Genomic DNA, 72,089 nt, shown 5'->3' with positions numbered 1-72,089 from the left:
TATGAAGGGAATGTTTTATATCAGTAGTCAGTTAAGGAAAAAAAAAGATGCTGATTGCTGAGTAGTGAGGAAATTGCCTATAAGCCAGCAGCCTATTTATTTATGACTTTATGTTCATTTTTTTTCTATGCTGAAATGTAAAATTATGAAGTTATGATGTTGAGATTAGCCAACCTTTCTGCTTCAGCTTTTGGTTTGTCCTGCATCAAGATGCTAATCCACTAAATTAACATGATGGAAGTGTTTGAGACATGCCATATTAGACTATGTATCAAATTTAATACTTGCTGCTACTTTCCTTTTTCTTTTCATTCTTTTATTTCTTTTTTTTTCCTCTTTAGTTTTCTTCGACCTCATGGCATGTTCCAAAGCACCTAGTGTCAGAATCAGGTAACATGCCATTTTGTATCCTCTCTAGCACATTGACATGTGGCAACAACAACTCAGATTTTTTGTTATAACACATTATTATGCTTGACATTTTTTAAACTCAGTTATATTGAATACATGATGGGATAAGTTAGAGTAGTTCAAGCAGCCATAGATCTAGCATCCTTGATGCACAATTAAGTTTTTAGATATAATTAGATAATATTGATCATCCTATGACATAAATTCAGTGACATACACACTACAAGTCAAGCAATGTCCCCCACCACCACCCCAAAAACCACCACCACCACATTAATATGCCATATAATTTTGCTTATTTAAAGCAGCTATGGAAAACATTTTTCTTAAAAGTTTGCGGATATGGTGCCATCATATGACATAGTTGCGTGAACCTTAGTGTTGTCTTCTACTACCAGTAAAATGCTGATATCTACTTAGCCGTAAGTGAAACCTTAGTGTTGCCTGAACGTAGTAACTACCCCATGTCTCTTAGGTCTATCTAGCTGCTAGGTCATCTATCAGTATATGATTTGATTAAAATTATATTTTCCCTATGTGTCCCTGTTCCTTGTCCCCCACCCCCACCCCAATGCCAGGTAAAATGCTTGGATCATGTCCAAATCTGTTTCTTGCATTCTCTTCATGCAATGCTGATGGGCATGATTTATGAGGTTAGGAGCTTATGTCATACCAGTTGAGCGAAAAAAGTGTTGGTGTCAAATTATAGGTTCTTACCTCTTTAAATACCATTTTATGTTGAACTTTCTTTATATAGTTGAGTGAGACAATCTCATAGTGGGTTGAAATTATTATTTCTTAAGGTAATTGATGGAACAAGATTATAAGTGGATTAAAAGGGTATGCCGGTGTGAGCCCTGATTTTCTCCGGCATGCTAGGAAGCACCATGCTGGTTTTAAAAGCATCTAATAGAGGACCTAAAATAAAGATTGCATTTCCCATAAGAAATTGAACTTTAAGGTAATTCTAACTGATATCTGCCATAATTGATGGTAGTTCAAAAGGTTTTGAGAAAGAAATATTGAAGTTTGAAAAGTGGAGAATTTTATTGCTAGGGTTGCAGGATTGACAATTATCTAACTCTTTGTATGCAGGTTTAGAAAAGGGTAAAAGGAGAGTTTAGATAAGATATCCAAGATAAATAGAGGTCTCGTAACTATAGAAAAGAAGGGAAAATTGAAAGGTGCTATTTGTTTATTTTGCCATTGTTCTGCTTTTGAGAAGAATGAAACAAAAATGAGGAAATAAAATGAGGAAAAGAGCTGGAAAAAATGAGTGCCCAACAGATGCCAAATAAGAAGAGAGAAAAAGGAATAGAGAGAAATTGCCAACCTTAGATTTTCATAGAAGTAGAACAGAAGGAAAGGAAGAAGGCACTAAATGAGGATTGGAAAAAAGCTTGATCTAAGGATTGTTTACCATCCATCATCCTCTTACAATGCATAGAGACATTGTCCAACTAAAACTGAACTGAGAAAGTTCTTGGAAAGATCTTAGCCTATCGTCTAGATGAGTTCACCACTTACATCATCACAAGGTCTTCCATTTATTGAATGACTCGAGTTGTAAAGATGCTCATGTTTAGATGGTCTAGGATATCCCTTTTTGTTTTTAAAAAAATTATTTTCAGATGCTTCTAATAGGACAGAAACAATCTTGCTTTGTGCCATACGATCATCATTTGATTCTGATTAATCCATTAGTTAATAATTCATCATTTAATGACTCAATTTTGTCTAATAGATGAGAACCATACAAGTTTTGCGGCAAATTTTTTTTTCCTTTTGTAATGAAAAAAGAGGTAGAATATGTCTCTTTTTACAAAAAATGGTATATGGAAGAGTCTTACTTGGATTGGTAACTGCTAACTGAACATAATTTTAAAATATCCATGTTTATGACTTATGCCGAACTATTAGACAGAAAAATTGAACAATTCTGAAAAGAAGGGTCCATAAAATGTGATGGATAATTTATCCTGTTTTGTTGGCTTTACGAGTTTGTTTTCATCCAGGATGTAAGATTTCAGATATAAACATCACTGGTGTTCGTTGAACCGCCTCAAATCGAACAGTTCTGGGCATGCGGAATTGTACCAATGGCCTACATTGCAGTTCTGGTGTCCAGTTTAGAACACTAGTGAAATTGGAGGGAAGGAGAAGGAAAGAGAGGAAGATAGAGAGGGGGGAAGGAAAGAGAGGAAAAGGCTGGCAGTGGCCCATTGAGGTTAGCAGAGGGCCACCGAGGCCTCTGGAAGGGGAGCCCAAATAGAGAAAAATGGAGAGAAGGGCGTAGGGAGAGAACGGATGGAGGGAGAGATGGCGGGGAAGCCGGTGGTGGCTGCTGGAGGGTTGCGGAGGCCCTCGGACAGCTAATTCTCCCCTGTGGCTTTTGGTGGATCGGAATAGGATGACTCACCCCTATTTTGATCGGGTTTTAGTCTTTTTTTCAATCTACGGTGATGTTGGTACTGGCTTTTCCGCTATCTCCCCATCCATCCATTTCTCTCCCTCTCCTCCAATTTTTGTCTGTTTGGATTCCATGGAGCTTTAGAGTCCTTGATGGACCACCAGCGGCCTCGACAGACCATCGGTGGCCACCACTGGCATCTCCGCCGGCCTCCCTCTCCTTCCCTCCCTCTCCCCTACTTGTTCTCTCTGTCTGTCTCTCTCTTTTCCTCTCCATTCTCCTTGTCTCCCACTTTCTTTGCCGTGTCGAGGTTCAAGCTCGGTACAGAGGCATACTGAAATGTACCACCAGCTGAGCAACATGGGGTCCAGTTCTGGTTCTGCAAACCTTGGACATCATAGATTGATGGCTCTATTTCACCTAATGGATAACTGAGAATGTATTTGGATTGCAAGGTTATACTTCTCTATTATATAAGAGTATGATCCATCAATAATGTATAATTTGTGCATAAACAGGTCTCTGGTAAATTGGAACGGGATTTGATATCGTTTCGTACATCAATTATATTGCTTATTGTTTCAAACTCAAATCCAAATTAAATTTTCAGATATTCACATGTCTTTCTAGAACTATTTGTATCTTAAGTCTGCATATTTCTTTTCCCGAGCACAGTTCGAGCAGCCATTTCATTACATATCTAAACAATATTTCCGAGATGAAAATTTTAAACTAATGTTATCACCTTTTTGGTTCCTTCTAATAACACTGAAATGGAGTGATAGTCATCAATCAATTTGGATGATGGTTTATTTCTTGTGTGGCATTTGAAGTAACAGCTAAGCAAATTAGAATATGCTTATGGTGAATGCATATTTGGTTTTATCTGTGTTCCATGGTGGTTGAGAATTTACACTAAAATGCATATTTACGAGCCTGATGTCAAACCTGCTTGTGTTTCATGCTCACTAATACATATGCAGCATCTCATCTGGATGTACATCTTGTAATTCGCCTATTCTCTTTTCATTCTACATGTACTTTATTGAATTGGAGCTTTTGTTATCAGACTGACTACATATGGTTTAGCTGAATTGCAAGTTGAAGGAGATGGCAATTGCCAGGTTTGTAACAACAAACAATATACTCTGAGAAAGAAAAGTAGCTTGGCTCTGCACTGTGACACTATTGCTATTCAGACAATAAATTACACTTTAATGGGAAAATTATACGCAGTTCTGTTCAACTAGTAACTGTATTCATTCACAGTTCTTTGCGTTTTACTCCTTGATAAACAGTTTCGAGCTTTAGCTGATCAGCTTTTTCGCAATCCTGACTATCACAAACATGTCAGACAGGCAGTTGTAAAGCAGGTATGTTTCTCGTCTCACTGATTTTCTCCTTGTTCTAGGTCTTGTTTTTATAAGTATAACACTTTGGTTATAAATATAATTTTTTTAAAAAGAAAAAATTGCAGGGACCGATGCTGTTGAATAGATAGTTTTATATGTTCTCTATCTTTATCTTCTTCCAACTCCATGCTACCTGATTCCACTCCCAGCATGTGAAAATGGATGTTCAAGATGGATGCAATTTCTTAGCATTAAAAAACAGCTTGAGAAAGCCCTACATTGCTTAATGTTGAGTAGCTAAATGTCTCATACTGCATGTTTGCAGTGACACAGCCACACAAACATGCTGCACGTCCGTGCGCGCGTGGATGCAATTTCTTAGCATTAAAAAACAGCTTGAGAAAGCCCTACATTGCTTAATGTTGAGTAGCTAAATGTCTCATACTGCATGTTTGCAGTGACACAGCCACACAAACATGTTGCATGTGCACGCGCACACACACAGAGAGGTCCTTGGGTGACAGTCAGGGAATAGTGATTAAAGTTACCAGCTAACTCTGTCGACTTTTGGTGTAGGAACAAAAAAATTGACATGTAGGCTGATGGTTAAATTGGTTTTGTTAATTATTCTAAACCATTACCTTGTTGATTTTGAATGTAGACCTAACATCAGATAGACCTACAAATCATTTGTATTTTTCTTTAAACTTGTACCTGAAACAATATTACTACTTTCATTTCCAAAGCTCAAATTAGCTATGATAATGAATTTCTTTCCTGCATAGCTGAACCATATATTTGGTATGGGCCTTGTGTTGTTGCCTGCCAGTGTTTTGAGGTTTAGTCATGAGGGCATTTTTTGTGATGTAATATGTTGCTGGCACTTGTGGGACCATATAGCAGCCAATTCTCTTGGTAGTGGTGCTTTTTCAGTTTATGTGAAGTAATGGGTCTTGCATTAGTTATTTATCTGTAACTAAAATTGGAAATGTCTAGTTTGAAGTTATGACTGGTTCTTGAGATTTTTGTTGGTGAGGCCATACAGATGTTCGATGTAGAGACATAATCAAGCCCTTGACAGAACCCTATTAGTATAACACTAATTTTTGAGCAAGAAGGAAAGCATAACCTTGCTGCTTGTCTTGTTATTTTTTTCTTTATGTAAATGCCAGAAAATATTTTACTGAAATTCCATTGTATAAATAAAATAATAAATGTATGTGGAGTATTTGGTGTTGCTTGGGAATATTTGCTTAGTCATCACACAAAGCTGAAGTTACTTTCTCATGTTGGATAAACTTGACATGTATAACACTCTTTTGGCTAGTAGAATCCTTCCAGTGGATTGTTTCGGACATGGAAAAGGAGATTGGGAAGGTCTGTGCATGTATAGAGAAGTATTACTGTTGTACAGCATGAGTCTGATCAATCTAATTATCACAAGCAGATTTGAGGAGATAATTTGGTGAAATTTTATGTTCAGACAATAATATGGAGGAATATAAAACTTATTTCAAAAGTGCTCATCTCAAAGTCATGCAAGTTTGGCTGGATTCCTTAGTTTTACATTCCCCAAAATGTAACTGTTATTTTTAGTACTCTAGGACAAAATGCTGAACATGTTAACTGATGCTCCTGGAAACCAGTCATGTAACGACTTAGGCCAAAAAATCTACTGATTAACAGAAGGCATTTCAAAAGGTGAGATAAAAAGTTGCTGGTTTTATTAAAGTCCAGTCATATTATTGCTCTTCTGCACTCATTGTTGAAAGATTTTTTATGCTTTTCAAGCTAACCACTTGTTTCCAACAATTTCTAGCTTTTTTCAAAAATTTTAAGGGAAAATTTACTTTGGGCCCATGGACTAGTGCCACTTAATGTGTTGGCTCTGCTGACTGGGCATTTTATCCTTGGACCATGGTTTTAATGACTTTTTAGTTTTAGTCCCCTGCTTGACAAATTTTATACAGGCATAATCAATAGGTACAATTGTGTGCAATAATGAGGGGTAACTGTGTGTCAAGGACTGAAGTAAAACAAAACTTGCCCAAGGACTAACTGTAAATATGGTAGTCAAACAAGGGCTGGTGAAACAACTTGCCCAGTTTATTTTAAGAGTCTGTTTGGTTACCTGCAACTGGGTGTAAGTGAACCCTATTTGCAAGAAGTGGTCCTTTTCCAGTTTTTGGGTACATGCAAGTGGAGTCGGATCCGTGTATTTGTGGTTGCAGTGGGTTCTCACTTGCAGCAACTAGTCCTATGGCTGAATCAGTTGCAGGGCAAATTGCAGCAAGTGAAAAGGGGCTTTTAATGGGCTTTTACTTTCCACCACCACATCAGTTGGGATTTGGGGCACATTACCATCACCTCCTGTGGAAACCCTTCTTCCCTCTTCTCTCTTGCACTGGTCCAATGCTCTAGCTTCCATCGGCCATCATCCCCATCCTTAGAGCTTTGCCAACCACCTTCTGCTACTTGAGATTTGCTTCCTTATTCTCTCATCCTCTCACTTATCCGTCATCTCTTCCTTGCTTTTCTTCTTGTCTTCTGCCTTGATTGCAGATCCTTCTCCTACTTCCCACCCTCTATAAGTCCAATCGACATCCTGTTGAGGCACTCATCCACTCTAGGTCTGCCCTAAACCCTAGCCTCAATTTGTGCATAAACCCTTACCATACCATCATTGCTTTCACCAATCTCTATGATTTGGAGCTCTCCATAGCTGTCGACCTCAAGGCTTTGCTTGATCTACTCAAAATCTAACCCTAACCTTGACCCTAACTCCACGTAATTTCGATTACTTCATAGTTGAGAAACATTTGGTTTTTAGGTTGTAGGATATACATATTATTCTGGCTTAGATTAGAAATGATTAGAACTAGTTAGAAATAAATAAACATATAAAAGATTGCACTGAAATGGTTGGAAATGCAAAAATATTCTTTTGAATGTAAAATTGTTTGAGTAGACCGTATTAATTTTATTTTGAGCATAATAGTTGTTTGATTGGATTTTTATAGCTCATGGTAGTTTTAAATTACATGGCAGGCTTGTGGGTAAGCTCACCTCTCCATTTAGGGATGATTGGATACTCCCAATTATATGAACAAACAAATGGTTGAACTGCAGTTGCAGCTTCCAGTTATATGTAAACAAACAGTAGAAAGCAAGTTGCTGCAACTGCAGTCCCTGCAAACTAAACACTGGTTTGTGACTAAGATCTAGCAAGATCTAGTAGTTCTACCCCCATGTAACCCCAATTAAAAGTAAGTGGGAGTTGCAGGTACTGAACAAACCCTAAATAATGATAGACTCATATATGTAATATGAATGTTTCCATTGAAATGAAAAGGGATCCTTATCTCTCTGCGGTGGGTTTTTAATATCGAGTCACCAGTCTTCACTAAAGTTTCATGACATACCCCTCTAACATCACTTTACGAAAAATAGAAATCTCCATTTATGTTAACATCAAGCTTTTAAGATGAACTTCAGACTCTCCATCCAGATTTGCCATTAAACTCCACCATCCTTCATAACTGATTTGCACTAAACTCCACCATACTTTATAACTGTAGATTCAAATGTCTCATACTCCTTCCATCCAGATTCACAATCAACCCAGAATTCTACTATCAGACATTATCTTATGGCTTCACCTCCCTCCTATGCTCCCGCTTAAGTCCACATAGGGCTGCAAGTGACTTGATTTGGAATCAGGATTCAGCCCAACCCAGACCCAATCTAGATTTCAGTCGGGTCAAAATGTTTAATCCAATCCTAATCCATATTCACTGGGATTGAGTCTCATTGTCTTTAAATTTATTTTATTGATCTCTTGGGTTTCTCAGGCTGAATTGGGTTATGAATAACCCAAAGCACAAACCATGTGAAATATGTATAAACATGTTACTTGATTATATTCTGAACATATTATAAAGTGACCAATGGTTGGTGATTTGCTACCACATCCAAATTATCCTTAAAAGTACCAATTGATGATTAGCTACACAAAAAAGAAACTTATTTCTAAAGCAAATTTCTTAAGCGCATGTTGAGTTTCGATGAATACGGTATTAGTTCTGTGTCAGCTCAGATTCATAACAGGTCACTTACTGATCCATATCTGATACATGATTGAAAGTCAAAATTTGTCATATTTTTTGATCCAAAGCATTGTTCAAACGACTTTGTTTGGGGTTGATTGACTTGATTCTAGTTTGGATGCATGTCAATACAATCCACTTGCTAAAATAGTTTTCTTTGGAATGGACTCACCAACTTTCACCATGCTTTCATGAATTCCTCATAAACCTCTGTATACAATTATATACCACACTGAAAGTACAGATCTCCTGTTAACCATCAAGCTTTTAGGATGAATTCCAGATTCCTCATCCAATTTCCATCAAATTCTACCAATTTCTTGTAACTAAAAATCATGACCATCCTACTTCTATCCGGATTTACCGTCAAGCTGGAATTCTATTTTCAGATCTCATCAAGTGGCATCACAAAATTTTACACTACCGTGCACGTCTCTCTCTCCTCAATCTAAATATCTACTCTAGGAAATTGACTTCTGGCTTGTGTCTCTTTATTAAAGAACAAATTTAAGGCTCATTATACATGAAGTTCTGTAAATAACTTAGTCAACAAGTCGTTTAGGGTAAATGTTACATTAGTGGTCTCACACCTTAATATTTCTCAACCGAGCAATCCATGAATGGAGCTTCCAGTTGAGTGATAGTCAGGAGCCTAACATTCCATGCCTCACAGCTAGGTTCTACAAACATCTGCATGCCACAAACATCACATGACACTTTGTCTTTGATAACTTTCTATTTTTCAAGATACACAAATTGCGACTATTTCTTGGAGATTATATTGAGTTCATGATAATGTATAATGGTATCTTTTTCCCTTTTCCAGCTTAAACATTATAGGAAAAATTATGAAGGCTATGTCCCAATGAACTATAGAACATACTTGAGGAATATGAAAAGGTTTCACTTCTCAACTCTTCGTTTTTTATAAAATATAATTTAAGTGAGACACCATATATGTAATATTTCATGGCACAGTAGCTGGCTCATTCCTCTTCTTGTTTTAATTGTCAATGGCTTCAGATCTGGGGAATGGGGAGATCACCTGACTTTACAGGCAGCTGCAGACCGGGTAACATTGCATTTCAGTTTCAAGTTGGTTTTCTGTGTTTAGGACCTGCCAGAAAAAGGTTTATGCTTTGTTTTATTATTTATGCATGCTATCTTCTTAATAATTTTCAATTTACCATGTGTGCTAACCGAATCTCGGTGGGCTTTTGCATTTGATGTAGTGATAATAGATATGCACATTGAAGATCTACAACCATTGAGATAACGGAATGAATTGGAGAATATAAATAATAGTAGTAGATGAAGTAAGGCATTCTTTATCCCTAAAACATTGAATATATAAATGATGGATATAATAGTTATCTATTATAACTCCATGTCGATGACTTAAATGACTCAAACATCTTAATGTTCATCTTTTATTCCTTCTTCAATCCAAAAATAACATTGTACCTGGTTAAATATTTTGAGTACTCATTTGCCATTCATGTCCAATTAAATGCATCAGTTCTGCTAAGAAAAATGCTGGCTAACAGCTTGAAGATGTTTTTCACCATAATTTGACTTAAATATTTATTTTTTTATGATTACAATATGCTTGGCATCTTTTCGGTCATGCAAATATTCAATGAGTGGCGAACTGATCCGATCAGGAAGAAAAAAGGTTTCCTTCAACCTGTTCAACTCGAATCTTTAAAAAAAAAAAGATAATAAAAGAATTGTGAAAGTAGGGCTTAGAAAAATTTTCTTCAACCAGTTCAACTTGAATCTTTCAAAAGAAAAAAAAATATGATGAAAGAATTGTGAAAGTAGAGCTTAAGTCCCTTTTTTTTTCATTGATTCTTTATATCATAAATTAAGGTTCATAGCCCCTATCTATAATAGCGAGGTTCCACCCTTATACAGTTCGGATCGGAATACTCTTCTTATCTTCTAGAAGGATGTCTACCATTGAACAAGTTGGGTTGAACTCCTCTTCCTAGCTTAAATAGGACTAGATCTCTAAAAAAAAATGATGAATATAAAAAATCACGAAAAAAATATTTTATAGAAGATAGATTTCGACTTCTACATCAACTTTGCCCACTGTTGCTTGGCCTAATTCTTCACACATTGAAAGATAACTTTCAATCAAAATCTTTCTCGAAAAAGAAAGTTTTGGTTTGATCAACTCATTTCGAAGTCCAAACAATGAAATTTTGGTTTGATTCAGTGTCTTTTGGGGCTAGCCTAAAGTTGTAGATCTCAAAAAGACGCTTGATTTTAAAAAAAAAAAATCTCTATCGAGCATTGTATGACTAAGTTATCGCCTCTTAAAGTTTGATGCATAATTAAACTTTTTGATGTGGCGCATCTTGTTCCTAGATTCTGTCTAGTTCCACTCGTAGTGACCAACATGATCCACATCAAGTCCTCATGGTGGTGAAAGTGATCCACATTGAGTCCGATGATCCTTCTGGATACTCATAATGGTCAAAGTGATCTACATCGATGCTGATGATCCATCTAAATCATAAATTACAAAAAATATAAAAAAGAATCTTTATATGCTCTATAAGTATATTAGATACACTCTTGACCATGCCAATGGTGACTTAATGCCACTTATGCTGAAACTTGTGTTGTTTAATCCATCCGACCTCTATCAAGTTTTAATCTAACATAATCCAAATTCTATCCTTGTTGGTACTTCCAAGAACATTTCTTTGCATGCCTGTACATTCTTGGCCATATTTCCGTCATGTTTTCCCCAATGTTCACCTTCTATGTTCTTAAGTTGTAACAGATTTTTATTCTATTTTAATGGAGAGATGAATTTTATTTTCTTATTTATGTTTGGGCGAGTTGTGCAAATAATTTGCAAAGTGGCAAAAATTCACTATTTCAGTGTATCTATTGATGTCTTGTAAGTGCACATGCGACTCTCTTGTTACATAATCACAATGCTTGATGATCACTTTTCCTACACTGCAAATTTTAGTTATGTATTGCTTTGTTAACCTAAACTGTATTAGTGATTAACGAATGAACACTTCATAAGTTACAATTTATTTTCATACATGTATTATTTTCCATCCTTATGTAGTCTCTAGAATTTTAATAGGCAAGATCATTTAACTATTTATTTTGTGGGAAGCCGCTAACATCTATTCTTCCTTACAGTTTTGTGCCAAAATTTGTCTGGTTACATCATTTAGAGATACTTGCCTCATTGAAATCGTTCCCAAAGACCAAAATCCTACAAGAGGTAAAGGAATAATCTATCTAACATCATACTGATTCATTTGTTTATTTGGCATGTGAAATTGCACGTTCTATGCTATTTTTAGTTTTAATCAAGAACTTTATGTTTTTGTTAATGTTTGTAAATGTAATTCCAACAAAGCTAAATATTGTAATGATTTCATCCATCTATTTTGCATTTACCTTAAAGCCTATACGCACATTTTTCATACAAATATCTGGTATCTTGTGGTGCTCTTCAATTTAGAAATTATGTTTATCACCATCTCTGTCAGGATTCTCTTCTTTTTATTTTTTGGTTGCAACTGTCAACCTTTGGATGAGTAACAGTGTAGTTTCCATTTTTAAGCATTTTTCTAAACCACTTAAGCTAGATTGTCTATATTTTTATAACCAGATTGAAGTTTAATTTAGTCAGTTTTATACTTAATGATTGGCCTTGCTACTTTGATGCATTAATATTCTTCTATTTACTGTCTAATTGTACTTCCTTTCTCACTTACTTTAAGAGTACTGCAAAGAAGAAAAGCTTCAGCTTACTAGGGGTGCAAGAAATTCTACAATTCTTATATCTCGGTTTTGGTCAAACTAGTTTGGTTCTATGGAAGTAATTTTCAATCTTAATTTATGTTTTGTAAATCATTAGGAGAAAATATTTTTGTCAGTGTATTAAGAAAGATCAAAGTTGCATATTAGCTTATCTGTATTACCTCCTGTTATGTCTTAGTACTTTGTAAATATAATATTTATGGTATTAGATTTTTCAGTGACATTACAAATTTGTTATATGCACATGTTAGGAATGTAAGTTTGAGCACTGGAAATATTGCAACACTGCAATCACTAAAAGGGAGTGGGGTTGTGGGGTTTGTGGAGTTGATATAATTCGAGTAGATATAACTGCAATAGATGATAGCCAGCCATAGCATGTTTATATATATATATAGATATGTATGTATGTATACACACACACACACACACATGCACGCACACACACATACATACCATACTATACAACTGTGAAATACAATGCACAACATCTTCAAGATGCCTTTTTTCAAACTCATGACTGCTCAGATCAGACGGGGTACATTTATTTCTAGCATAAAGCATGTCAGTACATTTACAATGCTACGGTACTATACAACTGTGAAATACAATGTACAACATCTTCAACTTGCCTTTTTTCAAACTCATGACTGTTCAGATCAGATGGGGTACATTTATTTCTAGCATAAAGCAAAACTGGATGGTCATACGAGTCCTGATCTGTCATATGGTTGTTAACAGAACCTCCAAGCTATTCAATTAGACTTGCAAGCATTCATATCAATGAGCACAGATAATGCAGATGCCCATAGAAGCTTCTATAAGAATAAAGGAGGAAGAATTAAAGGAGAGATTTTTGGAGGAGAAATTGCATGAAATTGCTAAGATAAATTAATTATCTTAATAATCAAATAACAAAAGCTATGCTACAACCTTATGCAAGCTGTCTAAATACACTCTCGGTAATATGAACCCTAGACAGCTTTTCAACTAGACTCTTCCATCTAACTGAAGGACCGCTAATATGACTAAATTCTACGAATCAAAAGAAATTTGTCACTTAATTACCACTTAATCTTTTGGAGTTTGGTCACTTCTGATCCAGAAAATCTTATAATTTGGCTTGGGAACCATGAACTATCATTTGTAAATCTCAAAGAGACCATTCCAGTGAGTCCTAGATCGCTGAAACCCAATATATGTGCAAAAAGTTATTCCTTCCAGAAGCTGCTGGTTTCATGTGGACACTGTAGGCTTCTTCTTTTCAATCTAATAGATCTCCAGATCTGTCCTACATCACATATGCAAGGCTTTACATGTTTATTCCATAAATTTTCTTTGGTGAATGGACTGTATATTTTTTGGTGGACTGACCTATAATGCACATTTGTCTATTCCCTCTAAATTATAACTTTTTGTGGTGAAAAGACAGCAAATCTTATTTTATTCTTAGATGATTCTAGCTTTCATGCTATATGATGCTTATTTTTGGTTGCACTAAAAATGTGCATTATTGTGCGACCTCCTTGGTCTTATGGTTCACATCCAATCATTGCATTGTAGAGCTTTGGCTAAGCTTTTGGAGTGAAGTACACTACAATTCCTTATATGGAGCCGATGGTAATTCTTGATGTTGTCTCTGCCACTGGTTACAGCTGTCACATGTTTTGATATATTTACAGATGAAATATTATTTTGCATGTAGATCTTCCAACTCGAGTAACTAAGAGAAAGCACTGGCTTTTCTAGAGGTCTCCTTGCTCAGTTCCATCCCTTTGAATTGCCTCACATAGAAGTCCCGATGGACATATGCTTTCTTTCAAATTGGACCCAGCTCTTTGTTGTATCATTACGGGTTCCTAGTTGTGATTTGTTACCATTAACTCTGCCAAATTTCACCATATAGTTTATACTGTAAAATCTGTATCATACCTTTTGTGATATCAGTTTATACTATCCTAATACATAGTGACTTGGTTCTTTCCACAATGTTTCATGGCGCAGACCTGATGGAACTAATCGCTGTGGGGATTCCTTAAACTGCTGCATCGCAACTATTGTGCTTAAATTTTTTGGCACTCAAACTTTTTTCCTTTTTTTTAAAAAAAAAAAAAAAAGAATGGCAGTCACCTGTTATGAGTGGGAAATGGACTGAAGTTGGTTGCCTCAACTTTGGTTCAGTTTGTTTTCGGTTTAAGCTGATCTAGTTTGTTTCCTTTTTCTCTACCAATGATGATCCCGGTTTCAAATGAGAGATAAGATCTCTGCAGAACTGGGGTTCTGATGCAGATGATTGCCAGAGCCATGAAGTTGGAAGTCAATGTCATCAGGCCACTGATATGTCAATGCTTCCCACGTCATTGGTGTTGAGGGTTTAATCAAGCACCGGTTTCCAGTTGTTTTAGAATTGGGTATTCTTTATTTTTACTTGTTTATTTATATATTATCAATGAGATTTTGATTTAACAATAATTTTCAGAAGGTTCGCATCACATTCTCATCTTGCCTTTATTTGTGAACAATTAAGTTTCTAGAACCCTGAAGGAACCAATTACGAAGTAACAAACAAAAAACTGTCAGAAAGCTTGTTTTTTATAGGTGATAATATAGGAAAAATAAACACTTCACCATGTTGGTAAGAAGAAACAAGCATTTGTTCGTTTTGCACCATTGCATGCGGTAATGGCTATAGCTGACAGAATAAACAGAAACAGGTGGAGGGTTTGCTCTTGCTGCGTTTGTTAGTCATAAGGACGGTCTGGTCAGTTAATATTTATATATATTAATATTTAAATAGTGATGCGGGTTGGGTCAGATCGGATCGAATAGATAAGATGGATCACATCGAATCAGATTGAATAAGAATCTCATCATATAAATATTATAAAATAATTATAATTTTGAAAAGAGAAATTTATATTAAGGTTAATATCGGATTGAGTTTGGGACGTGATATTCTATTATCTTTAACAGTCTAAATTTGTTTTGGATTTTTATCCAAAGTTTGCATCCATCTCAGATTTTAATTGGACCAGGGAAAATTCCCACCCCCCCCCTCCCCCAATTCAAGTCATGTGGGGTCAAATATTTGGTGGGTTGGCTACAATTGCCACCTGTAGTTAGTCATACTAGTAGATCTAATCTGACCCAACCTAATCTTGTGAATAGATTAGGTTATGCATACATTATAAACCCAAAATCAAATGGAGAAAACAAGTTCTCCTAAGGAAATTTTGAATCATTCATAAATGAATGATTGTTGAAATGAGAGATAGGACATGTAATAAAAAATGATGAAATAAATAAATGATTATTATACACAAAAGAAAATTCTAAATGAGAGATAGGACGTGTAACAAAAAATGATGAAATAAATAAATTATTGTCATACACAAAAGAAAATTCTAAGCTAATATAATTTATAGATAAGACATACTAAATAATCTTAATTAAGAAACATGAAGAATAGTTATACTTCAGAATTTAAAGACCCATATTTCTATTGTCATATTAACTAGTAAATAAATATATTCTGAAGGAAAAAGGAACTTTGAAAGAAAACAATACCTGCGTACTAAAATGTGCCAAAAAAAAAAAAAAGTTGAAGTTGCAGATCTTTTAATAGGAATAAAATGGGAATGGCACCGCTAGGGTTAAAGTCCTACCCCTCTTCAAAATGGAGAGGTATGTGTTGGTTTTGAAAAATAAATTTAAAAACGATTTGAACCTTCTATTTTATGGTAAACTGCACTTGCTAATATTATGTATTTAAGACGTTTATATTCTACTGAATTCATGAAAAGCGTGGGTTCATGATGGTGCCAGCTGCTAAAGTTTGTAAAATATCTTCTTGCTGCTGCAAGATTGGCATGGCAAGTGGTCAAATTGGGTTAGATTTGGGCTGGGTCAAAGAACATTTAATCCATAAACAACCAATTTACGATCAGGTTCATAAGAGTAAACCCATTCCTTTTCTTTTAGACTCACATATAACTTGTCAATCCATTTTAGGTTTCGCTTGTTGGTTATAAATATTATAAATTTATAATTCTACTAATTAACTTTTCAAATAAATTATAATGACATCCCTTCAAATTTTCGTGATCTATACATCCCCCCTAAAAGTTTTACTTTTTCCAATTAAACCCCAAGAGTTAAGTTTTTGTTGCAAGAGGTCTAGTCATCCATCTCTGTCAGGATTCGTGAACATACCACAGTTATGTCATATAACTTAAGAGAGCAAATTTCAAATATGCCATTGTTGAGACTATAGTATTGTGATGTATTTTGGCGGAAATAGAAGGAGATTATGTAGCATTCATATGACCCCTCTCCTCTTCTTCTTTTAGTCAATAGGTCTCGGTCTAGTTAAGAGAGAGAGGAGGAGAGAGCCAAAGGTGAAGAGACCGCTAAGAAAATGAAAGCACAAGAGAGGAGCAGAGAGCAAAGGTAGGAGAGAAAATAACTAATATATTTCTTTTCGTTCATTTTCAAAGCCAGGGAATTCAGCATGTGTTCAAAAGCCATTCAATTAATTCTACAAAGCTTCAAAACTATGAGCAAATAACTAGCCAAGGTGATAACTTTTTTCCTAGGAATATTTAATTCATCTGGTAGAAATCTTTCCTGCCTCCTGATGCTTTTTTTTCCTCGACTTCCAAGTTCAAATGTCCTCCGGTCTCTACTTTGATCTTTAAATTTTCCCCAATGAAAACTCTTTACTATTTCTTTTTTCTTCTTAGTTGATTGATGATACATTACATCAAATCTATTACCAAAGGATCTAAAGTTTATTGATGGTAAACTATAATCTATTATCTGATCCCATTAATTTCTTTCTTCATTTAACAATCTTGCAATTAATGAAACTTCCTCTTCTTCCCGCTCCCTATGTATATATATATTTGAAGAGATATGCAATATTTCATTAACAAAAGGAAAAAAAAAAAGATATTTTTCCCGTGTCATTTTATCTTCTTTCTCTTCTGCTCTTTTTTCCTTGACTTCCTCTTTTCTTCGTTCCATTTCCCATCATTCTCTATCCATTCTGATCAAATCACTACCAGTAGTTCATCTTCTTCTTCTTCCCCTCCTTCGCGTCATGTCTCTATTCTGGGCATTAGTATTGTCACGCCCCCGACCCGAGATTTTGAATCGAGAGTCATGGCAACCGCCGTATACTCATAGAAAACTCTTCCCATAAGCATGCAAGGCATCTTATCATGCTATTCTAAAATAACAGCGGAATAATTAGTCAATAATTTAAATCCAAAACATAACGATCTAATTTTTTTTTTTTTAATATCTCAATAAATTCAACAATAATTCAAAGGTTTTGCATCAAATTCAATAAGCCTTTCAACCTAAAATAAAAGTATAAAGATTCTGCTTCTGATCACTCTTCCATTCATATCTTGTATCATCTTAATTCTTCAACATCTGTAAAAATAGTAAAATAGGAGGTAATGAGCTAGACAGCCCAGTAAGCAATGATCACTTCTCAACAGATTTCATCAGGCATTTAAGTAAATAATCATTTATAGAAAATAAGCATATAGAGTTCATCAATTCGAAATCAATTTCAAATATACAATATAATTCATGCCAAATTTATTTCTTTTTTCGAAAATTCAAGTTTCTTTCCAGATTTCAATTTCTTTCGTTTTTAAATTCTTTTCGTCAACCATGAGCTATGACCACATTTTCTCTGTGGCAGAGTCATAATACCGCATATCTGCTTGCGGTGAGCTGCGAATCATCTGGCAGCAAAGTCCTTCGGAACCGCTGGTCTCTCTGACGGTTTGTCGCTGGTCTCTCTGGCGACATGTCGCTGGTCTCGCTGGCGACATAAACCCTCAGGACAATCAATTGCCAACGTATATGCCCCCATTGGCAGGGTCCTTTACATAGTCAGGTTGTCAATTCATAATGTTTCTTATATCATAATTCTTCATAAATCATATTTCATATTCTGATTTCGATAAGAAAATATATAATCATGTAGTATCGAAATCAATCAATATAATGCATCATGAAATCAATATGTTCAATCATGCTTCATCATAACATTTCAAATAAGATATTTTCATAGCAAAATACCATTCATCCAATTCATGCATCGTTTCACAAATCATGTCAGAAAAATATATTATAATTTATCGATAAATCTAAAAAAAGTGAAACATTACTTACCTCGAACGCATTCCAATAAATCCACATAATTCTATAAATTTTCTTTCAAAAATTCTATTCATAGATCATATCGCGATATCCCATGATCAAATATCCACAATCCTATACAGAATCAATTTCAATAATTAGAAAGAATACGAATACCATATTTCAACAGTTTAAATTGGGTCCGATCATCTAATTTCATCTAATCAAAATCTAATTAGGACCTAAATGATCCAAAGTTTGACTGTCAGATCAAATCGGATTCGAAGTGATAGGACCGAGGTTTCTTCATCGATTTTATAACATCAAGTGGAGAGAGAAAATCAGAGGAGAGAGAATTCATGAGGTACAATTCAAATTGATCAGGTGACACAATCCAACATTACGATTGGTCCAATATCTCAATTGGTGAAATCAACATGATCAAATCAAATCATGGCTAGATCGGAATCATGGATGATCAAGTCTAAAGATTCATGGTCTGATTAAGGTGGGTGCCAGTACGCTGTCTGACAATCATAGATCAGGATTCTTCATTAAAATCAGATCAGACTTATTAAAAGAAATTTCTTCATTCACTAACCTTTTTTTTTTAGAGAGAGAATCAATCAAGAGAGAGAATATTTTAGAGAAAGAAAATTCTAGAGAGAGAAAACTCATCTTGAATTCTTCAGACAATATGATTCAACAAATTCTGATCGATTAGATCAAATCATGCTAAAATTATCATGTGGATAATTCAATAAGATCATAAAAAATAAAAACTAAAAATACCTGATCTGATTAAAGTGGATGTCGGTGTATCGTCCGACGATCACAGATCAAAAATCCATTACGATAATCATTTAAATTCATCATCATTCTTCTCAAAATTCTAAAAATCTTAGGAGAGAGAAATAATCTAGAGAGAAGATTCTAGAGAGAGAAAGTAGAGAGAGAAAGTCCAATTTTAGAGAGAGAAAATACTAGTTCAGGTTGAAGAGAGAGAGGGAAGAGAGAGAAATTCTCTTTCTCATATTTTATTATTTATATCATTATTTATTAATTAATTTAATAATTTTTCTTTTCTTTTCTTTTCTTTTCTCTCTCTCTTTTTTTCTTCACGGAAGAGAGAGGAGAAAATCCTATTTATTATTATTATATTATTATCATTTTATTTTTCTTCTTTCTTCTTTTTTTTTTCTTTTCCTTTTTCTTTTCTTTTTCTTCTTTTTCTTTTCTTTTTCTTTTCTTTTCCTTCTTCTTCTTTTCTTTTTCTTTTCTTCTTCCCATGGACTTGTTTTGGGCTGAAACAGGGGACCTTGAGGTCCCCTCGTTGGGTGGCCGGCCGGTGGCGCAGCTGGCGTGGGGCGGCCGTCGGCAGGAGGGGGTGACTCGCCGATAAGAAGAAGGCCAAACCGGTGGTCGGCGGCGACCACCGGCGACGGCAAAACGGCAAAAAAAAGAAAATTCTTCCGCAACAAAATCCGGCGACTCCGGTCGCCGACGAGCGTGCACATCGGCACGGGAAGGACGGGGGAGAAGAGAGGAAGAGGAGGAGGCTTACCTCCGTCGCCGGTGAAGCTTTTCCGGTGAGAAATTGGACGGCACAGTGACGGGTCTCCGTGAGAAATTTTCGGCGATTGCCGCCGTTTTGCCCCAGAATTTCTCGATGAGAGGAGAGAGGAGGGTTCTCCTCCTTAAATAGAGCCGGAGGAAACATATTTTCGACTCCGATTAGGAGCCGGTGAACGGAGGAAGAAGACTCCCTTCGGGAGTTCTTCTCCTCTGTTTTTCTTCCTTTTTTTTTTTGTTTTGGGCTTTGGATTCGTTGCTTGGGCCGGGCTTCACATTCTTCCCCTCTAAAAGAAATTTCGTCCTCGAAATTTTTCTTGCCTGAGTCTTCATAGTTTCTTACTTGAATCTCATCCACAAATATTTCAATATTCTAATTCTTGATATAAATTCATTCTTAAATCACTCCATAAGGAAAAAGTAAATACATCAAATATTGATCTGAACGGAACCATCCATTTTCTTATTTATCAAGATCACCATCTCAAAGATTTTCAATGTTTCAAGATTTTGAAATTATGATCTTATTTTCTGTAAAAATTAATATTCAATATCTCATGACTCAAATTAAAATCAAATCTATCTCTTGTGAATAGAAAAAGGTCAATGTCTCTATTCTTGCATAAGAACTTCATTCATCATCATTCATTTATTTATTTATTTATTTTAAAATATTAACCACTCTTAATTTCAACCCATCATAAGATAGGAAAACATACTTCTATGAATCATATGATGACATCCCAATCAATCAAAATTCAAAAATATTTTCTCTTATTCGTACTTTCAAAGGTTGAAGATTTATCATCTCATTCTCGAACTTTTGATATTTTAATTCTCGATACAACTTCATCATTAAGTCATTTCATAAAGATCAATATCCCATTGTTGATTGAATCAATATCACTATTTTCTAGTCATCGAAATTTTCTTACTCAAACCCTCAAACTCTTAAATATTCTAATTCTTGAAGCAAATTTTATCATTAAGTCATTCCATAATAAAAATCAATAACTCAAAAATTGATCTAAATCAAAACTATATTTTTCAATGTCTCTATTCTAAGTAAGTATATCAATTTTCTTTATCTAAACATTAACAACTCTTAATTAATCGATTCATTATCAAATTATTATTGTATTATTTTTTTTAATATTATTCTTTCTAATATCAATAAATTTCTCGTATCAAACCATATCATCTATCATAATTCTTTAACTCAAAGAGTCATCATTCCTGACTTACTCAAAATAATCTAGATTACCATGCTTCCGCTGCGCACTCTGATCTAACAATCAAAATTTCTTAGGTTCACCAAAAAAAGTTGGATCAAATTATTTCTTTATCCTAAAATTTTAAATTTCAATTGAAATCAAAGATTAACTTTTGATTCTCATTTATATCTTTACTGGTGTACAATAATCTTGATTAACCTTTGAGTCCAATATCATATTTAAACCATCATATAGATTTACTAAAATCAATATGAATCAAATCTTAATTCTCATATCAATTCAATTCGATAAATTTTCAAATCAAAATTCTTATAAGTCAAATCAACGAAAAAATTTTTTTGATGTTCCACCAAATTTGGACATAATCAGAATAAGAATTTTAAATCATTATTTTTTTTTTCTAAAATTTCTATCATCAGGATCTTCAATATCTATCAAATATCCTTTCATAACAATCATACAAGTTTCAAAAATCAAATCTCCATTTAATAGTAGATTCAATTAGGGATCTCGTTAACAAAAGCAAAGGAACTCCATATCAATTCCTAAATCCCAAATTTCTAAATTGTAAATTCACATGGATCCCTTAATCTGAAATAAATATAAATCAGATCTTTTTATCTTAATCTAAAGATATCAATTTTTTATTAACAACCTCAACAATAATATCAGAAAATCTCTTGATCAACTTAGATACGAAATCTTTAAATTGAAATTTCATACACATCATGTAGTCTCCAAAAGACATAATAAGATCCATTATCTGGATCTAAGGATGATGATTAAAGATTCTAGTACGATGAATATTCTACAACCTCAAAACCAATTTCATCAATAAAAAAATAGGCTTCTTTGCAATATCTCCAAATATGCCTTCATCCTAATATGCCACTTTATATATGATCCACATACCAAATTCAATTTCAATAAATATTCCAATCAAGCATCATAAAAGATTTTTTCTTAGTCCATCCTGAAACAATATTTTATCGTCAAATCTTTATCTTGTCAATAATAGTCAACTTCTCAACTAAAAATAATATCATAGTATTATTCTCACATCGAATTTGAACTTACGATTCACTTGAATAACCAATGATCAATTAATAACCACAATGCACAATAAAATTTTATGTCAATCCTTTTGTGATTACTTTCGATCAAGATCTAACTAATCATGTCATGATCTATAGATCATCCATCATATTTTAAATTCTATATGTCATAATCTCTTGCGATCCTTTTATACATAATCTCAATGTTTAATCAAAATTTTTAAATATTTCTCCCACTACAATCATTAAAGATCTACACTATAATGTCCCTGGTGTCTATCCACTTATACCCATTCTATATCTGATTCTATGTTTCATAATTCATCTACTTATGCTCTGATACCACTTTAATTGTCACGCCCCCGACCCGAGATTTTGAATCGAGGGTCATGGCAACCGCCGCATACTCATAGAAAACTCTTCCCATAAGCATGCAAGGCATCTTATCATGCTATTCTAAAATAACAGCAGAATAATTAGTCAATAATTTAAATCCAAAACATAACGATCTAAATTTTTTTTTTAATATCTCAATAAATTCAACAACAATTCAAATGCTTTGCATCAAATTCAATAAGCCTTTCAACCTAAAATAAAAGTATAAAGATTCTGCTTCTGATCACTCTTCTATTCATATCTTGTATCATCTTAATTCTTCAACATCTGTAAAAATAGTAAAATAAGAGGTAATGAGCTAGACAGCCCAGTAAGCAATGATCACTTCTCAACAGATTTTATCAGGCATTTAAGTAAATAATTATTTATAGAAAATAAGCATATAGAGTTCATCAATTCGAAATCAATTTCAAATATGCAATATAATTCATGCCAAATTCATTTCTTTTTTCGAAAATTCAAGTTTCTTTCCAGATTTCAATTTCTTTCCTTCTTAAATTCTTTTCGTCAACCATGAGCTATGACCACATTTTCCCTGTGGCAGGGTCATAATACCGCGTATCTGCTTGCGGTGAGCTGCGAATCATCTGGCAGCAAAGTCCTTCGGAACCGCTGGTCTCTCTGACGGTTTGTCGCTGGTCTCTCTGACGACATGTCGCTGGTCTCGCTGGCGACATAAACCCTCAGGACAATCAATTGCCAACGTATATGCCCCCATTGGCAGGGTCCTTTACATAGTCAGGTTGTCAATTCATAATGTTTCTTATATCATAATTCTTCATAAATCATATTTCATATTCTGATTTCGATAAGAAAATATATAATCATGTAGTATCGAAATCAATCAATATAATGCATCATGAAATCAATATGTTCAATCATGCTTCATCATAACATTTCAAATAAGATATTTTCATAGCAAAATACCATTCATTCAATTCATGCATCGTTTCACAAATCATGTCAGAAAAATATATTATAATTTATCGATAAATCTAGAAAAAGTGAAACATTACTTACCTCGAACGCATTCCAATAAATCCACATAATTCTATAAATTTTATTTCAAAAATTCTATTCGTAGATCATATCGCGATATCCCATGATCAAACATCCACAATCCTATACAGAATCAATTTCAATAATTAGAAAGAATACGAATACCATATTTCAACAGTTTAAATTGGGTCCGATCATCTAATTTCATCTAATCAAAATCTAATTAGGACCTAAATGATCCAAAGTTTGACTGTCAGATCAAATCGGATTCGAAGTGATAGGACCGAGGTTTCTTCATCGATTTCATAACATCAAGTGGAGAGAGAAAATCAGAGGAGAGAGAATTCATGAGGTACAATTCAAATTGATCAGGTGACACAATCCAACATTACGATTGGTCCAATATCTCAATTGGTGAAATCAACATGATCAAATCAAATCATGGCTAGATCGGAATCATTGATGATCAAATCTAAAGATTCATGGTCTGATTAAGGTGGGTGCCAGTATGCTGTCTGACAATCATAGATCAGGATTCTTCATTAAAATCAGATCAGACTTATTAAAAGAAATTTTTTCATTTACTAACCTTTTTTTTAGAGAGAGAATCAATCAAGAGAGAGAATATTTTAGAGAGAGAAAATTCTAGAGAGAGAAAATTCATCTTGAATTCTTCAGACAATATGATTCAACAAATTCTGATCGATTAGATCAAATCATGCTAAAATTATCATGTGAAAATTCAATAAGATCATGAGAAATAAAATCTAAAAATACCTGATCTGATCAAAGTGGATGTCGGTGTATCGTCCGACGATCACAGATCAAAAATTCATTACGAGAATCATTTAAATTCATCATCATTCTTCTCAAAATTTTAAAAATCTTAGGAGAGAGAAATAATCTAGAGAGAAGATTCTAGAGAGAGAAAGTAGAGAGAGAAAGTCCAATTTTAGAGAGAGAAAATACTAGTTCAGGTTGAAGAGAGAGAGGGAAGAGAGAGAAACTCTCTTTCTCATATTTTATTATTTATATCATTATTTATTAATTAATTTAATGATTTTTCTTTTCTTTTCTTTTCTCTCTCTCTCTTTTTTTCCTTCACGGAAGAGAGAGGAGAAAATCCTATTTATTATTATTATATTATTATCATTTTATTTTTCTTCTTTCTTCTTTTTTTTTTCTTTTCCTTTTTCTTTTCTTTTTCTTCGTTTTCTTTTCTTTTTCTTTTCTTTTCCTTCTTCTTCTTTTCTTTTTCTTTTCTTCTTCCCGTGGACTTGTTTTGGGCTGAAACAGGGGACCTTGAGGTCCCCTCGTTGGGTGGCCGGCCGGCGGCACAGCCGGCGTGGGGCGGCCGTCGGTGGGAGGGGGTGACTCGCCGATAAGAAGAGGGCCAAACCGGTGGTCGGCGGCGACCACCGGCGACGGCAAAACGGCAAAAAAAAGAAAATTCTTCCGCAACAAAATCCGGCGACTCCGGTCGCCGACGAGCGTGCACATCGGCACGGGAAGGATGGGGGAGAAGAGAGGAAGAGGAGGAGGCTTACCTCCATTGTCGGCGAAGCTTTTCCGGCGAGAAATTGGACGGCACAGTGACGGGTCTCCATGAGAAATTTTCGGCGATTGCCGCCGTTTTGCTCCGAAATTTCTCGATGAGAGGAGAGAGGAGGGTTCTCCTCCTTAAATAGAGCCGGAGGGAACATGTTTTCGACTCCGATTAGGAGCCGGTGAACGGAGGAAGAAGACTCCCTTCGGGAGTTCTTCTCCTCTGTTTTCCTTCCTTTTTTTTTTTTTTTGTTTTGGATTTTGGATTCGTTGCTTGGGCCGGGCCTCACAAGTATTCGTTCAATCTATTAGTGTGTTCATGTTGACTGCCAGGTCGTTTGAGTCGATAAAGACTTCAGCTTGACTTCTCTCCCTTGTAGCACCTCCCTGACTTATCATCGCATCCTTAGGTACCACTCCTCTCCTCTTTCTATCTTACTATGGATTGCAAATCTCAGTCACCTATTCTAATAAATGATGAGTGGTTGCTCTCTTTCACCCTCCATCATCCTAAAAAAAAATCATTTTTTTCAAGCAAGATCTCTTGCAAATCTCTTGAATATGGTTACAGGAGGTTTGTTGGCATTGAAATGGAGCACCAAAAAATGAGATAGGATGGTTAATATGAACGGTTTCACCCCATAGCAATTCAAGGAGAGGGCAAGTTTAACTTTTGGAAAGTTTTAGGGTGTATATGAAAATTATGAATTGTTGAAAGAATATTTTTATAATTTTTAGATAGTTTTTTCTAATTATAAAATAAAAAGATAACTTAGTAATTTAACAGTCAATGTTAATGATGTTAGACCTCTACTATACAGCTAGGCCACATTATAACAAAAATCTAAATTTTGGGATCTAATTGAAAAAAAATAGAATTTTTGGAGGGTAAGTGCAAATTGCGAAAAGTTGAAGGAGCATCGCTGTAGTTGATCTTTAATTTTTTTAAATTTAAAATTTGAAACCACATAATTAGAAATTTAAATTTAGTAGATTCTCCAAAATATTATTGTATAAATAAATATATAAAAATTATTTTTTAAGTTGTGATATTATTGGCCAAGTCAAAATGGACCTAGATGGTTGACTCCAATGCCACCTTCGCTGACATGGATTTCTAGCTCCCTCTCTATCGCTACTGCAACCACAACCACATCTTCCATAGCTGGCCCAACCTCATCTTCCAGTAGAAGAGCTAGGTCGACCTCAACGCTAACGTCTTCCTCATCCACAAGTGCCAATGGTCCCTCGACTTCATGACCCATGGGCCCATATCAGCTCCTAGGATCTCGAGTAAGAGAAGGGGTTTGGGCCCTCCTCCTTCACTCCCAATCAGTGCAACCACAGATCAACCCTTCTCTCCACCTTCCCATGGCAATTGGACCTTCATCTTCTCTATCACAGGTCCATTTCCCTCTCATCTCAATTTCGTGAGTGATTTCTTGGTGCCCTAAACCCTAATTCAAAATCTTTGCCCAAGACCCTTAGATAAATAGATTAAATAATTGAGTCAGTTGGATAAGCGAGCTACCTATTTCTTAAATAGGTTAAATAGATCGGATCATATTATCTATTTATTAAGCAAGATAGATTTATATTTCAAAATTTAATATGAATAATAAGATGATCAGGTTTAGATTCAGATTTGAACTTTTTTGACTTGACCCATTTATAATCCAATTTGACCTAATTCCCAACCCTATGTAGGCTATATATTAGTCACTAAGCTATATTGCATAAAACATTCTAATATATAAGATTTGAGATGTTATTTTAGGTGTTAAAGGGAACTCATTGCCTATGTTACAGCCAAAGTATTATTTTCTTCTTCCTTGTCCTCCTTTCCAACCAAAGGTCGAAATCATCGTCCTATTATTTTTTGATCCCTATTGAGTGGATGATCTCCTTTCTTCCTTTCTTTTGAATCTCAAAGTAGATGATCATGCTGCCTTAAGGCACCACCATTATCACTATTTTTAGGCAAATCTCTAAGATCCAGCCTAGCATCATGTCGAACAATTGGTGCCACCACCGCCTCACCACTCAACTTATTAAGGAGGCAGAGTTGCAATAAGGGCTACTTATATAGCCTTGCTCGATCCAAGCCCCCAAAACAATCATAGTAGTAAAAGAGGGAGAGAGAAATTCATGGAGGGGTGTCATAGCAATGGTCACCATTTCTTTCCAAGGTTTGGGTCTCACCATTAGAGATGGTGGATGGAGGTTGGAGTGGTCATGGTGGATAGGGATGAGATATGATGGAAGTCAAAAGATGGGGTTCATTTGTCAAGGGTTGAGATGTTATTTTCATTTCTAGCTAGCTTAACCATGGATAATATTAAATTTGGAGGATGGCACATAAATGAAACAAGAGGGGGTCCAATGATATATCATGATTATATCATGGTCTTTATTAAGAGCAATAAGACAAAGTTTTATGAGAATGCTCGATAAATTATTGATTTTAAAATCATTAATTTTTTTAAAAAATATTAAAGTTTATTATGTAGTACAACTCCAACTGTTGTATAATAAAAAGATCAGTTTTTGGCACATTCTTGTGTTATTTGGTAGTTACTATCCTATCCACCAATATCTCAAATTTGAAAATGAAAGCATTATGAACTTTGTGCATCTTAAAGGTTGTTGAAGAGAGTTGATGCTAGAGTGAAACTTTTGTAGTGATTCAAACAATCAAGGATGCTAGCACCAAGGTTTTATGTTCCAGAAGGACAGCGGCATCCTGACCTTTTCATCTCGTTCATATGAGAAAATTGAACCAAAATGGGGTTGGAATTCGAAAGCCACCCACACAAGGAGAGAAAAAGAAAAATGAAAAGAAAGAAAAAAATTGAAAAAGGAAAAAGGGTAAGCAAAGAAGAAGAAGAAAGAAAGAAAGAAAAAAACAGAAAGGATAAAGAAAGAAGAAAAAAGGAAAAAAAAAAGTAAGATGGCAAGGGATCAGCAAAAAAAGAAAAGATAAAGGAAAGAAAAGAATGTAGAAAAAAAAAAAAAAGTAAAGAAAAAAAAAAGAAAGAAGAAGAGAATAAATGCTATCTATCGAAATCACTGTTAAGATTGGACAATGGATATCTCATTAAATGAAGAAACTAGAATATTTCCATCCTACGAGATTTATAATCTTCACCGGCACCCTTAAATAGCCACGAACAATTCAAATAACAATAACATTGTGCTTAAAATATGTTCATGTGCGATCCTCAGGATCTCAAGTGATTTGTTAAGGCTATGTGCATAACGCTCGACATGTTCTAGAAGTAGATGGAATAGAATGCTCCGATATCAAATGGATGACAAAAGAAGAAAGAGGCAAGAGCAGAAGAGAAGGAAGAAAGAAGAGAAAAAGATACGGGAAGAGGGCATTTCAATATTTTTTTAAATCTCAAATCTGGATAATACAAATTTGTGTTTTCAATTACACAGCAATGAATTTATATAGATCGAAAACCATAATAAAAATCCATGTATAATTAGAATACTAGAGTTATCATATAACCCTATTCCTAGAGTCCACGCAAAAGATAGAATTGTCTAACTTTTAAATAAAAATAATTTGTTTTTAATTTCTAAATTTGTGCCTGAGAGAAGTGAACCTAAATTTCTTATAGGATGGTTCTCTGTCAGTGCAATATACCCTCCCTTCAAACTGCTATTTGATACGACAACCACATTGCAATTCTTTTGCCTTTGATAATAAACTGTTGAAATTGGCATGGATTGTCTCCTCATAAAGAAAGGCGTGAAGATTATATCATTCTTATCTGAAAACTATGCATAAATACCTCCTGAGGGAATACAGTGAGATGACACAAAAACAACTTTGGTACCTGCCTTTAGTCCTGATTATTAAATGGTGATCAATGCTCAGTTGAAAAGAAGTCCAGACACCCCAGCCACTCAGACTTTCTTGATGGTGCCTATACTTGATGAGTCAACTGATTGTTTATGGCTCATCATCTCAGGGGGCCCAGCCATTCCATTCCTTCATAAATAATTATCCTTTTAAAAAAAGAATTAAATCCCTATAGATTCTGCTTAGCAAAAGATTCAATACTCATAAAGCTTATGAGAACAAATGACTTTTTTGAGGAGCATCGAGGATCATTCATGATGATCTGGTAAAGCCACTGATTAGCATAACATGATTTGAATCTTCTCCAAAGTTCAGAAAAAAATCCATTTGAAAGACGAGTGAAAGCCGAACCCTTTTCCACCTTAGAAATGCTTCCATCAAAAATAATGATCAAGGATCATACCATATATAATTCCTCAAGCACTATATTTTTAATCAGTAACTTTCATGGCTCAGAACAATGTATCATGGCTCAGAATAGAAAACGAGTGTCCTAGCCTCCAAAAACATGAATCAATCTTACAAATAAAGCAAGAAGCAACAATTTCTTCTCCAAACAAAAAGGACTTTTGAGTTGAACGTCTGTCAATATTTGACTGGGGCTTAACTAAAGATCAGCAGCCATCATGAGGAAAAAAATAAAAAATTCTTTCACATGAATAACATCATGAAATACTGTATGATGCGTATCGTAGCACATTAAAATTAATCCTACTCACTATTATGTAGATAGGGTGAGTTGAGATCGTATCCGCAGGGATCTTAATTGATTATTTTGAAAAAATAAAAAAAAAATTATAAAAAAAATTAAGAAAAAAATATGAAAAATAAAATTATTTTTCATTAATCTAATAAAGAAGCATACATAAAGAAAAGAAATAAAATTACGATACAAGACAACTAAACCAAGTTGATCTTCTTGCTGCGCTCGATGGTGGATGTGTCTCCTTGAATCCTTCGTCTTCCTCCGTGCAGATAGCGACAGGATGGCTGAAAGGCTTGGTACAGGAACTCCAAAAAAAAAAGGTTGATGGAAGCGGATATGTAACAGAGAAAGGATAGCGGCACTAGGATTAGAACCTCTCCTAGATTTGATGGGATGTGGAAAAGGGATCTATGGAGAAATATGTTGTGCTAGGGTTAGTACCTCCCCTAGACTTATGAAGAAGAGAAAGAGAGAGAGAGAGAGAGAAACTTGAAGAGAACTTAGACGTTGGCTTGATTGAAAAAGAGGAAGGCCTTGGGGTTCTATTTATAGAGTGAGGAGGCTAGGGTTTCATGAAAAGAGAGATGGAAGTGTGAATAAGGATCCTTGGATCTTCATATTGATTCTCCTCCGTTGATCAATAAGTCGTGTTCACACTTAATTTCATTTATCTTTTAATCTGGATCTTTGATTGGAGAGGTTGCTTCTTGACCCTTGATCTTTAAGTTGCGTTCATACTGAAATAAGAGCTGATTGCTTGGTTCACTCAAATCTGAACCAATTTGAGTCTAAATTGAATCGTATGAACCCAAACTCCCAATTACCTGCAAAATAGACTAGATAGCATTCAATTTTTAATAAAATAACATTAATGATAACAATATTTAGTGCCTCTAGCATCCTAAATTAAGTATTCATCACACCCTCCAATTTGAACTTTACTCGTCTTCGAGTAAAATAGATACATTAGCATTGTACACCAATTTGTCTTTGAATTGAAAGTTATCCTAGACATTCCTAACTATAGTTGATATCCGGCTAGATCATTAAAGAGGTACTTCATTGGATTATCAATTCGACCCAATTAATGATTGAGTATTAGCCATAAAATTTTTAGAGATCTTCTTTCACCGACTTCCCACTCTACTCTTTAAGTCCTCAAACTTGATGTGAGTAGGGTTTATTGTCTTCTTACAATTTAGTCTCCTTATTCTTTTTTTTTGAAGAAATACTTACATGTATAGTCAGTGCAATGTCCTAACCCCTTAAGTTTTCTAATTGACTCTTATAGTGAGCTTTAGGCCAATGATTCCCAAACCAGTTGGCTTTAGAGCATTAGGTGTAAGGCACCCCTCAGGCTTACTAACTCAAGTCAAAAAGGCTACGAGTTAAAACTGACTGTACAAGAGGTTTCTTCACATTCTCATCTTTTGACGCGAACAACAACGCTTACTCAGGTGAAGGGGCCCGGTTACTTAGTGAGAAATGTTAAAAACCTTTCTTTTTTATTTTATCTCTCTTTCTTTTTTTTTTAAATAATATTTTTTTTTCATATCTCGACCTTTCCACCCATACCCCCATAAAGCAGATTCTTCATTGAGATTGTGGAAAAAGGATTCTAGAATCATTTTAAAATTTAATCTGATCTAAATTTTTTCATTAATTGGGTGTCCTTAATAATTTTTTCCTCGATATCTCTAAAATTATCTAAACCATTAATTATTTATTGATTAGAGTGCCTAGTTAACTTCAAATTGAGACAAAATTTAGATGCACAAAATTAATTATTTCTGACCATACTCGAGGACTTAATTAGTTATTCTCCCCCCAACTTAATTTTCATTGACTCCAATGGAAGAAGAGAATCATAACAAAGCAAAAATAAAGTGTAACAAAGAAGGACACCACCTGAGTTCGATGTGTATAATATTGATTAAGATGTCGTTCATTGCTGGGCTAGTGTGTTCTTGACTCCATTGATCATGGTGTTCCCCCCAACTTGGCTAATTATCCTTTTCAAAAATTTTTATAAAATAAAAAGAAACTGGATAGCTGAAAAATAAAATATTGAGTTGCCTCCCAACAAGCGCTAAGTTTAAGATCTTCAGCCAGACCAAGCCAAAATTCGATTGTAAACTGGATCCTGTAATTCAATTGAGTCAACTTGCTCGCCATCTCTAATTTCATCCACAATATTTCAATCGTTGGCCATTTACTTTGAAGATGTTTCCCTGTTTAAGATCTTTGATTTCAATTGCTCCATGAGGGAACACCTGAGTTACGACATATGGTCCATCCCAACGTGAATGGAGTTTTTCAGGAAATAGCCGCAACCTCGAATTATAAAGCCACACTTTTTGATTAGGTTCGAACATTTTTCATGAAATATATTTATCATGATAAGCCTTAGTTTGAGCCTTATAAATTCGTGAACTCTCATATGCTTCATTGCGTAGCTCTTCTAATTCGTTCAATTACAGTCTCCTATTACTACTCGCATTTTTCATGTCAAAATTAAATTGCTTTATGGCCCAAAATGCATGGTGTTCTAGCTCTACCGACAGATGGTAGGCTTTTTCAAAAACGAGTCGGTAAGGAGACATTCCTATCGAGATCCTGTATGCAGTACGGTAGGCCCATAATGCATCGTCTAATCGTTCAGACCAATCTTTTCGATCAGGCCTAACCGTCTTCTCAAGAATTTGTTTGATCTCCCTGTTGGAGACTTCCACTTGACCACTAATTTGGGGGTGATATGGTGTGGCAACTTTGTGAGTGATTCCATATTTCTTCATTAAACTTTCAAAGTGCCTATTCGTAAAGTGTTTACCTCCATCACTAATAATGGCTCTGGGGCAACCAAATCGACTTAAGATATTCTGTTGGATGAATTTAATTACTACCTTATGATCATTCATTCTGGCTGCCATAGCCTCAACCCATTTAGATACGTAATCTATTGCAACCAAAATATATTCATATCCATAGGATGGAGGAAAGGGGCCCATAAAATCGATTCCCCAAACATCAAAAACTTCCACGACTAAGATGGGAGATAGGGGCATCATGTTTTTTCTAGAAATATTTTTCGTTTGCTGACAGCGCAAGCACTCAAGGCAAAATTTATGTGCATCCTTAAATAATATCGATCAGTAAAATTCACTTTGTAACACTTTTACGGTCGTTTTCTTTCGACTGAAATGTCCCCCACATACATGAGAAAAGATAAGTATACTTTGATACTCACCCTCAGGGACACAGCGTCGAATCACTTGGTCAGGGCAATGTTTGAACAATTCAGATTCTTCCCAATAATAATGTTTGATCTGTGAGAAGAATCGATCCTTCTCCTGTTTTATCCAATGGAGAGGAACTTGCCCTGTTGCCAAGTAGTTAATGATGTGGGCAAACCATGGGATTTGGTCAGAGGATGTTGCAAAAAGTTATTCGTCAGAAAATTTCTCCTTGACTTCATCCATACCCATCGTATGATCAGCGACCATATTTTCGGAACTCTTCTTGTCTCAGATTTCTAGATCAAATTCTTGAAGCAGAAGGATCCATCTGATCAATCGTGGTTTAGTATCTTTCTTTGAGAGCAGATGTTTCAAAGCCACGTGGTCAGAATACACTAGAACCTTAGACCCTAACAGATATGAACGAAATTTATCAAGGGCAAATACCACCGCTAGTAGCTCTTTTTCTATCGTAGTGTAGTTCAATTGAGCATCGGATAGAGTTTTACTAGCATAATAGATCACATGTGGCTTTTTATTGATTCTTTGACCTAAGATGGCCCCTATTGCAAAATCAGAAGCGTCATACATGATTTCAAATGAGAAGGATCAATCAGGAGGTTTTATTATGGGTGCTATTGTCAGGGCTGTTCGTAACGTGTAGAAGGCTTGTAGATACTCTTCATTAAAGATAAATGGTGTATCCTTGGCCAGCAGACTGTACAAGGGTCTCCATATTTTGCTAAAATTTTTAATGAAGCGTCTGTAAAATTCAGCGTGACCTAAGAAAGATCATATTTGTCGAACCAAAATGAGGGTGGTAGTTTTGAGATGACCTCAATTTTTGCTTTATCTACCTCAATCCCTCTTTCGAAAATAATATGTCCCAATACGATTCCTTCCCGAACCATGAAATGGCTCTTTTCCCAACTTAAAACCAAATTTATCTCCATGCAGCGCTTAAGGACTTTGGAGAGGTTACGAAGACAATCCTCAAAAGTGATTTCAAATATGGAGAAATCATCCATAAATATTTTGATATATTTATCCACCATATTCGAAAAAACGATCAAAATACACTGTTGAAATATAGCGGGTGCATTGCAAAGTTCGAACGGCATACGTCGAAAAGCGAAAGTACCGTAGAGGCAAGTGAAGGTGGTCTTCTCTTGGTCATCTGAAAATATAAGTATTTGATTGTACCCCAAATAACCATCTAGAAAACAAAAAAATATTGACTTGCTAGCCGTTCTAGGATTTGATCGACGAAGGGTAATGAAAAATGATCCTTTCTAGTAACGGCATTGAGTTTTCTATAGTCAATGCACACTCACCAACCAGATGATGTGCGAGTGGGAAGCAATTCACCTTCTTCATTCTCCACCACAGTAATACCTACTTTTTTAGGTACTACTTGAGTAGGGCTGACCCATTTACTATCGGATATGGGGTAGATGATTCCAGCATCTAACCATTTTACCACCTCTTTCTTCACTACTTCTCGCATATTTGGGTTCAGTCTCCTCTGCATGTTTCGATGGGGTTTGGTATCTGCCTTGCAATGAATATGGTGCATACAGATGGAGAGGTCAATTGCTTTTAGATCGGCAATGGACCAGCCGATAGCCTCTTTATTTTCTTTCAGAACACCAACCAATTGTGCTTCTTGATCTGGGGTCAAATCTGATGCAATGATCACCAGAAGGGTGTCATTAGGTCCTAGGAATGCATACTTGAGTGTGGCCGGAAGTGGCTTTAATTCTAGTGCAGGTGGTGATTCTAATGATGGGGCTGTGGGTGTATTAGTTAATGCAGGCAATGGCTCATACTTGATTGTCCAATGGAGAGTAGTTTCATCACTTGATGTATCAACTAAAATATTTACTTCTTCACTACCTCCCTCCATATCATAGTCGTCCACTCCAAAGTACGTCAAATGGGTGTCTCGAAAATCATGTGCAAAAATCATTGATGTTGCTTCCTCTATAATATCCTCGAATGTATCTATCTCGAAGCAACTATCCATTGATGGTCCCTAGGATGCACTAAACACATTTAATCTCAGTTTCTTATTTCCAAATGATACGTCCATAACTCCTGTCCTACAATTGATGCACGCATTTGCCGTAGCTAGGAAGGGTCTGCCTAAGATAATGGGAATTTACCTCAGATTGCCACTCAGTTCCATGTCAAAGACTAAAAAATCAACTGAAAAATAGAACTCATCTATCTTAACCAAAACATCCTCGATCATCCCACGTGGTGTCTTAATTGATCTATCAGCTAACTGTAGAGTGACCGATGTGGGTTTCAATTCTCCGAATCCAAAAAGTTCATAAACCGAGCTAGATAAAAGGTTCACACTCACCCTTAGATCTAGGAGAGCTTGTTCGATGTGAAGGTCTCTTATAATGTAAGAAATGATAGGGGTACCTGGATCTTTAAGCTTGGGAGGGGTAGCGTGCTGGAATACAGAACTAGCTTGTTCGGTGAGGTATACTTTCTTCAAAAGTTGTGATCGAGATTTATGTTTTTGGGTGTATAATTCTTTCAAAAATTTTGTGTAAGCTGGGATCTGTTTGATTGCATTTAGAAGGGGGAGAATAATTTGGACTTGCTTAAATAATTCCAACATCTCATCAAGTCTTTCTCCTTTCTTATCCACAAGAGTGGGAGCTTTTAGGGCACTCGAAAATGAGGCTTTAGGCAAGTAAGGTGATTCCGATGCAGTTGATCCCTTTTCTACTTTTGTGTCCTCCTTGCTCTTAGGTGATTTGGGCTTAGTCAGAGGTCTAGAGTCGGTCTCATTGATTTTACTCGTGTGTTCAATTATCTTCTCACTTTTGAGAGTCATGATTGATTTGGCATATTCAGAAAAGGTATCTGGAGTATTAGAGCTCTCAACCATGAATTGTCCTCTTGGATTGCTCTCAGATTAGCTAGATAATTTTTTCCTTCTCTCCTACTGACTGCGGTTGCTAGTTGACCTATTTGGGTCTCTAACTTAGCAATGGATTGCGTGGGAGAGTTAAGGGTCTGGGTGTTGACTTCTAATCATTCTAGTGCTTTTAGAACCTTATCCTCAAAAGCTGAGCTGTGACCAGTGATAGATGGTTGAGGAGTATTTTGAAACTGATGATATGGTCCATGCCTATATGTCGGATCCTGATAATTTGATCTAGGTACAGCAGGGCCAACCATTGGTTGTGATCTATAGAAAAAATTTGAGTGGTTTCTCTAGCCGGGGTTATAAGTATTCGAATATGGATCATTTCCTGATCTACGAGTTTGTTGGGCTTGAGCTTGCTGGACCTGCTCATGTACAAATTCAGAAAATTGAGATGCGATTGGACATTCACTAACAAAATGGGTCGGGCTTGCACACAATGCACAAACATCTTGCACTGGATTAGGTAGAATCGAAGAGTGTCCGGTATTCAGAAGACGGTCTAATTTTTGGGATAACTCATCTACCTTACTGTGGATATCCATAACATTTCCAATCTGATAGATTCCACATCTTTTCTGTTGAGACATGGGTTGTTCTCTAGAGGTGGCAGACATGTAATGTAGGAAGTTCTCACTAAGTATTTCAAAGAGCTGCCAAGCTTCGTCCTCACTCTTTAGCATGAATGTCCCACCACACGATGTATCGATCATTTATCGGTGTTTCTCCGATAGGCCATCGTAGAAACACTGAACAAGTTGCCATTTGGGGACAGCGTGGTGGGGGCATTTACGAATAAGATCTCTTAACCTTTCCCATGTCTCATGAAAAAGTTTACCATCCAATTGAAAAAAACTAGTGATGGCTTTTCTAATTTGATTCATTTTTCCAATTGAAAAGTATTTCTTGAGGTATTCTCTCTGAAGATGGTCCCAAGTTGAAATGATTATGGAATCTAGGGAGTTTAACCAATGCTTGGCTTTGTCCTTAAGTGAAAAAAGGAACAGTTTCAACCTGAGGGCATCATCGGAGCAGTTTTGGATTTTTACTGTAGAGCATATCTCAAGAAATTCGTTCAAGTGTTTATACGGATCCTCATTCGTCAGTCCATAGAATGATGGAAGCATTTGAATAATACTGAACTTGATTTTGTATTGTGCTGCTTCCACAGGAGGAGGCTGGATACATGATGAGTAAGTGTAAGATGAGGGAGTAAAATACTCTCTCAATTGTTGTGGTGGGTCAGTCTCTTGTTTTGGATCCATGATTTTGATTTAGTTTATTCGAATCATTTTTTCTAGCTCTAGGTCTAATAGATGTAAATCAGGTTGTAATGATCGACGTCCTAGCATGCACCCAAAAGATTTCACCGAGTTTTAATTTCAATAATTTTTTTTTTTTTGAAAGAGAAGAAGAGAGTAGGAGGAGGGAAAAGAATTCTAAAGAAGAGAACCTAAGGAGTTCTAATGCTAAGAAGATAGAGAAAAATTAATTAGATTTGATATTTTTAGTCAACAATCAAGTGGTTCAATCAATCCTATCTATGAGTTATCCTAGATCTAGACAGTTCCTAACTGCCAAAGTCATCTTCAAGTACTCCAAGTAGCAAACTAGTCTCTCAACTGGCCAGATAAGTATAAGGTTGGTAGGGATCCCCCCGTTGCTTTCCTTAGACACCAACTGTATTAGTCAGGTTAGCGAACGAAACCAATATATGAACCACATTCCTTCAGGACGTAATCTCTGAACCACTTTTCTAGACACCAGTTAAACTGACTAATTTGAACCCGGTCTAACTTTTAAGGTTTCTTGTCCTACTGAGCTCGAGGATCCTTAAGGGTTAACGTCTAATTGATTTTAAATTAAAAATTTAGGTCAATGTAATTGCAAGGTGATGATTTGTGGGACAAGAAAAGGTGATGAAATTTTCACCTTATATTGATTAGGATTTTGCCCTTAAGATTTTTTTTTATGAAAATATGTAATGCAAAAGAAAAAAATATCCAAACATGTTAAGTGGATTTTAAAATTTAATTGATTTATTTATATTAGTCAAGTGTTATGTATTATCGTTGTATTCCTTTTATATTATGTTATCTTTTAACAAGAAGAAATAAAAAGTAAAATTTTAAATTAAGTTAATTAGATATTAGAAGATCAAGTGAATCTAACTAAATGAAAAGTAAATCATACTAAGATTAAAAGACAAATAGATATTCTACAAATAAAGCAATAAATCAAATCTATTTTTAGAGTAATAAATTATTCTAAGCTATAGAAAGCAGTAAATCACTAGGAATAATAGACAATAATAAATAAGATAACTACTTAACTATGCAAATAAGGTAATCTCACAGTTAAGAATAAAAGATAACTACGTAATCTAAATAAAAAACTAAGAATCTAATCTACTTATGAAGTAGAAAATTACTAATTATATAAAATAATAAATTATTCTAATCTATAAAAAGCAGTAAATTACTAAGTTATAAAAAGTAGAAAATATTTTTATGCATGCAAATAAAAAAATCTAAATATAAAATAGTAAATTTATCATATACGAAGAGTAATATGAGGTAGAAATTTTGAAAAAGAATACATAAAAGGCAATCAAGCAATCTAAAGTAAGAAATAAAAATCTAGAAAGTAGTAAAATATTTTTTTTATTTTATAGATTTTTTTTTATTTTGAATTTTTTTTTCAAAATAATCGTGCCAAAATCTCCAACAACGGCATCAAAATTTGATGCGTGTCGTAGCACACCAAAATTAATCCTACTCACTACTATGTAGATAGGATGAGTCGGGATCGTATCCGCAGAGATCTTAGTTGATTATTTTGAAAATGTAAAAAAAAAATTATAAAAAAAAAATAAAAAAGAAGCATGAAAAATAAAATTACTTTTCATTAATCTAATAAAGAAGCATACATAAAGAAAAGAAATAAAATTACGATACAAGATAACTAAATCAAGTTGATCTTCTTGCTGCGCTCGATGGTGGATGTGTCTCCTTGAATCCTTCGTCTTCTTCCATACAGACAGCGACAGGATGGCTGAAAGACTTGGTACAGGAACTCCAAAGAAGAAAGGTTAATGAAAGCGAATATGTAACAAAGAAAGGGTAGCGGCACTAGGATTAGAACCTCTCCTAGATTTGATGGAATGTGAAAAAAAGATCTATGAAGGAATATGTTGTGCTAGGGTTAGTACCTCCCCTAGACTTATAAAGAAGAAGAAGAAGAAGGAGAGAGAAAGAGAGAAGCTTGAAGAAAACTTAGACGTTGGCTTGATTGAAAAAAAGAGAGATCTTGGAGTTCTATTTATAGAGTGAGGAGGCTAAGATTTCATGAAAAGAGAGATGGAAGTGTAAATAAAGACCCTTGGATCTTCATATTGATTCTCCTCCGTTGATCAATAAGTCGTGTTCACACTTAGTTTTATTTATCTTTTAATCTGGATCTTTGATTGAAGAGGTTGCTTCTTGACCCTTGATCTTTAAGTTGCGTTCACACTGAAATAAAAGCTGATTGCTTGGTTCACTCAAATCTGAACCAATTTGAGTTCAAATTGAATTGTATGAACCCAAACTCCCAATTAGCTGCAAAATAGACTAGATAGCATTAAATTTTTAATAAAAATAATATTAATAATTATAATATTTAGTATCTCTAACGTCCTAAATTAAGTATTCATCACTATACATAAAGTTGTTGTATCATCTGTCGAGTAAGAGTCAATAATTGCATGGCAAACAGACATCCGCCTGACAAGTGAGCTTTATAAGACTTTGATCCACAAAAACTCAGCACCACTACTTCACCTAATTGTTATGAGCTAGAATAAAAGAATTCCTTTCCCCATATATACACCTTTCATCCACTCAACTCAGCTTTAGAATCACCTTGCTTTCCAGTTGCTATAGCATGAGACATTGCTAGTCCCATAGCTTATGCTTTGAAGGCTTGGAGCAGACATGTCTGTCATCCACATCTTCGGCCCCCTGGATTCTCCCAAGATATTGTAAGCATATGAAGCAAACCTGACACCAACTCCACATGCACTTGTAATACCCAATCCAATCAACTTTTGTGTCCTTGATAGCACTATAATGCTGGAAAATGTAGAGAAACTATTGCCGACAAAAACATCAGCTCTTGAGCAAACCTCATAGTCAATTGCAGACTGTATAAGGTAGGGATACTTCTTATAGATATCCCAGACTCCCAATCTCTTTTTCTCATAAGGAACAAGACCATCTTTCCAACCACTCAATATAGAATTATCTTCCAAGAGGCTGTCAGCGACCGCAAGATAAACCACAACTGGCTGTTGTAGGCCAGTGATGTGGGCTACCCTTTCCATAATCTCTTCTTTGCTACTGCAGATCTGATTGATATTAGATTTCTGCTCCAACTTCTTACAATGGATCATCCAGTCTTTCTCTATCCTCATGTGGACAGCTATGTAAGGCACAGGTTGGTCTACTGAACCATCTGAGTTGAATTCTTCAGCAACATCAACTTTGCTTCTTGCCTTTGCACCTATCCCTCTGATCCTGGATATGACATTCATCGCCTCATTTGCTATCTCATCAACCAATTCCAGGCACTCAAAGATCTTTGCATAGTTCTTGACAGGCCAATGATCATGCCAAAGGAAGGGATGCTTTCCGGCAATCCGAATTACTTCAAACTTGTCGATTGAGTACTCTCTGCATTGTTTTAACTGACTCAAGTCTCGCTCTTTAGTCCACTTCCTACCGCTCCCCTTCTGGAGCTCAAATGGCTCCGTTTGATTCGAGAGATCGGAATAACGACCCAATCGGACAAACCTGTTGCAGAGGTAATTAAACTTCTCAAAATGGAATAACTTATCAAATGAAATTGGTTCCAGTAAGTCTATTTCTTTGTAAAACAGAGAAGCACTCAAGCTCGGTATTAGTAGAGTACGATTCAAGAATCTAGCAGTCAAAATGGCTCTTGCAAATGCTATTTTTTGATTGTTTAGACCCCAAATAATCTGAGGAACCTCCAGAAATTTGTCTCTTCTGACACCTAGTTGCCAGTTAGAAGCAGTAGAGGCAGGTACCCAATAAGAGCCCCTCTGCCGAAACCAATGAAAACCAGGGAAAGGAGAGAGAAGAACAGTTCTGAATACAAGAATGATGATTGCCAATACAAAGAACCTGCATATCATTGGCTTCAGATGGCAGCTGATTAGCTTAAGCAATTTACAATTTGCGGAATCCATCGCGATCATACTTATATCTCATCCAATGAATCTACTTTGCCTGAACCATCTTTTATGACTTTGGCATGCACTGACGGCAATGATGTCCCAACAAGAAGGTCCACTTGTTCTCATGGATCTTTGCGTATATAAGGAAAAGGAGGTGAAGAAAGAGAGAAAACTCTCTAGTCACACACTATTCACTAGCCAAAAAGAATGATAAAAGACAACAAAAACTTTAATTCAGTCCAGGACTGGTAAAACATATATCAAATCTTTCCCCGACCTGTTATCTTTTTCAGATGAACAATTCTCCCCAACCATGCCATTAGATTTGCCGAGAGTAATGATGGAATGGAAGCACCGAAGACATGAGCACACTGAATTGGATATTAATGAATCTTTAAAATTTCCACCATAAAATCTTGCTTGGTTAACCGAAGCTGTCTTAGCATCCAGAAAGCAATGGCACATACCTCACAAATCGAAGAACCCTAAGGTTTAAGCATTCAAAGGAACATGCATTAAAATGCATTCTTATGAAATAAAGCTTCTTCAATCTTCAGTTTCCTCCTTTTCTGCAAATTAAGAGTGAAGAAAAAAGGATTCAGAAATCCACATTTTATTTTTTCTTGAGAAACATATCTTCATGGCTTACCATAGCCAAAGCACCAAAACTTTTACTTCACGCACATCGAAAACAACTCATCTAAGTCTAAAATATGCCATCATTACTTTCAACAAACCCCAGAAGACAAACATCACTTTTTTTTTAATAAAGCAAAACAGCGGCAAATCACCTCAGGCTTTATTATAGTAATGAAATGAGAACCACATAGCATATGATTAAGAAAGAGAAATCTTTCAAATTATCCTTTCAAATCTCCAAAAGATCTAATTGTCCCAGCAGATATTAATTAGTAAAACTCAAGAGACAATATTTTCATGTTTTTAAGCTCCAAAATCTCCATCTCTTTACATATGCAAGACAATACAATAGCTCTATTAAAAACCCATTAACCAGTCTTTAAATTTTTTGCAGAACCAGAGAATATGATTTAGTAATTTGAAGCATCTAAATCCTCCCTACAACTACGTTTCAAACAATCCCCTTGCAAAGGCCCAATGTCAAAAGACACCATGGTCCAAAATTACCCATAAAAAAAATTCAATAAAAAATATTTTATAAAAAAGTTATTCAAGGGACTAGAAAGTCCTAAGGTGAAAACCAAAAACCATATTCCTAGTGATAGAAGCCATCAATCCAGTTCTCAGGAGAAAAAAAAAAAAAAAAGAAGAAGAAGAAAGAAACGAAAGAGAACCCACTTCAGAGCTCATCCTTCCTATTCATTAAAAAGAAAAATAAATTGTACTTAAAAAGGACTAAAAAAGGATTCTGAACTGGAGAGGATCACTATACAGTTCCTAATACAAGAATCACAGAAATTTATGGAAAAAGAAAAATCTTCAAATAGTAGCTACAAAAAATCTTTTAAATTCTTATCCTCTGCAACTTCCCAATAAAAAGAATTCAAGAGAAGCCCATTTATGTTAACAAAAAAAAAAAGTGTTCACCCATTTCCCCATTTCAAGTCCCAGCAGTCTCGCCTTTTCACATTCATGACGTAAAAGAAAAGCGACAACAAAAATTAATCCCCATGCCCATTTATCCAATAAGACCTCCCAACCCAAACCAAAAATAAATAGAGAGAGAGGCTGAGAACTTTCCTCCCAAAAAAGATGGAAAATTTTCTATATCTGACCCAATCCAAGCTCCAGAAAACCCATTTCCTACACATTCCTGCACCCAAAAAGGGTCTCAAAAAGCCACCCTACAATCGGAAATGTAAATCCCATACAACACCTAAATTTGAGCCTCTGCAATCAACCAGCACATCATACAGGATAGTTATAAGGAAATCCTTCTCAATAAAAACAGGAAAAACTAAAAAAACAAATCAAACCCAATCCAATCTCCAAACAAGTGACACTCATCACACACAACCATGAAGTCTAACACCTAGATATAATTCAGAACAACGACAAGATCTTGCCATGAATGTGAAACTGGTAAAGTCAACCTATCCGATCTTATAAATTAAAAAACAAACAAAGCCATTTTTCACTCAAATCCATGTTTATCAGAAAAATAAAGAAAGAAGTTACCAATTCAACACAAAACCGCATATCACATCTAAAAATGATTGATATCATGAAAGCATAATGAAGCTCCAACACCACAAAAACACACCCTGACACCCAGCCTCTTTACTGTGCAACTTTGGATAAAACCAGCCCACAAATCACATAGAAAAGGGATGGGGAAGGGGAGGGCTCTCATGGACATTAATAAGGAAACAAGGGGAGGGATTGCGGTTGCAGAGGGTTGGAAGTGCAATTAAGAGAGAGAGAGAGAGAGGGAGAGGGATAAATATACCTGGCTTTTGTGCTTACAGGGGGGCTCTGCAGCTTTGCTGGGGGTGTGTACAGCGGCCAGGGCCTGGGGGAGCCCCCTCATCAGAGAAAAAGAAGGAAAAGCCAAACGGAAGCAGTTGGCACGCGCGGGGTAGACCTCTCTTTCCTCTTCGGGGTCCCCAAGATGCCCTCCCCTTTATTTTGTGGCCTTAGTTTCGGTGAGAGCCAGCTGGCACATTAGTTGAGACATGTGCCGTCAAAATTTTTTTGGATAAATCAATCAATAATTTTTCTTTTTATGGAAAAATCAACCAACAAAAATGTTTCGGATTGTTGCCCCACTCTCAGCCATCCGGCAGTCAACAGAAGTTGACTATGTAGCTCCAATGAACCTAATACTCGTTTAAATATCTCATTTCACTCAGCATAGGACCTAAGTAGAAATGGCTCTTCCATAAATATGTATTATCATACAGTTCAAATAATTTAGTATAATTTTACTCTTTAGGGTCTCTTTTAAGATGATCTAGATTTTTTTTTTTCTTTTCGATCCATTGGAGAATAAAGCATTTAACCCTTTGTCCTCTCTCTCTAAGCTCCCAGATCCTCCTTCACTCTCTGTCCAATGCTCTCTTTTCATCTCCACCTAGATTAATCTGATAGATTATTTTCTATCACGAGAGGATAAATTTTATGTGCATGCATATCAATGAAAACATGGAAATTAAATTAAAAATATCATGAATGAGTGGGGAGGACTATAGGTGCTAAAATTCATGAAATCCTTAAATAAATAAATTCTAGAACTGTATTTGTAATGGTGATAACTGTTATCCTGTTGATGCACCTTCCTATTTATCAAAACTAGTTTAATTCTCGCATTTTGATCAATCTATTAGATCAATGCAATAAGATACACCACAAAATAGGCTATCTAAATAATTTAATTATGACCTTTCTTTTCATCTTTCTATTGTTTTTGTTTCTGACATCATATTCCATGGTGGTAACTATTTGTGTTTGATCATTATACTCACTAGCGACTAACCAACAACTTAAAAATGGTTACCTTAGCTTTTGCTACATGTATTAAGTGCAACATATTAATGGTTGAAATTTATTGCTACTGACTTTAACCTAAAAAATAAAAAAGGAACAGGGACAAAAAAATATGTTGGTCTTAAGTTGGTGGGGTACACTAACAATTCAAAAATAGGTGGGGGAAAAGAAGGCCAACAATGGTGCGGCTGCCATGGGCGCAAGCATCTTCTAGGGCTTTATCGTGGGCCCTGGGCCCTACAAAGGGGGAATTCCCAAAGCACTGGTGGTTGGAACAAAATGCTCCCCCCTTTGCTTTAGCATCTGGTGATCAACCGCGACCAGAAAACTACAAGCCGCCTAGAGCCGGTTTGCCTCGTACCTCTCAACATAACCTTGGCTTTAAACTGGCCGAGCCAAGTTATAATTGTATTTTGTTCGTTTTTACCGATTAGGCAGAGTTTTCACTTGAAATATGTTGTTTGCCATTGCTAGTTTCCGTAGATTTTGTGGTCAATAACTTGGGTTGGTTGCAATTTAATAACCCACACAAGTACTACAGGAAATTGAATTTTGGTGGCAATAAATATCTTCAAAACTGCAAAAACATTGCCGCAAATAATTTTAGTAAGGATATTTTTGGTTCGTCAATCATCATCAGTACTTGAGTCACTAATATTTAGCCTCTGATATATTAGCAACAACGCTATCATTATTAATATTTATGATAATAATGATGATAAAATATTATCATTAATATTTAGAACAATAGTTCTTCAAGAAAGATATGATTTTAATCTTTGATGTCACAATTAATGCTTTCTAGTGTTTGAGATTAGATGACTTATCATGCCAGATGCATTATTGCTTGTTGCTTGATCCTTGGCTGTCTACTTGGGAAAAAGAAATGCTTCAAATGGGTGTTAGCAGCAACCTACATCCATTTCACTTGTAGGTAGTATCAAAAGATTCTAGGTACGTGGGATACGATTGTAGGTGCTTTATTTTTCCCCATACATGAAAAGTTCAAATAAAATCAATTACACTTTGAAATTTAAAATTTGAAATGAATACTTTATGATTTATATAGTTGGAGTTATTACAGCGATCCAACAACTCGGTCTCTTTTTTTTGGCATAAAGCTAGCTTCATGTAGTGTTTATTGTTGGAATTTATCATATTTAGTTCCATCCGAATAGGGTCTATACTAACATATATCAGGATTTATTTTAAATATTCTAATTTGATCTGGATTTTAACAAAAAATAAGTCTTCAATTAAATGATAAGAATATATTTGATGATTATTGTGATAGAATTAAACTTTACATAGTCATTGTGCAATGTTAATTCTTTTAAGTTATATTGTCGCATAAAATTTTAATATTTATTTCCATGCAATGTTAGTGTCAAATGCTAACAAGGCTGCATAACAACGAAGCCATTTATAGTTGAGATGAGGAAATCTCATCTAGGTTATACTAAAAGCGCCAATTAAAACCATGCATAAAAGTTTTCAAATTTGTGCTCCATGAATTGTTCCCCTTTTTCTAATTGATTCTTTAGAAATTTATAGGAGCAATTCACTGGTAGAAAAGATAAGACATTGGATTAATGGATATGAAACATTCTGGCTACTAATTTGTATGCCTAATTAAATAATGTTGGATAACAGACTAGAAATGCTCGAGGAATTAGTGTGAACTGAATTACAGGCGTTGCTTCGTAGTTGCAAAGAAGTTTCAATACGTGGCATCATATCTGCCCTTCGTGTTCAATGAACTCACTTCGTCAACTTGAGCAAGGTATACGGTTAAAAAAGATGGCAAAAATATGGATGCCCAGATAAATAGAAACGGCATGTTAGGATAGCACAGGATCAATATATAAAATTATTACCTATACATTTATGCTATATGTATATATTCATACAAACAGATATAGACTATATGGAGAAGAAAGTATATGATATTTAAATTGAAGATCTACATCATTAATTATGATTTATATCATTAAAAATATTAATAAATTACAAGTCAAATATTTTAGTGGTCACTGATCAATATATTAATAAAAAATAATGATTAAAATGATTAAAATAATCAAAATCATGTGTTGCTATAATTTAAGAATTAAAATCTATTAATATATATAATTAAAATCATGATTAACAAGATAGATTCTCGATTTAAATGTTTTATTATATAATATAAGCATAATAGCAACGACCAGTTTTCTATTTTTATACTGCATGGTTCAGGGATTAATAAAATATATCATTTCTAATTTTAAATAATTTTTGTAATATATATTATGATCGATGTTAAGAATTGTAATAAATCATAAATAAATGAGCTATATGTTAAAGGTGGTGTCCTTTGCCTGCCCACGTCGAAAAAGGGATTGCAGTGTGTGAAAGTGATAAAGGACAAAGTAGAATTTAAAAGCACTGTTTGATGGTGACGGCAAACAGAAAGTTGGAAAGCGCTCGCTATCGCTCCCGGAATGGATCGTCACGGAGACCGGAATCTTCAACTTTTCAGTTTTTCTTAGGTATTTCCTCATGATATTCCAAACTGTTACTATCGATGCCATTCTTCTGGAAGCTTCTTCGCTTTTTCTGTCACGTCTCAAATTCGAGACATAATACAGTCATACCATCGAAAGATGGAGCCCACAATAACACGAAGCCAATCCATCGTAATCATCTAAAATTCATCAAATAAAAAAAATTCAATTCTATTATTCATCAAATAATCGAACCAATATTGGTTCAGAGCATCTAAATCCAAAAGCAAGTACTAATCCGAATCTCAACATTCATAAATAACTACAAATCCATGATTATAAAATAAATTAAACTTCTATTGCCAAATTTTTCAGCTTACTATGTCGATCTTCAAGCTTGGATTCTTTTTGCCGATCCTAACCTTATTTCTCTGTTAAAAAAGAAAACAAAAAGAATATGAGCTACACTAACTCAGTAAATAGACTTCCGCTTCCTTACCGGATCAAGCATAAGTTTTCTATGATAATGCATTATTTAGCAAATAACAATTATTACAAAAATAAATATTTCATAGAGCATATAATAAAACAAGTTATAAGCTCATCATGCATGCATAAATCATGTATATTTCACAATTATGAATCGTAAATCATTTTCATCATGTATTCATGTCATGTTTCAAAATATTGCTCACAGATATTCGTGCTAAAGTCACTATTATACCCGTGACAGGGACATGTTTCTTAATCGACAGAGTTCTTAATTCATGTGCCAACTTTATACCCGCTGGCAGGGTCATGTTTCGTGTGGATGCTAGCTCCGGATGTCAACCTTCCCGAAGGGATTCATTCATAGCCATCTGAGAGCCTTTGAAATCTTTATATCTTTTTCTTAAAGCATACATATACATAGATAGAAAAACAATGAAATTCATGCTTCATAATCATCCTATTTTCATAAGACATATTCATGAAATCAATGCTCATAATAAAACATGCTCTTTCATATCACATATGCCGATCCTTATTTTATGAAAAATTATGATTTCATCAATAGCAATTCTTTGCATAAAAACATGATTATTTAAAAATAAATAAGGAGCATAAGATCTACTTACCTCGTTCATCTTAGATCTTCAGACTTCGTTAAAAGAATCAGCTAATCCTATTTAAAATATCAAATCATCATCAATTTCTATTCTATAAATATAATAAGATTAAATCATAAGGAAAGAGGACTGTTGTCCGGATGTGTCGGTCCATCCAGATACCGGGGTAATTCAGGGTCTCTGATCTGAGGGTCAAATTTAAGTGACTTGATCAAGAAATCGTGATGCACAGATCGAATTAAGATCAAGATCAATCAATAGGGTTCTTTAATAATGGGTTTGAAGAATACTTGATATGATCAAATGAGGTTGACATACAGCACGGATATCAAAGCAATTTCGGATCATCTTGTTAGAGTCAATATGAACCCCTAAAAGATGAAGGCATGACTCGATACAGGATCCATAGAATTTTTTTTTAGAGAGAGAAAATCGGTCATGAGAGAGAAAGTAGAGAGAGAAAGTGGAGAGAGAATCTTCGTATCCTTCAAAAGTGACAATCATGATTGAGATAATCAGAGGTCATATCAGGGTGACTTAATATGGATTAACCATGGTCGATGTTATCAATTTCGAAGAAGGATCGGATCAGGATCTAATCTACTGCACGAATTTCGGAGCAGTCTCAGATCATCATATTTTCATCTCAAGTTTATTCTAGGGTCTGTGATGCAATCAGAGAGAGAATGACCCTAGAGAGACGAAATCCATAAAAAGAGATAAAAGGTCTAGAGAGAGAAAATAGGAAGAAAATCTAGAGAGAGAAAATGGAGAGAGAAAGTTCAATTCTAGAGAGAGAAAGACTTAAGAGAGAGATGAGAAAAACTTTCTCTCACATGTATTTTTTTTTATATCTTTCTTTTCTTTTTTTTTCTTTTTCTTTTTAGAGAGAGACAATAGAGAGAGAGAAAGAGAGAGAAAGAGGGAGAAAGAGGGAAGGGAGAGAATTTTTCTCTTTTCTTATTTATTATTTTTTTTATTTTATTTTTCTATTTTGCATTTTCTTTGCTTTTCTTTTTCTTTTTTTTTTCTTTTCTTTTTCTTTTTCCTTTTTCTTTTCTTTTCTTTTCTTTTCTTCTTCTTCCCGGGCTTTCATTGGGCCGAAACAGGGGACCTAGAGGTCCCCGTGCCTTGACCGACCGATCACGGCCATATCGTGCCCGGTGGTGGCCGGCGGTAATGGCCGACTCTCCCGGGTTCGGAGAGGCCAGAGCCGGCGGTCGGCGTGACCGTCGGCGCCGGAAAATCAGAGGAAAGAGGCGGCGTGAACAGGGGGTTTTCTTTTCCAACTAAATCCGGCGACACCCATCGCCGGCCATCGTGCTCACAGGCACGAAAAAGAAGGGAGAGAAGAGAGGGAGAGGAGGGAGACCTTACCACAACCTCCAGTGACCCCCACCGGCGTGAAATCGCGGCGAGCACAGGTCGAGGGGCCATGGCTTCAAACGGAAAAATCGGAGAAAAACTCCGGCGATCGACGGTGACCGAAGGATCTACACTTAGAGGAGAAGAGGGGGTTCTTATAGAGCTCGTCCTAGGGTCTTTTAATGGCCCTAGGACTCTGATTTTTGATCGGAGATGGGGAAGAGGAAGACTCCGATCGGGAGTCTTCCTCCCTGCTCTATTTTTTTTTTTTTTTTTTCTGATGGGCTTTGTGGGCTGGTTTTGGGCCTAATTGGGTCGGATTATCACACTTTCACAGATATAGCATATTTTTAAAAAAACATTAACTAGTTTATGTACCAAAGGAAAAAAGTACCAAAAAAGAAAAACATTGATTAGTTTAAAATATCAGGTAAAAAATATTTTTAATGGGAGGTTGATTAGAATCTGCTCTATCGAATCTCTAGTTAAACCTAGCTAATTCTAATTGGACGATGGATAGTTTATATATATAATGTATGTGTCCGTATATGCTTGCATCATATATGGAGGTGAACTTGGTTTTGATTGGTTAGATTTAAAGCCAAATCTAATAAGATGGGATTGGAGGATGATCCAGTGTCTTCCAACCACGAAGATTATGTCTGGTTGCTTGGATAAAAATTTAGAAAACCAAAGTTATTTTAAAAAGAAAAAATTTGGCTCAGCTTCAAAAAAAAAAAAATTTAATTGTTTGGATAGCTGAAAAATTAAAATAGTATTAGAATAGAATTGGAATAGAATTTTCAAATTTGACTAAATTTTTTTATTATTTTTTTTTTTACGCTGCACAATCCATATTACATTCAAAGAATCCGATTTCTGGAGGTTACCAACTACTTGCACCTCCTTGAGGTAACTCAAGCTATATTACTTAGGGGGTCATTTATAAAGAATTAAAGAAAGTACATGCCATTACAATCACTTGCCGTGGATCAAGTGCTTGGACTTAGCAAACACAATATCATTCTTTTCTATCACATATATAACGTTGCATTAGTGGAGAATGTCCAATGATCTTGCTTGGTTATTTCCCCGAGTTTTTCCAAACCAACCATCTATTCACTCCACAAAATTTTTAGACTCTTGGTATACAGGAATATTCATGGGTGAGCATACTAATCGTGTGAATTGGTAAAAAAAAAAAGGAATAAATGATTTAATCTCTCCTTCCTCTTGCTCTACACACACACACAGAGGAAGGGAGGGAGGGGTAGCAACATTTCATCGTGAACAGAAATTTTGCTCTATGGTATCACTTGGTGATTGTGTTAAATGTTACAGTCCAGATTCTATATTAATTCATTGGGATTTGGCTAGAATTTTTTGTTCTTTGTTTGAGATATTTCAAGGAGAGATTGTCTATGAACCTATTTCTATCAAAAGAATAAACAACTTTCATCACCTTTAGTTCAATATTATCAACCCTTCGAATGCTTCAAAATTTGCAACCCGATCAAGTTTTAAAGCACAAACCACCTTGCTGAAAGTGCTCCAAATAAAGAACACGAAGAAGTGAAAATCTCTCCAATCTTACTTCGCAAAAGCAAATCCAATCATATTAAAAGCAAGTGTATTGTTGCCGATCATCTCTCAGATTATTGCTCAACCTATCAAGTGCTGATGGTATCAGGGAGATTAATGGTATCAATCAGGGTCCGGTTTACCTTCCGGGCGGTTGATCGGCTTTTTCTTCGAACTAGAGAATCCACTGTATCTAACAATACTCGCAACAGAATTTGTCCTCTTTGCAGAAAGCAAATCTTTTTCTTGGAGGAAGAAGAAAAGAATCCACCGTCCACTGCCCCTCCAATCCACGTTCGTTCTCTCACTTTCCGCGAACCCAGCTGCTCCCAATTCTACCCTACTATAATCCCATTTTTACTTTCTACCCTAACCCCTCAGGACCATACCAAAGCTATCTTGGTCGTCAAGGAAAGGACGGCTTTGTCTACAAATTGACCAAAACTGTTTAAATCCAGTTTTGCAGTCCAAGTCACTGCACAATATATAGAGGTCTTTCACCTTTCTCTCCCTTTGTTTGTGGCGAGTCTCTTTGGGTCTTTCACACTTGACGCCATGGACTTCCAATCTGGGAGAGCAAGAGGAAGTGGTGGTAGAGGGAGAGGCCGCAGGCCTAATCCCGGCAATGACGCCGGATTCCGGCAGCCGAACTCGCCAAATTATGGCGATGGGGCTGGCGGTTCTCGGCCGGGTTGGGGAAGTGGGCGCCGCGGGTATTATGGGCAAGCGCCCGCCGCGAGTTACGGCCGCGGCGGCGATGGCCGTGAGCGTTATGATGCGCCACGGCGGGCGATGGCGGCGCCGCCTCCGAGAAGGGGCGGCCAAGGTAGAGGGGCACATTTCGAGTACGTTGCGGTCCGGTCGCCGAATCCAAGCTCGATGAGTAATGGTTAGTATAGTTCTTGGTTGTTGCTAATAAAATTGGTTTTATTAGTGTTGGCAAATTAGATTGTGTTAGGTTTTTCTTGTTTTAGCTGCCAGTGATCATAATCTTGGTGCTGCATTGGGTGGTAGTTAATGTTGTTGGTAGTTGATGGGAAACCTTCACGCTTACTTTAAGAATGGAGGCAGTTACTCAATCATATATTGTGAAACAACTATCAGATATAATATGTTTGAGTTGCAATATGTATGATCTAATGCAAATATTATGCTACTACTGTAAAAATCAACCAATTTTTTATAAAAAGAAAATTAACTTTTCTTTGTGTGAGTGAACAGTTACTTATTCCTCTAATCTTCTTGCAGTTCGTCTTTTCTTTTTTTTTTTTTTTACATGATATAGTCGTAAGTATGTTCATCCCTATGTCAATAACTCTAGTTAATTTGAAATACATGACAAACTTGGATGGTGTTTTTCCCATCTGTCTTCTCAAGGAAAAATGAAGAAGAAGAAGAAGAAGAATACATGAAAAAGTTGGTCCTTAACTTAGTAAACTGAAAGCATTGCCTATTTGTGTACAATATCTTGCAAAATATATGTCTATTTCTTTTATCCCCTGCTTGTATATTGGTTCATATTGTCAGGATCATGTTACTAAAAGCTCCTAACAATTCTTCAAATTTCCAGAGCCTCTGGTTTCAGATCTTCGTTCACTGACAATTTCTCAGTCACCGGCAACAGTATCATCATCTTTACCACCATCTTTGCCTGATGTTGGCAGAAGGGTTCCCATGCAAAGGCCTGATCATGGTGGGTCATCACGATCACCACAGCCACCAACTTTTGTCGAACTTGGTAAAAGGATACCTATGCAAAGGCCAGATCAAGGTGGATCATCACATATCAAGAAAGTCAACCTCCTTGTTAACCATTTTCTGTTCAGTTTCAATGAGAATTCAGTCATCCATCACTATGAGATTAATGTCAAGCCTGAGAAACCCCGCAAAGCCAGCTCGTCCACTGAACTCTCCAAGTCCGACTTGCTCTCAGTAAAGAATGAGCTATTTACGTCCGAACCCTATCAATCCCTGTTGCCATCTGTTGCTTATGATGGTGAAAGAAATCTGTATAGTGCAGTCGAATTGCCCATCAGGCAAAGGCAATTCGAAGTGCAACTTCCTTCCAAGACCTATTCTGTTACTATACACTTCAAAAAGCAATTAGAACTCAGCCGGCTCTTGGGGTTACCTGGCCCCAGAGAGGTCTTGCAGGGATTGGATGTGATAGTTCGAGTGGCCTCAAGCAGGCAAAGGATCACCTTAGGCCCGAGCTTCTACTCCAGGGATGGTAGTCGCGACCTTGGAATGGGTGTTGAAGCTCTGCGGGGGTCACAGCAGACACTAAAAGACACCAAACAAGGTCTTGTTCTCTGCGTGGACTACTCTGTCATGCCATTTCGGAAGTCTGGGCCAGTGCTCGACTTTCTGAGAGACAATTTGCGGGTATCATTCAATCAGGACACAGTATTGAGTGGGAAGCAGAAGTTCGAAGTGGAGAAAGCATTGAAAAACCTTCGGGTTACCGTGACACATCGAACGACTAATCAGAAGTTCACAATTTCAGGCTTGACTGACTTGATCACAGACAAGATCACATTCATGGATGAGAATTCGGGAAGGGAGTTGAGGCTCGTGGATTACTACAAAGAGAAATACAATGAGGAGATCAATTATAAGAGGCTTCCTTGTTTGAACTTGAGCAAAAACAAGATGAACTATGTGCCCATGGAATTCTGTGTGTTGGCTGAAGGTCAGCGCTATCCAAAGGATGGTTTGAATTGGGATGCTGATAGAAACCTAAGGGATATGGCCTTACTACCTCCAAAGGAGAGGAAAGAGAGGATACTCAACATAATGCGTGCAGCAGATGGGCCTTGCAAGTATTGTTCTAAACCATCTTTCTTGTTGCTTTAGTTTTGTTTTATTTTTTGCTTGCCTATTGGAATACATCAGATTGTAATTAGCCATAAGTTCAATTCATCAGAACTACAACAGCTTCAAATTAAGAGTAGATATTTTCAATAATGTCTTAAGATATTGTGCATGTGTGCATGCATGCACAAGTGCCTAAAATTTGAAGAATGCATTGAATTGATATTAATCTTACAAATATAAAAAGTTAAAATGTTCTTTATTCTAGAGATATCATTCTATGTTAGTTCTGAAAGAATATATAAATCTTATTTACTCTTATTGGTATGCGTGGACTTTCCATAATTTGCTTTGGACGAGACTATTGTAAGGTCAAGGTTGTTCAAACCTTTGACGGTATACTTAATGAAAGACATTTTCCTCTTTTTAATTAATAAAAGACAGAAATTGATGTCTTTTCATCATAAACTAATCTAAAAGTTCATCCTTTAAATTGCTTTGTTAGATGGAAATGGAATATTTCTTCAAAAAAAAAATAAAAGATACAATTGGAAGAGTAATTGTTATATAATTTGATAAATCTATTTGATTCAAGAGTTTAATCCTTTCTTCTCCGGACATAATCAGATTCTATTTTTAATTTACTTTTTGGGTCCACAATTCATATTAACCAATCCTGTGATTCAACTTTTGGAATGTTTCTTCATCCAGTAATTCCTAATTCACTGTTTATTTATATCTCATTTTGTATGAATCCATACTTTTTAGGTTCGTCTTTGTTCCCTTCTTGAAACCAATCTACCTAGATTTAACCATCACACGAGGCAACCTCTTTGTCACTCAATGCACATGGTCAAACATCCTTGACTCAATATTCCTCTCAAGATATATATTCTTTAAGGGGGAAAAGCTTTCAAGTTCTGAATAACACTTTCTATTGAGAGGCATAGACCCATGTTTAAGTAGTTAGAACTTTTTACATCTTCACATGGAGCAATTCTTGTTGTTACATTTTGCAGAGGAGAGATTGCAAAGCAATTTGATTTATCTGTTGCCAAGGAAATGACACAAGTGACTGGCCGTCTCCTTGCTTGCCCTGATCTTAAACTCCGGGATACCAATGGCCAGATCTCCAAACTCAGGCCCCCAAAAAATGACTGCCAATGGAACCTTCTCAAGAACAAACTACTAGCAGGCCAGAATTTACAAAATTGGGGAATTCTTGACTTCAGTGCACAACCATCACACTTCGAGCAGCAAAAACTCGACACTGATGAATTCATCCGAAGCATCATCAGACGATGCCGCAACCTTGGTATGCAGATGAATGGCAGGCCTCTCTTTGTGATCAACTCCAGAATGGCTGTTCTTCGGGACTATCATAAGCTTCTCGGAGAGCTTAACAAAGCAATTCAGCATGCTGGGACACACCAGTTGCAGCTTTTATTCTGCCCAATGTCAGAGCGCCACCAGGGATACAAGACACTCAAGCTGATATGTGAGACACAGTTGGGGCTCATGACCCAGTGCCTCCTGAGCCACAATGCCAATAAAATGCAGGACCAATACTTTGCCAACCTCGTTTTAAAGATCAATGGCAAGCTTGGTGGCACCAATATGGAACTCTCCAATACCCTCCCATTAATGAATGACTCTCCCTTCATGTTTATTGGTGCTGATGTGAACCACCCCTCGAGTTGGAACACCACGAGCCCATCAATTGCAGCAGTTGTTGCCAACCTCAATTGCCCTGGGACAAGCCGCTATGCTGCAAGAATCCGAGCTCAGCCCCACCGCACCGAGAGGATCATGGAGCTGGGCGAGATGTGTCAAGAGCTTGTTGAAGCTTATGTGCGAATCATTGGAGCCAAGCCTCAGAAGATTGTATACTTCCGCGATGGTGTGAGTGATGGACAGTTTGATATGGTTCTTAATGAGGAGCTGAGAGATCTTGTGGCAGCAATCAAATCAGATAGCTACTCACCCACGATCACAGTGGTTGTCGCAAAGAAGCGGCACCACACGCGCTTGTTTCCGGAGAGCGAGTGTGAGCCATGCACTAGAAATGGCAATGTTCTTCCGGGCACTCTGGTTGACACAATGATTATTGACCCAATGGCATTCGACTTCTATCTTTGCAGCCATAATGGGATCCTGGGGACGAGCAAGCTGACACACTACTACGTGCTCCAGGATGATCATGGCTTCATGTCAGATGAGCTGCAGAAGCTTATATATAACCTATGCTTCACCTTTGCCCGGTGCACCAAGCCAGTCTCATTGGCACCACCGGTTTACTATGCAGACGTTGCTGCCTATCGCGGGCGCTTGTACTATGAGAGCATGCAGGAAGCATCATCATCTGCTTCATCCTCTGCTGCTTCCACTTCTTTTGGCCAAGGTGGTTTTCCCAAGCTGCATAAGAATGTTGAGGATGGGATGTTCTTCCTTTGACACCTCTAACAGCTTGGGTTGAAAAGAGGCAAGTCTCCTCAAGGACTCTAGAACAGAGCATAAGTATGGTTAGTGGAAACACCATAGGAATGGGTGGAATGGGCAAATCTCTCTCTCTTTCACACACACATGTGCACACACATATACATGTGGAGAGAGGCAACACACACGCGCACGCATGTGGAGTAGATCTTTCAGGTTGATCAGAAATAGTCATGCAGACAAGGATGAAGTACTATTGGAATTATGTATGCTAGTAGAATGTCAGTGTATTATGGTGATATATTTCTCAGACTTTTAGATTGGATTGTATTAAAAGAATCTCCTGGTTTGTTTTTGCTGGAGAAAGGCAAGTAGTTCTTTCAGGTTGATCAGAACTAATCATGCAGACAAGGCTGAAGTACTATTGAAGTTATGTATGCTAGTAGAATGTCAGTGTATTATGGTGATGTATTTCTCAGACTTTTGGCTTGGATTGTGGTAAAAGAATCTCCTGGTTTGTTTTTGCTTTATCAGCTAATCTCCTCTTTTAAGCCCGTTTCTAATGTTGCCTGTCTCTGCCTATGGATTCCTCTGGTGTAAGATCTCTGCATTATATAATGTAATTTATCGTCAATAAAAGAAAGGGAGGAAAAAGGAGTTGGTTTGATACCTCGAATTCTATGCATTTATGGAAAAGGTTTCGCTCATTCAACTATATTTCTGCATATAAGAAACTGCACAATGAATACCATTGTGTTTGCTAAAATCTTTGTTGGTTTTCTTTCGGCCATACTTTGTGAAGTATTCATGGAGGACTGGAAAACCTTGAGCTTCTTATCAGTGCACGCTAATTGGACTCTCACATTCATTCCTAGCATGAATTGAACTCTAGATGATCAAGTGATAGCCCTTTCATGATCCACAACCTAGGCTAGATCTCAGAAAGGAGTACACAATAATAAACAAATTCAGCAGCGAGAAATGAGCTTGCATTAACTGGTAAGTAAATGTGCAGCTGAATAACCCAATCTTGTTCTCATGTTCCCAAATAAAAAAAAAAAAAGGAATATGTAAGAAGAAATCACAGTCACAGAACGATGCTAAAGAGTTGAAAGTCTTGTACAAGTAATTTTGTCCTTTTCAAGAGCCAACAATAGAAGTATATATTTTGTAAAGGAGAGTCCTTGACTTTACAATACGAATGAAGTGTACATTTCTTCATGGAGGTTTCAAAAGTACACATGAAGCTAGAGAACACTCACCTTCAAGGAAAGTTTTTCAGCATCCGCACTTCACCTCCTTAATTATGGCTTCCAGAGCTTGAGAACAGATGTCGAGAGCATCTGCGGCAAGCAAAGAGAAGCTCTTTCGGAGTCCATATCACTTGGACGAGATCTTGCAGCGAGTTAATGGTTTCTTTGTTCAATGGGAAAAGCTTAGGTAAACATTCTCTAAAGGAGTCCAAACAAATAAGGGAAATTCTTTATGCATGGCGGATAGTGTAGAAAATCCGACGTGGAGTGCACCGCTTTATATAATTGGTCCATATAGTCACCGCTTTTCAACGCATATTTAATGCCTGTAGTTTCATTTTTTCATTTGAAAATTTTGAATGGTGAAAATACTTCTGCTCTTTGAAAAAAATTAAGACATCCTATGTCCATATTATGACATCCTGTATCCAGAAAGTCATAATTTTGATGCAGGATATCATAATATGCAACAGAATGTCATAATATTTTCAAAGAGCAAGAACATTTTCCTCATTTAGAATTTTCAAACGAAAAAACGAAACTGCAAGCATTAAATGCAAGTTGAAAAGTGGCTGGACAAAAATACTCCTTCTATATTATGATATCCTTTATGTAGAAGTCATAATTTGATGTAAGATGTCATAATATACCACAAGATGTCATAATTTTTGGAGCTATATTATGAAAAAATTATGACATCTTACATGCAAGAAGTTATAATATATTATAGGATGTCATAATTTTTTTCAAAGAGTAGGAGTATTTTTATTATTCAAAATTTTTAAATAAAAAAATAAAATTACGAACATTGAATGTGTGTTGGGAAGCAGTGGCTACGTGAACCAATCACATAAAGTGATGCGCTTCACGTCGGATTTTCTACACCATCCACGGTGCACAAAAAATTTCTCAACAAATAAATAGCAAATAAAGATATAATTAAAGATGGCATCAGGCCACGTTCGGGATGGATTTCTAACTATCCAAATCCAAACCCAAATATCCAATAAATTATCCAAACCCAGCCCAAAGACTATTGGGACTAGATTTTTTGTGTCCAAACCTATCACAATCAGATATCGAATAATTTGGGTTTACCTTGCCCGAACCCAATTGAGTCACATTGAGTATTTTTTTTCATTTCTATCAACTCTAAAGCCATACCACCATTTCATAAATCATATCTGTCTTAAATAAATAAAATTCAACAATACTTAGTTCAACAACACTTAGCTCTACGGTCAGTTAAAATAAAATTCAAACTGTCTTAGTAAAATATATTTAATATATATATATATATTAGAATACTAAAATTGTTTGGGCTGGGTTCAGGTCGAGTGCATAACCATCCAATTCCGACTCGAATCTAAAGTTAAGCATTCAGATTTTATCCAAATCTAATCTAAACCCAATCAATGCATTGACTACCCGATCCAATCGGATCAGATCGAGTCGGGTCAGGTACCCGTCGATTTGGGTTTGGTTGCCAACCCTAGCTATGATATGCATGGAGTAGATATCTAAATCAATAATCAAGTAAACCAACCAAATATAGGGAAATAATTATGCATAAGCTATCTTTCACAGGTAATTATAGGTTTCAAACCAAGTTGGAGTTATAGAGTGGATGAATAAGACACTTATGGATAGAGCTCGTATGCTCTTAAATGTTGGATTCAATAAACCTTTCAAGGTTGAAGTAATTAATATAGCATAGTACCTAATAAATCAGTCTCCATTAACTACAATTAGGTGCAAGATTTTGCATGAGATATGTTTTGGTTACGCTGTTAGTTATTCTAGTTTGAGAATATTTGGTTGTCCTACATATATTTCTATAAATGATGATAAATTTAAACTAAAGGCAAAAAGATGCATATCCCTAGATTATGCAAATAGGATAAATAGATACAAATTGTGGATATAGATGATTCTAGATCATCTAAAATTTTTATCAATAGAAATGTTACTTTTGATAAGTCTGTATTATTAAACAAGAAAAAAGAATATGTTGACTTTACAGATATCGATCGCAATATTAATAGATATGTGAAGTGTAATATTAGAGTTGTAATACTACGATCCAATGTCCAAACGGGCCGTGCCAGGGTCTAAACGGGCCGTGACCCTAGGCCTAGGGCCGTGCCAGGCCGAGGTTCGAGGTAAACGGACTGTGCCAAGCATAGCCCGCATGGGCCTGATGGACGATCTATTTTTTTTTCTTTTTTCTTTTTAACAAAGCAGTCCAAACTGGCACGATCCATTTAAGGTCGTTACGGGCCGTGCCAAGCATGGTACGTTTAAGGCTGTTACGGACCAGGCACGACCGTCGTAATGGCTAATTCAAATTCTTTGTTTATTTTTTCGGTTGGATAATGGTTAGTTTTTTATTTTTTATCATTTTAACCCACCTAACAGTCATAAAATAGCTAGTTTTAGGGATAATTTGAGAAAATAAAAATATTAAGATTCCACAGTTCAACATTATTTATTTTTCTTGATTCAGGAGTCTTTAATTTCTTCTCTTTCTCTCTCTCTCTTTATATATATATAGAGAGTAAGGTATGATTGGTAAATGAACTGTATGAATTTAGAGCAAGCATTATTTTTATATTAAAAAAAATAAAAAAATCTCTCCAAACTGGCCTCGACCTCTATTTTTAGGTGTGGCAGTGCGTGCATATAAATCATTGTGCGAACTCTATATCAGCTGTTATACCCTAACTAGCTGTTAGGCGTTCTTAAAACATTCGGCGATGGCTCCAACAGCTAATAATGAGCAGATCTGCCTACGTGTCATTTATAAACTTTTCTATAAGTTTGATGAATTCTTTCATTACTTAAATTGTATGTTAAGAAAAAATTATATGTTATTAGATCTGCCTAATATCTTGAAAGAGGTCAAGCATAGTTACAGATGAACTGAGTTGAGTTCAATGTGTGATTAACTTACCGTGGCTAATTCTCTTAAGACCATCAAAATTTTCTATAACAAAACTCCCCATCATTACAAGGTGATTTTTTATTTTTACAAAAAAAATCCCACATTTATTTTTAATTTTACTCCTTAACTCTTTTACAATTTATAAAAAATAATTTTTTTAAAATTCAAAAAAAAGAATCGAGCCAACACGTGGGCCATTCAAGCCTGGATCATGCCGGGCCATGCTTGCCACGAGCCATGCTGTGCCTAGCCCATGGGCTGGGTCGTACCTGGCACGGGCCATGTCGTGCCTGGCCCACGAGCTGTGCCATGTCTGGCCCATAGGCCATGCTAGCCCAGGCCCTTATGGGCCGTGCCGGGCTTGGGCCGTGGGCTATAAACCTTTAGCCGAGCCCGGCCCTTTCTAACGGGCCGTGTCTGGCACGACCTGTTACTGTAGCTAACAAACCTTGTCTTGGCACCGCCCGTTTCGTGCCAGGCCGGGCCGTGTAATGGGTGGTCCGGCCCATTGCTCATGTCTAGAGATAGTGTTACAAACTATCCAATTTAGCCTAATGAGACAAAAATGCTAGATTTTATATAGAATGATGTGTCGCCACAGTAATAACAATACACTACTAGGAAGGAGAGGAGGCAAAGTAAACCATCTTTACAATATGCAAATATGGTTGCTTATGCTCTTGAAACAGCGAGAGTATCAAGGGTGAGGAACCTTCCTCAAATTAAAATGGAATTAACAATAAAAAGTCTGCAACATGAGTCATAGCTATGAATAAAAATATTAAGTCACTTCAAAAAAATTATACTTGAGAGTTAGTCTAGTTGCCTTTAGGTAAAAATGTAGTAGACTATACAAGGGTATTCAAGAAATAAGAAGGCATTTTTGAGGCTGAAGCAGCATGGCTTAAGCACAGTTACTTGTTAAGGACTACACTCATGAGGGAGTGGATTTTCATAAAATATTTTCTTCTATTGTGAAGCATAGCTCTATACATGTTCTACTTGCCATTGTTGGTGCATTTGATTTAGACCTTAAACAGTTTGATGTCAAAACTGCCTTATTGCATTATGTTTAAGGAATAGATATATATGTCACAACCAGAGGGGTTTCTTGCTCTAGGTAAAAAAAAATCATGTTTGCCTATTGAAGAAATTTTATATGATTTGAAACAGACACTTAGGTAATAGTATAAAAAATTTGACACTTTCATAGTTAATAATAATTATATCAAAAATCACTACGATAGTTGTATTTATTATAGAAAACTTTTAGATGATTTCTATGTATATTTGCTGTTGTATGTTGATAATATATTGACTGCAGCTAAGGATAAATCTAAAATCAATAGGTTGAAAGTTCCCTGGAATAGTAAATTTGAAATGAAAGATTTAGATGTGCTAAAGAAGATATTGATGATAGAGATCCATAGACATCAGTACATTGATTGTACTTGTCTCAAAAAAAATACATAAAAAAAGTACTTGAATGCTTTGGTATGGATAGGTCTACTTTATTGTCACAACTAACTGAGGTGGAGCATATGTCACATTTCATATGCTAGTGCAGTTGGCAATTTGATGTATGCTATGGTTTACATTAGGTCTGATATTTTATTTATTGTTAGTATAGTCTATAGGTACATGGATAATCTTAAAAAGACATATTTACAGATTGTGAAATAGATTATGAGATGTTTGAGGAGCTCTACAAATGTTGGCTTAGTATATCATAGTAACAGATCAACTAATAATATTGCAGGCTATGTTGATTCTAATTATATAGGTGATTTGGATAAACAATGATTATTGATGGGATATATATTTTTTTACTCCTTCGGAATATACTATTAGTTGGAAGGCTATACTTCAGTCTATAGTTGCTTTATCTACAATTGAAGCAGAGTATATGGTTATAATAGAGAGAATAAAAGAAGCTATATGGTTGTATAGCCTTATTGATAGTTTTGACCTATAGTGATAGTTAACAGTTGTATAATGTGATAGTCAGAATGCTATTCATTTGACCAAAAATCTAATACATCATGAGCAAACCAAACATATTGATGTTAGTCATTACTTTATATAGGAGATCATTATTTGTGATATTATTGTAGTTCAAAAAATAGCTATTGCAATAAATCCAGTAGATATATTGACAAAACCACTTTCGATTAATATGTTCAAGTATTGCTTGGCTTGATTGGTGTTTGTAAAAATTGATGCCCTTAGGCGTAGGTAAAAAAGAGACAATGAAAAAGATTTCAATATATTTGACTTAGTAAATTTTAAAACAATGTGGAGATTTATTAAGCATGTCTTGAATTTTACTTTTAGTAGGCCAAATCCATATTAATTAAAGATCTATTTTGGATGGCAATTTAAGTGCATATTGAATTAGGATAATATCTTAAGCTAATTATTGTACAAATTTGAGTCTAAATTAACTTACTCCATTATATATCCCTTGTAACCCTAAAGAGAGAAATGTAATTAAGTGTCCTAAAGATTTGGTGTATTGGAGGCTAGAGATTGTTGAGATAATTTTGTAATCCATAATTTTTATTTTCTTTATAGTGAAGCTTTTGCATGATCTTTGCTTATAGATGTAGATCAATAGATCGAATCATATAAATTTTGTATACTCTTGTTCTTATCTTGTTTTTCTCTCTCTTTTTTTCCATTTTGTTAATCTTTTTGCATGTCTGTAGCAACAGCCGTTGTAGCTATACATTAAGGTTTATTTTGCTGAACATAAATATTGTATCATAGAAGAAATAGGGGAAAGAAAAAAGAACAGAAGAAAAGAAAAGTTTGAAAAAGCTATCAAAAATAAAAAAAGAAACTGTTAAGGTGGCATCATCTGGAAGTCTGACAAAATTGAGCAGTCATAAAAGCCAAGACCCTATCTTCCAATGCTCTATCATAGCCCAAGCTCTCAAACATGGAGCATACCAAAGGCTGAAGACTGCTAGCACCATGCAATGACTAGAGTGAGCTACTCTTCCATGCGTCTGTGAGGACCAAACTTGGGCTCCCATCAGCCACGCAGTTTGATGGAGTAACCAAATAACCTCTTGTTCCCACTAGTTCGCAAGACCATGGCTAACTTCCTAAGCCACTCTTCGGTTGCTTTTTCTTCTTCATCCTGATGATTATTACTCAATCATGTCAATCATAAAGATGTGTCATATGATATAAGCTCCCGAGAATTAGTGTGCAAAGTACCGTACCACTAAAATATAATTACGTAGGGAGCTTAACTTAAAATAACAATGCATACAAATGTGTTTCCAAGGTGAAAAAGGAATCTGAACAGATACCATATTCACGCTCCCACCAGTGGACAGAACTAACTAATAACAACGTCATGATCCCATCCGAGTAACAGTAAACTTAAGGAAACTTAAGCAAGCATATCTCTAGTTTGTTTTTTTTTTTGGTCACACAAATCTCTAGTTTGTTAAAGAAGAAGGCTTATTGAACACTTCCATTTCGAAAGAAGAGTGAAATCATCACAGCACTTGGACAATGCCACCATTAATTAGAAACTAGTGAGTTATTTCCCATCCCTAGCCTTTCAAGAGATCTTGTGAAAGGGAGCTAGAGCTTATTGAGAAAATTATATTGTTGCATGGACTCGCACACTGTCAATTCTTCTGTGGTGCTTCTAAATTTAAAACTCGACTGATTAGCCACTTGACCATCCTTGGAGATGCCAATCCTAGCAAGCATACAAAAGAAGTCTTTTTACAACTGCCCTGCCTGCCCGGACGACTCCTACTAAATGTGGCCGTCGTTCGAGCTTTAGATTACATCATTACAACACCTAGTCTGCTTTCCTAAGCTGAAGTATCTTTTAGGAAAAAAAATAGAGAGACGATCTATCTATACTATCTAGAAATGCATCATCCGAGACTCGAAAACAGAATCCCTAGATGCTATGCAGAAGAATATGACATATTTCTGAGCCATATTTCTAGGAGTTTCCATGTGAAGCAAACCAAGCATTCGAAACATGCCATTGTAATACCGAACCAGTATAGATGATACAGGATCTAATTTCAAAACAAAATAAATTTCTAATTTCTATGTTTGCACCAAAGAAAAGTGCATCTATATTTATTATTAATGAAAAATTCTCTATCATACTTCTTCAGTTGGAAAGAACTTGACTTTGAAGAGTTTCAGTGTAAGTACTACTCAAAAAGCTCAAGATTCAAAGTACAAAACCCAACCTCCATAATCTAAGAAGCATCAAATGATAGGAAGCATTTTTAGGGAACAAGTTAACAATAGAAGCCATCATCAGAAAAAGTAACATTTTCATCATCTAAAACTGTTTCAATTTCATATTTCTCAAAAAAAGCACTTTAAACTACTAATTCATTTTCTAGTAAAGAAAAGCTCATTGTAGAGGCAAAATTAGAAGAAACAAATGCAAAAAAAAAAAAAAAAAAAAAATCAACATGTCGAAATTAACCATGAATAGGTTTCATGAGTTGATACGGCACTGATGTGGCAGATACTGCTAATGTGGTAAAGACGTGGAAGTTAACACTAACAAATGACATAACATTATTGACCTATCAAAAGGTGCTAGATGATGATGTGGACTGATTTGACTAAATATATCTAAGAGAAAATAGGCCTAGATTTATAAAGACAACCCAATACCCTAATAAGAGTCTACATAAAAATAAAATAATAAAATCCTCATAAAATTCTAATTCTAAAGTCCACAAAATTTTAGTTCCAAGTAAAAAGAAAAATACCTTTATTTTCCAACCAAATAAAATTTTCTAATTTCTATGTTTGCACCTAGCAAAAGTGCATCTAGATTTCTTATTAATGGATGGTCTGCCATCATACTCTCTCAATTTGAAAAAACTCAACTGGAGAGTTTGATTGCTAGTACCACTTGAGAAGCTTAGGATCTATAGTGCTAAACTCAATCTCTATAATCCAAATGAAGGAAAGCATTCCCATCGAATATGATAATGATAAAAGCTACCATGAGAAAAAGTAACAATTTCATTATCCAAGACTACTTCAATCTCAACTTTCTCGCAAAGTGCATTTTAAACCACTAATTCACCTTCTAGCATAGAAAAGCTTGTTGTAGATGCAGAATCAGCAGTAACATATGCCAAAAAGAGAATCAACATGCCAAAATTAGCCAGGGAATAGGTTTATTGGGCTGATGTGGTGCTAACATGGTATATACTGCTGATTTAGTGAAGACAGAGAAGTTTATGCTAGTAGATGACATGGCACTGCTACCTAGCAAAAGGTGCTAACTATATGCTTACATGGCACTATAGACTGGTTGTTGACATGGCACTTAAGATGATGACATGGACCAGTTTGATTAAATGAATCCGAAAGAAAATGGGTCCTAGTTTATCCCAACAACCTAAAACCCTAATAAGAGTCCACAAAAATAAAATACTAGAATCCTCAAAAAATTGTAATTCTAGAGTCCACAAAATTCTTGTTCTAAAAAAATAAATTTATTTATTTTCAAATATCATGAAATTTTCTAATTTTTGTGTTTGTGCTAACAAAAGTGTACCTAGATTTCTTATTAATAGATGGTCCTCTATCTAAAAGCTCATCCACATGCAAGGAAACAAATCCTATCAATTCTCATTTCCAAGCAGATAGAATTATACATTGCAACATTCTGATCTCCATTCTGCTCAGAACATACTCATCATTCTGATCTGAAACATATAGAAATTTTAAATAATAAGCTTTGGATTCTGAAGCAGATGGTTAAAAGTAAAAAGAGCAGTCTTTGTGGTTTCATTTGTGGAAGGAGATTTCTAAAAGCATACGTGCAAAAAACAAACATGAATGGATGTGATAGAAAAACATCGAAATGAGAAGCCAAAATATACAGACCCAACTTTGCTTGGTCTTGCACAAGTTTGACAATTTGCATGATTGGCAATATCCAGCACAGAAGTTTCATGAGACATGTCCAAAATATCCTCTCTCTGCTTTTCAGAATAAATGATCCTGAATGATGAGAATCAAAATGATCAATTTGTGGAATGCAATTTAATCAAAAGAAATGGTTGGTTATGTTCTCAAATCTGAAAGAGGAATAGGAAGGAACTAAACTGACTGAACGTTTCATCACCGGTTAGTGGTGCAAGACAACAACTTTGAAAATCAAGAATCTAACTGTTTTTAGAATGAGCTTGAAAAATCTACAACTACCATATTGGTGGTACGCAAAAACTAACAAGACAAACTTAAAATTAGCACAACAAATGAAGCTTGCAGTAGTTGAACAGAATAAAACAAATAGATGGAAATATTGCTGGAACCAATTGTTTGTGCTGCTACTAATACCAAGAAAATCATGTGTAGGGTGATCTAGTTGATTGTTTGTGTGACAATCTATTTGCAAAAAGCTTGTTTGATACAGAAATAAGCAAAAAGCACTTCCGCGCTCGATTCACAACTGTATATCTCTCCCTAGACATCTCAAGATAATTGGATACCTCCAGAAGATACCATGCAAGAGTTTTTGACCATGCCGCCTACCACGTATGAAATAGCAAATAGCAATGTTTGGCGCATATGGAAGCCTCTTCTTACAGAAAAAAATTCAGCACCCAAACAGGTTAATCTTAAGGAACACTATAATTGTTGATTGCTATTAGTCACATTGAGCGTGCATTTTAAACCTGCCGGTCCTTGTCTTGCTCCAATCAGTCTCCCAGATAATTGAATGCTGTACTTGAGAAAGCCAATAAATCTCCCAGATAATTGAATGCTGCACTTGAGAAAGCCAATTAATTTTCTCCCAGGAACTAGTAATCATGTAAACATACCTTGGTTTAAAAGTCAAAAAAATTGGAAAAACCTTTTTATTTCTGAAAATAATGGGTATTATAGGCAACTGATCAGAGTAAAAATCATTAAGGGAGAAAATATGAACTCAGGCCCCCATTGTCCATTATATTTTATATGACTGTCAGCAAATGTAATTCCCATAAACAAAACAATCAACTATTGGAATTCTCCAGACACAGAATGAAATATTAAAAAATAGAACAGCATAGAAACTTGAGAGATATGAAAACTATTCATTTAACCATTCAAAAAAGAAGGTTCTTTTGTACATTGCAGGCAGCAACCTCACTTCCATAAGCAGCAGTCCAGGGAATGGTTACATGTATGCACAGGGGGGCAAATCATCAATAGAACGACACAACAATGCTTTTAAGCAAGGTGTATACTCAATGGCTAACTTGCCATGCAAAATAAACCCTAAGAAGCATTTGTGAGTGATTAAGCTTTCCTAGAAAGCTGTTTTATTCTTTTCCTCGCCATTGTGCTCGAACTCAATTGGTCTACCATTGAGAAGGTTCCTGAAAATGAGAAAAAGTAAAACAAATTAAAATAGCAAAACTCATGGGACCTTTATGGTGGTGGAGCATATGCTAAATGAATTGAGTGTCAAATTAGTAGGAGAAACAGACCTTTTAGGGAGAAGCTTGTCATCTGATAAAGCCTTCTCTAACCTTTCTTCAAAAGGCGTAGCATGCCAACTAACCTTTTGATCCTGATAAAGAATTCACTATTAACCTTTAGATCACCATGTAGAGAAACATACGAGGAAATAGGAAAGTATACCTCCTTATACTTGGTTGTTGTATTTGGAATTCCATTTCCATCCCACCACTTGGGCGAGATATGAGAGAGCTCATCAGGATTCCAGTGTGAAGCAACAATTCCAATAATAGGCCTGTCTGCATCAGAACTCTTTTCAGAACAAGGTTGCTCTTCTGTAATATTGTTGATGTCCCTTATCTCATCCTTTGGAAGTGGAGGCTTCAGCCATTGAGATAAACTGGAAACAACAAGCTTTGGAGTATAAGCATTGGAGTTCAGACGTTTTCCGCCATGGAAAGGTGGGATCAGGCTATTCAGACTTTCACAGTGGACAGATTCCTCCCTAGAAATTGTGTTTTGGTCTTGGCTTATCTTGCTATTTGGAGATGAGAAGCTTGGTGAGTCTAACAGTTTTGAATCCTCAGACGCCGAAGTGAATGAAATCTGCTGTGTTCTCCCTCTAGAATCTGGACTGAAATTTTCCTTTTCTTGCTTAGAATGGTCAGATAAGTGAATAAGACAAGTGTCTTGTCTCAGTTCCTCCAAATGAGATAAGTGCTCTACAGGCTTTAAAACAGGATACACATACTGTGTTTGAATCCCACCATTCCTCCGAGCTCTGAGATTCTCCTGGTTAGTTGGATAAACTGTTCCCGGAGTCTGCATTTCAGTTGTTAAATTCAATGGAGTTGGATAAGGTGAATCTTTAGAACCAAGAACTGGAACCTTGTCAGCTTCAGATGGAGAAATATCCAATATAGCTGATTCAACCCCTGACTCAACTGTAGAAACGTGCTTAATCTCCTCACACTGCACAATCTTTGTCAAAGTTAAATGTTCATCAGAGTTACAGCTGCATAAAAATCAAAAAGGATAATAAGTATGCTTTTCATGGTTACAAGAATTGTCAAATAAGGTATTATGGCTGTTTAAACATGTGAAGGAAAAATCAAGAAATTTTACCCTCCAGACTTGTGTTCTGGAAAATTTGAATTATTATCCACTTGGGTTGGAGTATCCGAAATTGGACTCAATTGTTCATCCCATTCAAGTTTCTTACAAGATGCTGCAGGAAGCCAAGAATGGAAATCTGGATTTTCACCATCCACTTTAGGAGTTTGAACAATTATTTTCCCTGCTACTCTCTGGATGTCAGCAGGAGTTTCAAGTAGTGAACCACATGATTTCAGGTATTTGACCTGTTCAATAAATAAATCAGCAATTCAATTCTTTGGATATCAATTTTCAAAAGTTTAAATATGATAACACTAAAACCAAGATCTTAAGATAAATGGAGAGAAATATTCAAAAGAGACGGTAAATGATCAAAAAAAACAAGTAACACCCAGATGTATAAGATCCAAAAAGTTCATGAATAAGTAGATATTTTTTAGGATAATAATGCAACGGCTTATTAAAAAGCCCAGAAAGGGAAATGCTCTTGCAGAGAATAGCAAAACCCACATGGACAGTGCTGTAATACATCTTCATTCAGGTTGCAGGATGCCTAATGCGTGTCTAATTTTTTTTATTCTCTTGGAAAACAAAAATAATTCCAGAACACTGGGATTCATGTCATAAACTTTCTTCATTGCAACCAAGACATTTGGCTTTGTTCCACCGTAAGTACAAGCTACCAATCTTCTTTTGCATCCATCAGATGAAGACATAACTGTATATTTTTCTACTCAATAAAAAAAATATGACAGATACACTTTAAAAGGGATTCATTCTTCAAAATTAGAGGATAAAGGGGGGAAGAACTATTTACATACACATATGTCATTCACACTTCTCTTGTATACGTTAATGACATCCAGAATCAGAAGAGTATATCAGAATGAACGAAAAAAATTGTGTTAAAACTGAGCAACCATTGAATTGAATGGACAATGTCATAAGGTCATCCCCAAATCACATTCATTTATAATGATGTATCCCCATTAAAATAATCCCACACAACTTCACTTAAGGAGATTACTATGTACTTGCTTGGTATATACATGCAATATATGAATTGGTACGATAGGTAAATAGAGTGCATTACTAATACAAATATGCTTATTGATCATTCAGTTTGTCTGCCAATATAGGCTATATGCACTGATGAATGAACCAAATCCAAACATTGATTTTGACTTTTCATACCACCAAAGCCCAAAGACACCATTGTTGGACCACTGTAGGCACTTGGAAAATTTATCATGGAAGATTCAACTAACCATATAGTATCTCAATTAAATCATTGTGACTAAAAGATTGTCACTATACTGTTGTCAGAAATCTTCATTGCACTGTCTCCATGACATTGTTGCCAGCGGCCAGACAACTTTCATAACCCATCTATTTGAAATGATCTTTTAATCAGCTGCAATTATAGGTATATTTTCCAATTGCTTTCCCTCTGACAACCAAAGGACCAGTGACCACCAATAGAAACATTAACTTTCCCTTCACCTGTTTGGTAGTCTTGGAGGTCCCCATGGTACCGCAAAAGAGCAGAAAGCTTTTTATTGTTGATTGCCCATTTTCTAGACAAATTTGGTTTGTTTTCAGATCATAAATACTTCCACCTGCTTTCAGCTGTTCCAGTGAAGATTCAAGATTCTGCTTCTTCCTTGTCCTTTCGCAATATTAGGCTTGTAAGTTTCTGGCTTTAGTCTGCTTAAGCTTTTTTTTAATTTTCTTGCCTCTTTCTCCATTTTTGTTTTATCACAAACAACAAAATTAACAACATTTCCTGCAGATTTTACTCCCTACTTTACATATGCTTCAACCCCCTTTCTCTTATAGTATCTATTTCTTTATAATCTACCATTTCTAAGTTTTCAAACTTCTTTCTCCTGTCTTATTTATGGGGCTCAGATGAAATCCACAACCTTGCTCAGAAATCACCAATATCGATGAGTCACAAGATTCTCCCTCGTCCCTTCTTACAAGTAAGACTACCTCATTTTAGAATCGATCATTTGCTTTTGTGTGCATTAATCTTCAAGTTCAACCATCTTTAGGTCCTAGTGCACCATAATGCCCTCTTGCAATTAATAGACCCTTCCTGCTATATGAATGACCACCTTTAACTAGGATATGTGAACCATACAATTGTGACCTGCTGACCCTCCGCTTCTCACAAATGCTTTAGTCCAACATACATCCTTCAGCCAGTGACACCTCCTCTTCATATAAATTGGACCACCATCCAGACTTTGGCATTTTCTTCTTCACCACCCACCTGCCCATTCTTTTCTAAAACTACCTACCTGCCCATTACTTTCTAAAACTACCTACCTGCCCATTCTTTTCTAAGGCTGGACCATTGTCTCTTAGCTTTTGGAAGTCTCCTTGTGTATTAATTGGCGCATGTGACTCACCTTCATGTGCATCAACAGAATTGATTGACCTGAATTTGAAACTAGACTCCATAAAGAACCAAGGAGTGAGTAAATGAGCAAGGTGGAGAAAATCCTAAGAGATAAGCATGGCTTACCTTTTAATGCTTATGAATGAAATACTAACCAGTCAGAGAGCGACAAATTGGAGAGTTATGGCATCTTTGAGAAAACTGAAACAAGTGCTCACATATAGGCAATATAAGTATCTTGAAATTTTCAAAGTAAAGTATATATAAAGGTCACGAAGGATGGCTATTGAGAAAACCTGAGAAGGAAACTCAAAAAGGTATGCCATAAGGCTATCAACAATGGCATGTATGGAGTAGGTGGGCTGCCGGAGCAAGCAAATACCACTAAATGGAGTAGCAAGAGTTGGCGATAACAGGTTGTGTAAAAAGCCAAAAAGAAGTCCCACAGCAAAACCCAATATACCCATGATTCAGACACAGCCATAAGTGAAAAAACATTTCTCTAAGATCCCATTAATGTCGATGAATCATGCTTTAGTACTTAAGCATTGGTGAAGCTAAACTTGCAACTAACCCGAATGAAGAACCTATCACTCAATG

The 72,089-nt window shown here is 35.8% G+C and overlaps 4 protein-coding genes and 1 non-coding gene across 23 annotated transcripts in view; 3 read left to right on the top strand and 2 right to left on the bottom strand.

Moving 5' to 3' along the window:
* LOC105059852 (OVARIAN TUMOR DOMAIN-containing deubiquitinating enzyme 11) overlaps nucleotides 1–14,072 on the top strand; it is a 19,760-nt gene extending 5,688 nt beyond the window's left edge. For 4 of the 6 annotated variants that reach the window (XM_073244238.1, XM_073244239.1, XM_073244237.1 and 1 more), the window contains 7 exons: nucleotides 3,891–3,945; nucleotides 4,120–4,194; nucleotides 9,106–9,179; nucleotides 9,303–9,351; nucleotides 11,454–11,538; nucleotides 13,647–13,703; nucleotides 13,789–14,072. In XM_073244238.1, the coding sequence (XP_073100339.1) occupies nucleotides 3,891–3,945; nucleotides 4,120–4,194; nucleotides 9,106–9,179; nucleotides 9,303–9,351; nucleotides 11,454–11,538; nucleotides 13,647–13,703; nucleotides 13,789–13,832 (439 nt within the window). In that variant the 3' untranslated portion in view covers nucleotides 13,833–14,072. Of the gene's footprint in view, nucleotides 1–3,890; nucleotides 3,946–4,119; nucleotides 4,195–9,105; nucleotides 9,180–9,302; nucleotides 9,410–9,511; nucleotides 9,596–11,453; nucleotides 11,539–12,043; nucleotides 12,307–13,646; nucleotides 13,704–13,788 lie in introns of those variants that run through there. The other 2 variants (XR_012134749.1, XM_073244240.1) reach the window with 2 other exon arrangements.
* A 22,506-nt stretch (nucleotides 14,073–36,578) lies between these two features.
* Nucleotides 36,579–36,684, top strand: LOC114912682 (small nucleolar RNA R71). Its single transcript, XR_003798409.1, has one exon. It is a non-coding gene; the product is annotated as a small nucleolar RNA R71 (small nucleolar RNA).
* A 2,864-nt stretch (nucleotides 36,685–39,548) lies between these two features.
* On the bottom strand, nucleotides 39,549–43,608 carry LOC105059851 (O-fucosyltransferase 23). Of its 14 annotated transcripts, none has more exons than XM_029260393.2 (4): nucleotides 43,475–43,608; nucleotides 41,514–41,615; nucleotides 41,324–41,417; nucleotides 39,549–41,176 (listed from the first exon to the last, which is right to left on the bottom strand). In XM_029260393.2, the coding sequence occupies exon 4, from the start codon at nucleotides 41,065–41,067 to the stop codon at nucleotides 39,706–39,708; it is 1,362 nt and encodes a 453-aa protein (XP_029116226.1). In that variant the 5' UTR covers nucleotides 41,068–41,176; nucleotides 41,324–41,417; nucleotides 41,514–41,615; nucleotides 43,475–43,608; the 3' UTR covers nucleotides 39,549–39,705. The 14 variants fall into 14 exon arrangements, with proteins under 14 accessions (XP_029116226.1, XP_073100827.1, XP_019711120.1 ...); XM_073244726.1 differs by having other exon boundaries at nucleotides 39,549–40,639; XM_019855561.3 differs by having other exon boundaries at nucleotides 39,549–40,639; nucleotides 41,324–41,615.
* Nucleotides 43,609–51,526: 7,918 nt separating this feature from the next.
* Nucleotides 51,527–56,471, top strand: LOC105059850 (protein argonaute 2). Its single transcript, XM_010943315.4, has 3 exons — nucleotides 51,527–51,941; nucleotides 52,623–53,874; nucleotides 54,886–56,471. Exons 1-3 carry the CDS (start codon nucleotides 51,608–51,610, stop codon nucleotides 56,318–56,320), a joined length of 3,021 nt encoding a protein of 1,006 aa, XP_010941617.2. The 5' UTR covers nucleotides 51,527–51,607; the 3' UTR covers nucleotides 56,321–56,471.
* Nucleotides 56,472–67,589: 11,118 nt separating this feature from the next.
* The window catches only part of LOC105059978 (protein JASON), a 6,957-nt gene continuing 2,457 nt past the window's right edge, over nucleotides 67,590–72,089 (bottom strand). The window contains exons 4-7 of the mRNA XM_010943521.4: nucleotides 69,092–69,327; nucleotides 68,150–68,981; nucleotides 67,996–68,078; nucleotides 67,590–67,884 (exon numbers count right to left, since the gene is read on the bottom strand). Coding sequence (XP_010941823.1) covers nucleotides 67,815–67,884; nucleotides 67,996–68,078; nucleotides 68,150–68,981; nucleotides 69,092–69,327 — 1,221 coding nt within the window. The 3' untranslated portion in view covers nucleotides 67,590–67,814. The remainder of the gene's footprint in view (nucleotides 67,885–67,995; nucleotides 68,079–68,149; nucleotides 68,982–69,091; nucleotides 69,328–72,089) is intronic.

This window comes from Elaeis guineensis, chromosome 10 (genome assembly GCF_000442705.2).
Source record: "Elaeis guineensis isolate ETL-2024a chromosome 10, EG11, whole genome shotgun sequence".
Lineage (NCBI taxonomy): Eukaryota > Viridiplantae > Streptophyta > Magnoliopsida > Arecales > Arecaceae > Elaeis > Elaeis guineensis.
Note: the sequence above shows the minus strand (reverse complement) of the source record. Positions and strands in the feature narration are given on the sequence as shown.

Coding starts and splice junctions, on each gene's coding strand:
- LOC105059851 (XM_029260393.2), bottom strand. CDS start 41,067: ATGATCGCGATGGATTCCGCAAATTGTAAATTGCTTAAGCTAATCAGC.
- LOC105059850 (XM_010943315.4), top strand. CDS start 51,608: ATGGACTTCCAATCTGGGAGAGCAAGAGGAAGTGGTGGTAGAGGGAGA. Junction 51,942..52,622: donor TCCAAGCTCGATGAGTAATG/GTTAGTATAGTT, acceptor TCAAATTTCCAG/AGCCTCTGGTTTCAGATCTT. Junction 53,875..54,885: donor GCAGCAGATGGGCCTTGCAA/GTATTGTTCTAA, acceptor TACATTTTGCAG/AGGAGAGATTGCAAAGCAAT.